The 72,089-nt window shown below is 38.3% G+C and overlaps 2 protein-coding genes across 5 annotated transcripts; both read right to left on the bottom strand.

The window, feature by feature from the left end:
* Positions 1–18,665: 18,665 nt before the first annotated feature.
* Positions 18,666–24,525, bottom strand: LOC137823956 (kinase C substrate, heavy chain-like protein). Of its 4 annotated transcripts, none has more exons than XM_090297521.1 (6): positions 24,215–24,481; positions 23,948–24,061; positions 23,360–23,455; positions 22,685–22,837; positions 22,468–22,609; positions 18,666–18,974 (listed from the first exon to the last, which is right to left on the bottom strand). In XM_090297521.1, the coding sequence occupies exons 1-5, from the start codon at positions 24,318–24,320 to the stop codon at positions 22,506–22,508; spliced, it is 573 nt and encodes a 190-aa protein (XP_090153647.1). In that variant the 5' UTR covers positions 24,321–24,481; the 3' UTR covers positions 18,666–18,974; positions 22,468–22,505. The 4 variants fall into 4 exon arrangements, with proteins under 4 accessions (XP_090153647.1, XP_068485444.1, XP_068485454.1 ...); XM_068629343.2 differs by lacking the exon at positions 18,666–18,974 and adding an exon at positions 20,269–21,181 and having other exon boundaries at positions 24,215–24,525; XM_068629353.2 differs by lacking the exon at positions 18,666–18,974 and adding an exon at positions 20,269–20,764.
* A 27,373-nt stretch (positions 24,526–51,898) lies between these two features.
* LOC150023115 (uncharacterized) lies at positions 51,899–52,438 on the bottom strand. Its single transcript, XM_090297722.1, has one exon. The coding sequence runs from the start codon at positions 52,436–52,438 to the stop codon at positions 51,899–51,901; it is 540 nt and encodes a 179-aa protein (XP_090153848.1).
* Positions 52,439–72,089: the final 19,651 nt, after the last annotated feature.

Here is a 72,089-nt window from a genome sequence, read left to right on the forward strand (position 1 = left end):
ATCTTGTTATTTGGGCCCCTAAAGTGAGCCCAATTTATTTACAGCTTCTTTTATTATTAAGAAGACCAGAAGGAAGAACATTTGATGTTCTGGTCTTTGCCCATTTCTCCTTCTAGTGAGGTCTGCTAGATCCTTGGTGGTCACTTGAAAATTGAGATGACTTCTCGTAGTGTGAATGGTAATTTGAGTCCTTTGTCATCTCCTTGTTGGCTTGGATTGTGTCACACTTCAAGGAGTGGCAAATGGAAGTACTTTACACTTAACTAGTATGATTAAAAAACAGAGGGTTCCATTATTTATGGACATGGGTAACCCCCGTAACTTTATTAGTGAGAAATGAATGAAATTATTGGGTTTAAAGATGATTTCCATCAATGAGTTTTTAGTTATTGTGGCTTTTGATAGACAACTCATAATCACTAAAAATGTCTGGTGTTGAATGACAATTTCATAATTAGACTTTTCAAGCTAATTTTTGTTGTATTACCTAATACTAATTTTGGAGTTATTTTTGGGCATGCAATGGTTTTAAACATTAGGGGAGATTGTATGTAATTGTGTGAAACTAACTATGAGTTTCAATCTTAATGGAGATAAAGTGACTTTATTAAGAGAAAAATAACTACATCATAATGTTTAGATTTCCATTAAAGTTAAACCTGCAGAGGGTCAACCAATATTATTAGCCATACAAGGTGCAACTACTTTTCAGATTGCATCACATTCTTAGCTTCTGAGTTTGAGTGTAGAACAAAAACACCAGCTGGACAATTTATTAAATCAATTTGAATATATTTTTCAAGAACTCACCCAACTTCCACGTCCTAGAAGGTCTGACCATAGAATCATTTTAAATAGTGATGTTCCTATTACTTTGAAACCTTATAGGTATCCTCATAACCAGAAAATTGAAATTGAAAGATAAATAAAACAATTGTTATTGACTGGATTTATTAGGGAAAGTTCTAGTTGTTATGCTTCCCCCTTAGTTTTAGTTAAAAAGAAAGATGGTTATTGGTGTTGTTGCACTAATTTCAGAAAAACTAATGACATGACTATTAGAAACAAATTTCCTATACCATTGATTGAAGATCTTTTGGATAAATTATATGGGGCTACTTATTTTTTTAAAATTAGACCTAAGAAGTGGGTATAATCAGGTTAGAATGCATGCAAATATTTACAAAGCAACTTTTAGGACTTATAGTGGTATGTATGAATGGGTAGTTTTTCCTTTTGGTCTTAATAATGCTCCTACTACGTTTCAAAATCTTATAAATAATTTGTTTGCCCTCATTTAAGGAAATTCATAGTGGTTTTCTTTGATGATATACTAATGTATACTAAGACTTGGGCATATGCATTGACATAACCTTGATCATATTATGAAATCATGTTTTATTTTTTAATAAAAATAAATGTAGTCTTGGAAAGAAACAAGTAAATTATTTGGGGCATCAAATTTATGTGCAAGGAGTCTAACTTGATCCAAAAAAAAATTAAGGTTGTTCAAGAATGGCGACAACCTACCAATTTAAAGGAGTTGTGAGGATTCTCGTAACTCTGGCTACTATAGAAGCTTTATTTAGGGGTAATACCCTGACAACTGCAACACCTTTGACAACGTTACTGCAGAAAAAAAAATACTCCATGTGTGGGGTATTGAAGCTGAACAACCTTCAACAGGTTAAAAAAGGCATTAACTATTGCTCTAGTTTTAATATTACCAAATTTTTCTCAAGCATTTACTACTGAAACTCATGCTTTAGCAATAGGGATTGGAGCAGTGCTCATGCAATCTAACCACCTTATTTCCTACATATGTAAGGAAATGGGACCGAAATATATATTGTTATCTGCTTATGATTTTTTATTTAATTTTGTTATTCTATTTGCTGTAAAAAAGTGGCAGCATTATTTTTTATATCAATATGTGGTAATAAAAACATATCAAAAGGTTTTAAAGCATTTGTTGAAGCAATCGTCTACAACAATGCTACAAAATTGGGGTTTGGAAAAGCTAATGGTTCTGGATTTCTGCATTGTATACAAAAAAGGTAAAGATTGATGTAGTAATGTGCTATCATAAAACCCTACCCAAGGTAAGTTAGCTTCAAAGTTTGTAGTAACTTCTGAATTAATTCAAAGGGTTAAGGGTTCTTTAACAGAGGATCATAAATTACAAAAGTTTATTAATATCATTCACTTGACTCAAAACCCACATAAACATTAAACTTTTGAGAGTGATTTATTAAGGAGAAAAGGTAAGTTGGTAGTTGGAGACAATGCATAATTGCGAACACAAATTCTCCAACACTTTCATGATTCAACAATTGGAGGTCATTCAGGATATGAGATGGCTTATAGAAGGATTAAAGATCACTTCTATTGGAAGGGTATGCAAAAATAGGTAAGAAAATGGATCAAGAACTATCATATATGTAAAAATATAAGCCTTTACTTCAATTTCTTGCGGGCATGTTACAACCATTATCTATTCTTGATAAACCTTGGAAATCTATATTCATGGACTTTATTATTGGTCTCCCTAAATCTTGTTCCATGATTGTTATTTTGTTGTTATGGATAACTTAACTAAGTATGCTCATTATTTGTAGCTTTCACATCCTTTCAGAGAGGCTAAGGTGGCAACCCTTTTTATGGATAATATCGTCAAGCTTCATGGTTGGCCACATGACATTATATCTAATAAGGACTCCATTTTCATGAGTCACTTTTGGACTGAGTACATGCACAAGAATGGTGTCAAGTTGTTGCGATCAATGAATTTTCATCCTTAAACGGTCAAACAGAGGGTGTAAACAAATCCATCAAGGCTTATCTACGTTGTGTTTTTGGGGACACTTCGTCCTAGTGGACTGAGTATTTACTTCTTGCGAAATTTTGGTACAACACCAAATTACATACAACTATACAGTTGACTCATTTAAAGCTCTTTATGACTATCCTCCTTCCTTCCCACTACTATACAAAATACATATTTCTTAATAGAAGCGATAGCCGATACTATAAAGAAACGAGATAAAATTACTCAGCCATTACAAGAAAATATGGTTAAGACACAAAAATGTATAAATTTGTATACAAATTTGAAGAGGATTGACAAGCATTACAAGGTTGGACATTAGGTTTATTTAAAGATTCAACCATACAGGAAGACAACTTTATCCAATATACATTTTCACAAGTTAGTTGCCCGATATTATGACCCCTACAAAGTTTTAGAAAGGATTGACAATATGGCCAATAAGCTGGATTTAATTACTAACTCTAAAATTCATAATTTTTCTATGTGTCCTTACTCAAACCATTACACGAAGAAAAACCAATATTTACAGCTTTACCTTTTTCCACCAATTTGTGCCACAACCATTGGCGATTAAATCTGTAACTGAAGGGTTGGTGTAGTGGACTGAGACAAATTCAGAAGATACAATGGGGAGAAACTTCTATTAAATACAACAAAAATTTCCAGACTTTCAATGAGTGTGAAGGTCGAACCTTGTGGTCAAATCCTTGTTGATGGTCAAATGTGTTGTAATTGATTTGTGTTTATAAGTCTTAAAAGGGGGCTTTGGATGGTTAATGAACAAATTACTTCTATCATACCAACACACTTATCATATTTGCATTAATATTTATAGATATTACTATCCTCCCATTTCACAATCTCATACAATTTGAATCATACAATTTAATACATTTAAAACTGGTTAATTAACTGTTTTACTAATTTAAAAAAAAAAAATATGTCTCACTATGACAATTTCTTTTCGTTGAAATTTTCATAACTATGAAAAAACTGCTTTTACTAAAAACAAATATTTTTTTACGGGATCCTTTGTTGAAACTAGCAATATATAAATATTTTCAATTTAAATAAATTTAATTAATTTAAACATAAAAGAATATCGAATTTGTAATATCATTTCACTCTCCAAATAAATTTTTACGGGATCCTTTTGTTTAAATTAGCAAAATATGTTCAGCTTAAATTAAATTAATTCTAAACATAAAAGAAAATCGAATTTGTATTATTTTACTCTGCATAAAAAAATTCTGTCTAGTTTTTCAGAAAATATTTCATTTTTCAAATAAATGTAAATATACACCTTATACATTGTATAAACAAATTTTAAATAATTAAATTCGTAATGAAATGTATGAGAATGAAAGTGCTTTGATGAATAAAGGAAATGATACTCTCTTTAATATTCAGGGGAAACTTACCATAGGGTTACGTTTTCTTATAAGAATTTAAGTAGCTTTAACCTTTAAGATAAACTAAATGATATTCATAATTTTAATAAAATACTAATCTTTTATTTTTTATTTTTCCCAGAATAAATTGTTGAATGTTTGTATTTATAGTAGATAAAAGTAATGCATTAATTACTGAAAGAGAAAAAATATTTTGATAATTGAAATTTTTATTTTTATTTTTAATATGTGTCAAAAAAAAAATCTTATACTGCATTGTTTTAAAAGGGGAATTTTTTTTTTTAATAAAATAAATTCTCCTGTATGAAGAACTACTAAATAATTTAATTAAGTGTGACTATTGTTGAATGAAAATGAAAATAAAAAACATGTGGGTACAGTAATAGAGATAAGTAGAAATTTTGTGCAGTGGTGGGATTTAGGACCTTAGCTGTGAAGAGGAAAAAAGAGGCTTGTAAAGGATCATTTTATGCTCCCATGTGAATTGTTTGCAAGCACTATGTTTTCTTTGCTTTGTCCACAAACTATTCCCACATGTAGGGTATGTGCTTCTAGGTTCCTTCATTCACCATCTTATCTTAAGTGCAAGTAGTTTTTTTTTTTTTCCTAAAAGAAATGATTGAGACCCCCCTTATATTAGTTAGAAGTCATTGAAAAGAAAAAAAAAACATTAAATATGTAAGATCTATACCATTTTTTTATTTTTAATAATTAAAAATGTGTTTAAAAATATAATTAAAATTAGAATTAATTGAAAATATTAGTTATATTCTGTGACAAAAGTTAATCATCAATAAAAATTGGTGGATGATGAATATTTACTGTCCAATAAAAAAAAATGTGTTTATGAGGTGTTTTCAACTTTTCTAAGAGCAAAAAGAAAAAGGAAGCTTTGAATGATGATTAGGAAGGTGGCATTGAAATATAAGATTGCCACATTCTAAAAGAAGGAAGTGCTTGCCAATGGAGCATGTTGAGGAATGGATTTTATTTTGATTATAGCATCCATGTGTGGGGTCTTGTCTTTTCCTCCCACATATAAAATAATATTGGTTTGTTAGAATAGTGATGATTATTCCAAGTTGGCTCACTGTTAGATCAAACTCTTTCATGTATATTTTTTTTAAACATTTTATTTCATATTTGAATTCTCAATTCTCTTTATATCATTATTATAGTCCCTTGTCCATGCAAAAATAATGCCTATTTAGTTCTTTTTTTTTTAACACAGAATGCATGCATTAATTGATTAATGTGATTTTGGATTTTTGTCTCCATATATTTTAATGTAGATTTCATTTAATATTTCATTTTTATATATTTATTTATTTATTTTGATTAAATTGAATTCCAAACATAACATATTCATTCAAGACAGTCAGTAAGTGATTTAAAATGTAAATAAATGAAAGAAAGAAAGAAACATAAATAAAATTGAGGATTAGATAAAAGAATATTACGAATTTTTTAAAACAAAAGATCCGAAGTTACAAAAAAGCAAACAAGAAAACCAAAAATAATGAATTAAACATTAAAGAGGATAAAAATTAGGGTTAAACCCTAAACCTATAATCAATTTACATTGAAATATTTTTCTATTTCTTTTTTATCTCCATCATTTAATAAATATTTTAAGTTTCTTGTGATAGTTACTTTGAATTAGTAGTATTAATATGTTAATTTTAAAAAATTTACATGTCATTTCTATAAATATGTGATTAGGATGATTATGTGTCTTTATTATTCATTTAGAAGCATTAAAAATTAGCATTTTTATTAAATGTTAGGATAAAAAATATTAAGAAAAATTTGAAGGTACCAATTTTAATGTGGGACATGTTATTATAGATGACTTTTTGTAAAACTCACATCTTCTCGTCCAATTCAAACTTCTTTAAACTAAGCCCTAATCAATAAAGCGTGCATAATTAGATTTTTCACTTATTTATGATATTCTATTTGATTTTTATTTGTAAAAGCTATCTAAAATATTCTTAAAGCATGATTAATATATATGATATTTTAATTATTTATCTAATTGTTTTATAACGATGTATCAAAATGTCATGTAATAAGATTATCGCAGAATATCATCTATACAATATTTAGAGGTATAAATTTTTATTTTTATTTTTAGATTTAAGTTATATAATAAATATCTGAAGATGAAACTTTTCACCAAGTGTCTCAATGATACATAAGATCTCATACCCAAAGTAAAGAAAAATCATAACAAAACTTGAAGGTTATAGCGTGAAATAATGCCTACGCGCTCTTATTCAGCTTAGAGAGTTATTGGCTTACCACAGCTGCCCTCTTAATCTTAGCTTAAACCTATCGAAGTGACTGAGGGCTGCCATTGACAATGAGTTTCCTGCCCCATGAGCTATTCTCCCATTTGTTCTTAACATCACCAGCCTCCATTGACAAGACCAACCCTTACCTCTTCAAAGCCATTTTCGGCTTCCACTGCAGCCAGGGAGAGACGGAGGATCTTACAATTTAATTCAATTTCAGGGTGGTCTCAATTTAATAAGTGATTTTTAGCTTACATTATATCTAGGTTTTAAAACTACAAGAAAATGCACTAGCAGCTACCATACATTTGTGTAAACCTAGCGGGGACGTTTTTTCCATCGGCCAAATCTAAAAATCGATGAAATATTTTTTTTTCGTGGTAGTCCAATGCATTTCGGACACACGAAGAGAATAAGAAAAAAATTAAAATTAATTTTGCGTCGCTCATACCATTGACGTCTAATTTAAGTTGTGTGTCGGTCTGATCAATAATAAGTTTAAAAAACAAAATATGTTGTATCAGCGGGTTCGAGGCATTGGTATATTTAATATTTTATTTTTTAAAATTTATTTAATTTATATTATTTTAATATATATTTGAATTTTGAATTTTTTATTTATTTTTAATTTTATTATAGATTGATTTATATTAAATTATTTTTATTTAATATTGTAATAAATATTTTAATTTTGAATATTTTCATATAAATTAGTTAAATTAAATTTCTTAAATTGATTAAGTGTTTGATTCTAAAATTATTTAAATAAATTATCATAAAAAGTTTAGAAAGAATTGAAAAATGTAGAAAATAATAATTGAGTAAAAAAATACGTATTTAAATTTTGTAAATGTTATATAAAATTTACATAAATTTAGGAATATAAATTTAACATGGAGTAATTAATTAATCTAAAATTTAATGAATGTATTTAAAAATAGAGAGTCAATTTTATCATAAAATTTGAAAGTAAACTTAAGAAAAGAAACATTGAGATAAAACTTTTGATTAGTAACTTAAATAAATTTAAATTTCATATCTCTATAATGGATGAATGAAATGGTGTTTTCCTTTGATATCCATTGTGATCTAAAAGATGTTACTTCTCATAAATGAAGCATAAGATCTTCTTAAAGATTTATTGACAATGTATATAATACAAACATTAAGACTAAGTGTGAGTGAGTAACTTATTCTTAATTCTTAGATTAATACAATTCTCAAAGTGTCCCAAACTTGACCACATGTTCTATAAATGCAAATTGAATATATAACAAAAATATTCTTTAATTATTGGATCTCTTCTCCATTTTCTTATGGAGGAAGATGTGACTAATCTAGAATATAAGTGTATTTTTACAAGCAACCATTTAGGACATACCATGCAATAATGAAATTTTTTAATTTAAATATAGTAATAGTAATAAAAGAAATAAACAAAAAGAAAACATGAATTCTTATACTTATTTGAATATGATCTCCAAAAGAAACTGATGTTTCCAACTGAAGAACATAATAATGTAGTACGTTTTGAGTCACGAGATGACGCATCTGCAATATTCCATATAAGTGCATTATAATATAGTTTCACAATGCACTGAAGAACAAATTCATAGATTTAGCTTCTTTTTACTGTATGTCATTAACCTTGTATTAAGCAACATAAATGTTGTACCACGTAAAACAATCATCATTGCATGAATAATAGGTCTTTGACATTGCATGAATTTTTGATAATTTTACTAGACTTAGTTCTTAATAAATGTAACATATATAACTCCATTTCGATTGGGTCCGGTATAGAATGAACTTAGAATCATGGAATAGACTTGATCATCAGATTTTGGATAATAAGTTCATAACCATATCCCATTGCTATTTTGGGTGGAGCATATGTACTTGTTTTTTATTGCAGTTAGTAAGGTAAGAGTTGAACTAAGAACTAGATTGTAAAGGCTAAAAGAGGGTATCCTGAGAAATTTCAATAATAGGATTCATTGATATTCTTAGTAGTAGATGCGATCACACATACAATTATACTTAATTTGATGGAATTGTTTGATCTGAAAGGGAACCTTTTTTTCAATATCGCACCTTAAGAGTTATTTCTAGGTTTTGTCAAAACATTAATAAATTGATTACTTTTAGATAATAGTATATAGAAAAGGATAAATGGTTTTCCAAACCAAAGTTTAATTGAATTATGTATTTATTGTTGTATAAATTAAATTAACTTTTTGTTGTATAAATTAAATTAATTTTTTGTTATATAAATTACATTAAATTTTTGGTATAAATTAAATTAATTTTTTTGTATAAATTAATATTTTTTGTATAAATTAAATTATTATTTTTTTATATATTTTTCAATTTATTAAGATTTAATTAAAATGGTGAATTAAATATGTATTAAATTAATTTTTTTTATATAAGTAAGGGTTGACATCGGTCAGCCGACGCAAAATGCGCTTCCATCTATGCGGTCGACACATACAGTATGCTATTTAAATAGAAATTTTGTTGCCTCGCCCTCAGCTTCCCTCTTTCCCCAAATTAAGAAAACCTAATTTTTTCTCATTGGCATTTCGCTGCCCCTCCGTCTCTCATTGTCACTACTCCGACATTGTTCATCGTCGGTGTGTTCATGTTCATGCTCCGGTTGTCTTCTCTTCTTATATTTTGTTCTTCTTCTTCTCCATTTCGGCTCCAAGTTTTTTTGGTCTTCTTCATTTCAACTTCATCCTTCACCGTCGTTGTTCCACAAAGTTCAACTTCACCTCCTACTCCACCATGTTTAGCTTCCAATGCCTTCACCATCATTACTCCAACGCCATTCATCTGAGGTAAACTTTTAAAATTTCAGAATTTTTGATTAATTTTATTTTTGTGATTACTTTTGTGTGAATGTATATGATTGTGCTTTAGTTTATATGAATGATATTTTGCAAACATAATTTTGTTTTGATAATAAAAAAATCAAAAATTGTTATGGAACACCTTGAAAGCTTATGTGGGTGAAAGTGGGGAAGAAGTAAATTGTTGTGCGTGTACAAAATTATCTACAAAATGTTAATTTTAATTTTACTAAAACTGAATTACTAAATAGGATTCAAGGTTTCAATTTGATTAAGACTAATTTAATAGGATATGAAGGTTAAAGTTTTCTTAAAAAAAGAAATAGAAATGAGAATAAAAGGAAAAGTAATTAATAAAAGGAAAGGTAATTAATAAAAGAAGTGTTATTTTTTTAAAAAAGAAATTTATTACTGTTTAAAAATAATTTAGGAAATTGTGTTTTTAATTTTTTTCATTTAATATCTTGTAATAAACTACATTGTATAAATTAAATAAGGGCGGTATAGAGTGAAAGTGATAGGAAGCATAATGGACTCGTATTTTTTCATTAATATGTTGCAAATAGTGAACTGGTCGGTGTAGAAAACAAATAGCAACTGCATAATTATAGTCTTGGACAACAGAATGGACCCATGTTTTTCGAGAAAATGTTACAAATAGTAATGTGGGGGATGTATAAACTAAATAGGGGCTGCATAGAATAAAAGTCATGGCAGCATAGACTAAAAGTGATAAGCAGCATAACGGGTCCATGTTTTTCATATTAATGACTCTTTCTTCCTACACCTCCATACCTTCTTGTGCCACCCCCATACTAAATATGAAAATACCATTTTATCCTTTTTTTTTCACCCCCTTGGATTTGAAATAATAAGCCTATGGATTATGTAATCCGGATAAATTCCGGATTACATAATTCGGAAGTCAATTTCATATTTAGAAAAAACTTCCAGATTATGCAATCCGAAAGCTAATAACACATCGGAAAAAAAGACTTCCGGATTACATAATCCGGAAGCTAATCTTATGTATAGAAAAGACTTTCGGATTATGTAATCCGGAATCTAATCACAAAAGACTTCCGGATTACATAATCCGGAAGCTAATTTTGAATCTAAAAAATGACTTCCGGATTATATAATCCGGAATATTGAAAGGGGTATTTTTGGAATAAGAAAAATGTATGGGGGTGGCACAAGAAGGTATGGAGGTGCAGGAAGAAGCAGCCCATATTAATATGTTGGAAATAGTGATGTAGGGGTGTATAAAATAAATAGGGGCTTCATAGAATAAAAGTGAAGGGAAGCAGAATAGGTCCATGTTTTTCATTAATATGTTACAAATAGTGAACTGGTGCGTGTAGAAAACATATAGGGGTTGCATAGAGTAAAAGTCACGCAGTAGGATGGGCCCATGTTTTTCAAGAAAATGTTACAAATAGTGATATGGAGGCTGTATAAATTAAATAGGGGCTGCATAGAATAAAAGTGATCTGCAGCATAATGTGCCCATGTTTTTCATATTAATATGTTGGAAGTAGTGATGTGGGAAGTGTATAAAATAAATAGGGGCTGCATAGAGTAAAAGTGAAGGGCACCAGAATGGGCCCATGTTTTCCATTATTATGTTTCAAGTAGTGAACTAGTGGGTGTAGAAAACAAATTGGCCCAAGTTTCAAATAACTAAAATATTTTTAAAATTGTGATAGATAAAAAATTAATTAAGAGAGTAAATTTATTTAATTTGTATATGTACGCGTTAAATGAAATTACGATCTATCAATTATGATGTATGAATTATGGTGTTTATACGTCCACGTTAAATGAAATCACGATGTATGTATTACGATGTATGTATCACAGATGCCATGACTGAGGAGGACAAACTAAAATGGTGGACTGACTTTAAGGTAATTTAAATTTTTAATTACAATTTCATGCAAATCAACGAAAATGGGAAAAATGAAACGAAATATTTTTTCCTTTTTAACAGAGTAGAGTCACTTGGGCACCTCAGGATGAGTGACAGATTAAAAAGGTCTATGAGTATAAAGTCAAAAAAACGACTTTGTGACATGTTGACCAAAGTCAGGGCACAACCTACTTGGATAGGCGAGCAGGCATGAGTTGAGCTTCTGAACTATTGGGATACACAAAAGTTCAAAGATAAATCAACACTGAATAAAGCGAATAGGACTTCAGCTCGTGGTGGAGCATTGCACTCCACAAGTCAAAAATCACATAAAGATATTGCAGTAACCTTGATAAGTACTCGTCATTGTCTTACATGGAATTGATTTTACATTTGCAACATATACTGCTTCTAATTGTACAACATTATTAGGAACGTCAATATGGTTGTCCCCTTGAACCTGATGAACTATTTATGCCCACACAAACAAGAAGGGTGATTGGGTCGATACTCATGCTCGTGAAACTTATATAAGTTATTGTTCTAAGTTTTTTTAAATTTTTACTTTAATTTCATAACATTTCCATCACCTAATGACCTATGTGGGAAAACTGTTATGAGAGCTTGAGGACCCTTCAAGTAAATATTTCTCATGACTCTAGCACCGATGTAATTCATCGAGTTCCAAGAGTCCACGGGAGGACCCTTGTGATAGATAATGTCCTTTACAATTTCATGCCACCATTTCTTGGCATAATCACTAAACTCTAGGGTGGCTAGCTTAAGCTTATGCTCATCTTGGATCTCATGGATCTCAAATATTTGTTCACACTTAGCCTCCCAATCTAAATATACATTAGGATCACTAGAGCCATTAAAACAAGGAAGCTTGACCAAAGGAAGCCTAGACTTTGCATCTTGATAGAAGCCATTGCCGTAGTGATGTCTTTCCCCTTGATGATGATCTCTTTGTCCATGGAATTGGGGTGGAGTTCTCCTTCTCTTATGCTCATCTTCACGGCCAAAATCATTTGAAGAGGCTCTTGTTGAAGGTCTATGATGCTCATCATGGATTGAAGGAGATGGTCTAGCTTGTTGCACCTCCATCTTTTACAATTTCTCTTCCAAGCGTCTAATGGTTCTTTGTGCTTCATGTAATTCACCAAGGATTGAAGCTTTGGAAGGAGAATTCTGCTTGTAGGACGCATCACTTGAAAAGCCAGCCATTTGTAATTCAAAAACAGAAAACACACAAAAACAGTAAACAAGTCAAGAAACAAAAAATTAGCAAAATCAGTGAGTGTTTCAAGCAAACTGCCGAAGTGAATTTAGGCAGAAAAATTTAGGTCACTCTCAAAGAAATAATGTCCTTGCACCAATCTGATCTTGAGGCCTTGGAATCCTCAAATGAAAGATGTCAAAGCAAGCACACCAATCTTCAAAGCCAACCACCACAAAACCAAAGAAGCAAGAAAGACAAACAAGAAAAAGTATAAGCAAAGAAAGGCTATAACAAAAGGAAAACTAGATGTTTGACAAACTCAAAGATTAATGAACAAAAGACAAGCAAGAAAATTAAAGAACTCAATGAGAAAGTAGGCACACAAAAGAATACTTAAAGAAAAGCACTAGAGTAGATGAAGAAAACAAAAAAATTAGCTATTGGAAAATATTTTTTATGCAAACTGTGCTTGATGTTCACTGATTTAACTGGAATGATATAGAGCGAACTGGATTATGAAAATTAAACCATAGAAACTTCAAGATGTTAACTCAATAATGGCACTGGAATCACTTAAAAACAGTAAGCCAATTAATTGAGATAAATTTTTCAAAAATCGCTGCCAGATTACCGGATTTTTTTCCGGCAGAAAGTACACTTTTTGTATTTTATTTATCATTTTTTGTGTACTTTGAATTTTTGAATAATTCTTTTTTCTACTCTTTTCTAACACTTTGAATATCACAAATCCAGAATTTCAGAATTTTCCAGTGAGAATCAATTGCAATAAGGAAAAACAGTAAGCACTTTTCAGAAAAACAGAGGAATCCTAAGAGGAATGAAAAACAGAATTATGAACTAGCAAAGACATAATGGAAAATGATGTATAGGAACTTGTATAGGTCTAGAATACAAGTATGAACTCAATCCAAAACAGAAAATGCACAAAGGATCAATATCAAATTCAGAAAATTATATGACACTAAAGCAAGAAACAACAAAAGCAATCAAAGTACTCCTAGAAGTGATGACAATTATGGAAAAACAAGACTAAGACAAAACTTGTATGGATTCAAAAAGGAAAATACTCAAACATATGATAGGCACAAAATTAAAACAGCAAGCAATACTCAAATAAGCCTAAAACAGAACCTTAAATTGCAAGAAAATGAAAGAGCTCTTGAAATTAAAGTGCTACACAACTCAAAAATGAAACAAGAACACACTTAAACTCTTGATACCACATGATGTGATTCCAATAGCAAAGAAGAGAATGATTCTTGACATTCTTAGGAATCAACTTGAGTTGGACAATTGTTAGGCACTTTTTCTTAGAATTGGATCAATGTTCTAAGTCAAGAACTCACCAAAACTAGCACCAAATCCAAACTCATATGGAAGTTCCTCATATTGTCAAATTGAACCAACAAAAAGAGGTAAAAAATCAAAAGCACCGAATAGAATTGAACAAGAACTAATATGAACCGAACAAAATGAAATCAAAAGCAAGAAAACTGAAAAGGCAAGCTGGAAAATGAAATGCACCGAACCAAAAACAGAGAAGAAGAAGAACAGCTGCTGGAAACAGAAAATAACCGAACCAAAACTCAAGAACACAAGCTAAACTTGAACAATTGAAAGAGAAGGAAGGAAGGAGAAAAGAATGCTCATGAAGATGGATGTAAGGTTGGATGATCACGTCACTAGAAGGATGGTTGCTCCTAGATGAGTGTGCTGCCGCCACTTGAGGACATCATGGATCCTTCAAGATAAGACTAGAGAAGAAGGCTCAAAAGCTCTCCAATGCTCTCTCAAAAATTGAGTATAGTTTCTTTAGTCTAAATTCAAATCTGAAATGTACAAGGGCAACACCTATATTTATAGCCTAAGGTGCTGAAAAATCAAACTAAGAGAATTCAAAATTCCCTCCTAAAAGAAGCTAAAACCGGTGCCTAAACAAGACATGAGGAAGGTGTGATCCCTTCTCTCACTTGGCACCTCCTTATTTACTTCTACACCTATCTACTAATACACCCCCCTCCTAAAGCTCCTAACTAAAGACTAAAAGATGCTATAACAATAGAGGTTTCTAATGTTTCCCTCTAAGCACCTTCAACCAAAGAAATTACAAAAAGAGAAAATAATTGTCCCTTAGCTCCTAAAGCTTTGAACATGCTTCTTGTAAGCCTTTGAGGTGGGCTTTGACCTCCATGGGCGTCCTCTATTTGCGCCTCTACCTCTTCTTGATCTTGTTAATTGGCCCCCATGTCCACTTGAGCTTGATCTCCATCACATGTCCATCAAGTTGATCCAGCAAAAAAGCTTCAAACTTGGAATGAATCAACCAGAGGAAAGAGTAGAGTTCGAGTGTATGGTACAACAGACTTGGCTGCTAACTTCCGCCAAGGAGTCTCTTCCCTCACTCAACCCTCTATTTCGGGCACTTCACAATCTGATCAGTTGACTAAAAATCAACAACTCCGTGCAAAATTTAATATGTGGGGTGAAAAGTATGCACACTTAGAGGATGAAATGAAGGTAATAAAGGAACAACTTGTCTTAGTGTTGCAACGTGACAATGCTTCCACTAACACAAGTCAATTATGCCACCAATATGATCCACAACACGATGACTAACCTCTCCTTTAAAGTGCATCACAAACTGTAAGTTTTATTATTTTACATTTTTATTATATACTAAATATTTTAGTTATTTACATTTAGTTATTCACATTGTTTGTATTATTTTTACAGGTTTTTACATATCACATCACTACTATTTCTACTTCATGGAATGCATTTTATATTTTCATTTGCACTCTTTTTATGTAATTGTATTATCGAACATTTTAAGTTTTAGTACTTTTAGTTAATTTCTAAAGTACGATTTTATTTTATGGTTTATTTTAATTATAAGTTTTATTTTATGTATTAATATTTAGTTTGAATGATTTGGATCAATGAAATTATCTAAATAACTTTGTTTAACTATTTGGATGATTTTTCTATAGTGAATGTGAATGATGGGGATTTTTTTATTTTGAATTGTGAATTTGATTGGGATTTGTTATTCTATAGCTGTTACAGGTAAAAATGGCTAGAACAAAAAAAAATGTTCTTTTAAACCATTAATGTGTCGGTCAAGCCTACGCAAACAATTTTTAATTTTTTTTGCTACCATTTATGCATTGACCAAGTCACACACAAGTTTTTTTTTCTTAAGTTATGCGTCAGACATTACGTCGGCCATACATGTTGTTGATGAAGCTAAAAAGATGGATTTTTCTAGTTTATGGCTTGAATGTGATTCTACCTTGGTTTGTGTTCCATTTACTGCTAGGACTAACGTTCCTTGATTTCTTCATAATAGGTGGAACATTTGCCTTGATTTTTGTGGGAAAATCTGATTTAAGATTTCTCACATTTTTCGTGAAGGCAATGCATGTGCTGACAAGCTTGCTAACTTAGGGTTTTGTTCTCGTCGGTTGACTCAGCCGCCGTTGACTTCAAAGGGTAGCTCCTCCTATCTCCTGGTGGTTTTCGCTTTCTCCTTGGGTAGCTGAGAGTGGCTCCGTTGAAACAGAGGGGTGCCTACCTGTTGATTGCACTCCGACGATCAAGTCAGTACTGGGCTAAGAAATAGTAAAGTATGTAAAGCAGTCTCAGTCTTAGAAATGGCGTACCTTTTCCAAGGTTCTTACCACCCTTTATATAGGTTGTATCTAGGTCAACTCTGTGTCTCACGAGGATCTTTTCTTTAGTGGAATTAGGGTTACTGGTGAGGGCTCTTGTGATGCATTGGACAAGCTTAGCACAGCCGCGACACAAGACTAACCTGATATGATTCCAATAGCAAGATAGAGATGTTTCATAGTCATTATATGGAATCAACTTGAGTTGGAATATGATTAGGCACTTTTCAAGAATTGGATCAATGTTCTTAACATTCAAGAACTCACCAAAACACAAGTAACCAAGCCAAACTCATGTAGAAACCCATTTCTTGACAAATGAGCCGATTGAAATGCACAAGAAAGCAAAGGAACCGATTAAAACTAACTAGAAATCAATTGGACCGAACAAAACCATGAAAGACAGCATTTGAACCGATTAAAACAGTAAAGAAATGAGATGAACCGAACAAAACAAGATAAGAACCAAAAGAACCGAACAAAAGTGCAAGAAAAGCCTAAGACATGTTTATAGAGTTTATAAGGACATGGAAATGGATGAATAAGATGGAAAAGAGAAGGAAACTTATGTGGTTGGAGTTCTTGGAGATGAACACGCCACTTGAAGGATGTTAGGCTTCAAGATGAGTGTAGATGCCGCCACTTAGGTTCCAAGATGCACTCAAGATAAGACTAGAAGAGGAGAAGACAAATCTCACTCACTCAATCACCAATTTGGGAGAGTTTCGGTAGTTATAAAATCAATTCTGTATTTAGAAGGACCCAAGCCCTCCTTACATAGGAAGAGGACCGGTCATGAAGTACAAGAAGCTATCCAAAAGGTCCCTTGCAAATCTCTCACTTTCTAGCGCCTAAAGTGAGTGATGAAGGGTCAACTACTAGAAAGTTCTAAAACTAATATCTAAAGATGCTTCAACATAAGAGGTATCTTTAGGTTTCCCTCTTAGCACCTTTCCTAAAAACTATATTTAAGTATTATTTACAAATTGAAAGAAACTATAAAGAGAGATATTAATTGAAGCCCATTCTTGAAAGCTTGTAGTCTTCTTTGGCTTTAAGCTTGGTCCTCTCTTTATTTAATTCTTCTTTAAGTTTTGAGAAGACTAGAAGGAAGAACTTCAAATGTGTGGGTGAATGACCTCTTCCTCCATTGGTAGAATCCTCTCTTATTTGATCTCTATCATTACCTCTTCTAGAGTGCAAAATCTTTAACAGTATGGCCGCCAGGGTACCAACTCATGTACCAGCGTTGCGGGGCTATCTGTTTTATGGGTGCCCTAAGTATTCACGTGCCATGCATGCAGTCTATCCTTGGAAACCCTAACCCTAACGTGTCTTAACTCCTCCAAGGATTATTTACTTGTGCTACACCTAAACGTGCTATACAAACCACATGCATGAACTTCTCTCGTGACTTGGGTCCCTCTTACATCTGGGTGATAACTCATTATTATTTTTGGGGCCCACCTATGTGGCCCATTAATGCGACCAGACATCCGATGTCCGATGTCGACGTTTGATGTCGACCCCTCCGAAGCCGATGTCCGAGGTCTGGCCAATACAGGTTTATTCATAGAGAATAATTTCACTGGTATAATGGGCTTCTATCTAGTCTATTCTTAGAGTTCTTTATCAATAGGTATAGATTACCTAAGTATTGCTTTTCTTAGGTTTTTTATATATGGGTTTTGCTCTAATCCTCCATATTTGCTTGTATTTCCTTTTTTTTTTTAATAATACTTTTTTCATGTGGTGGCAGATGATTGTTGATACTTAAGGTATCAGCCTAACTGAAATGTCAAGTTCATAGTGATACCTAACATGATAGCTTTAAAAAAAAATGATTTGTTGAGTGAATTATACCTAAAGCAAGACTTATAAAATTGAGTTGATCTCAACCCAAATTAAAGTTGATAGTCTACGTCTCCCTCATGAAACTTATACTGCATAAAGAATTAAATTCTAATATTGAATTTGAATTTTTAATCAAACTTTATTATCTAAATAACAATTAAATGAAATAATTTAATAAGAATGTGCTAAAAGAATTCGGGCGTATGCAGGAAAGAGAAATATTCTTCGAGAAATAAAATACTAAATGCTTGAAAGAAATACTAAATGTGACTTCAAAAATCTAATGACTAGAAATGTAAAGTCTTGATGAAAGATAAACGGTGAGTAGAAAGCTAAATAAACACTTAATGTAAAAGTGATTAAAACGAAAATGGAAAAAAGAAAATGAAAAATGCATTGAGGAAAATGGAGGAAGAGTAAATCATTGAAGAATAATTCAAAGAAGAAAAACAATGGCAGAAATGTTAGGAATTTAATAAAGGAGTGTTAAGGACACATATTTTGACATACTTTTTAAAACATTCTACATATTAGTTGAAATTTATATAAAAAATTAGAATAGGGAATTATTAAATAAGAAGTGATACCCACATTAATAATTTTTTAATCAATAAAATATACTTTAAGAAAACATATTCTAAATATTTAATTGGTTAATCAATATTTTTAACTAAAAAAATTAAAAGTATAATACAATTTTATTTCATTCAAATAATATAATAAAAAAAATTAATGTTTTAAATTACTTTTTATTCTCGAAAAGGGTTGGAACAAAGAGAACGATTATACCACTCCTCGGTCAGTCGGTCGAGCTACGCCTCACTCCTTCCTTTCAGAAAAACTCCTGCTACTCTCGCTCCTCCACTCCTCCTCTCCTTGAACTCCGGACTTGGATGATACCTGCAAAAGACACTCTGACGCTCAAGTCAAACTTCGGCACTCGACACCCAGTATTTAGTATTAGATGATTGTGTATCTAATCCTTTGATGTCGATGCTTATTTATATAATTATTGTGAGTTTTTTGTCGTTAATGAGTCTAATAAAAATATATTAACAAATGTTGGATCATTAATCAGTTTGTTATTGGTCATGTCAGTCAGTCTGAGTCAGAGTCCCAATTGTGCGGATTCTATCCGTACACTTTTTATTTTAAATTTTAATTGAAAATACATGTTAATGAGTCTATCCAAGTTTAAAATGTCAACCTATCAAACTAGCTTAAACATTGTAGTTTGTCCCTTTGACCTTGATTTTCCACCATTACACCCGTCCATTTATCTTATTTGCAAAAGTTTTGAAGCTAGGATTTTATTAATTTTATTAGGATAGCTTAGAAGTAAAGTTACTTAACAATTTATGTTCTTAATTTTGAGTTTACAATTATAAAAGACCGACATATAATTTTTTCATAGATTTTGAAAAATACCGACCCAAACCTTTAGAGGTTTAGGAAATTGTTGTTCTAAATACTTAATGTAATATTTACTCCATGAATTACTTTTTAATCAAATTTTTATTCATTACTTTTTCATTGTTGATTAAATAATTGACTATGCTACAAGTACTTGGATACCCAACATGGAAGGGTACAAATAGTATAAGTATTATTCACAAGACAATGAATTAGAGAACTTTCTTAAAAAAAATCGTATACAAAAAGGTAAATAATAGCCTATTGAGGGTTCAGATTTAATTGTCATCCAGGAAAATAATCATGACTCCAAAATTTAGGGGTGTTTCTTCGGGACCCCATCAATCTTCCTGCACCCTTCAATTACAAAAAAAAGACTGTTTTAGCTTTTTAAAAATGACTTCCATATTCTGTTTTCTGGGATATTTCCAAGACATACTTTCCAGAATTCAGACATATATTCTGAAAAACACTTTCCAAAACAGTGTTTTGGAAATAAACTTTCCGGAACGTAAGTGTTTTGCAGAATAAAATTTCCAAAGTATGTTCTGAAAAGAACTTTCGAAATGAGAACGAATCAGATGAGATATTTTGATTATTTCACCTAATTGATAAAGTTCAGGATGAAATTTGACCGTCTTGACGGAGTGCAAGAAGAAACACATTCTTAGATGCCTCATACCACTTCCAATAGGTGCCAACCAATTGAGCATTAAGAACTATGACCACTCAATCATTTAACAGATAAGATATACTTGCTGTATAGAAATTCATACCCAACTATCTTCAAATTTGGTTAATTTTCCATTTCAATTAGTTTCTTAAATTGTTTCCATGTTGCTATGTGGGTTTGTGTATCAAACAAATAGTGCATGGCAGTTTTTGTACTACCATAATACTGCTATTCAATAACTACATGATATAATCTTCAAATCTAACAAGGCCAAAATTGTACCCTGGAAATCAATAACCTCAACAACTTTCTCTACTTCTAAATTTGATTATGGTGCTTCCAACAATTTCACCAATAATCCTTGTACTAGAATGGATCCATATTTCACCATTTGCTTCATTAAATTCTCTGACCTAGAAAGAACTGAATTTGCAAACTGCATCTTAACCCATAATGACTTGGTAGTAATAAATTACAAGTCCCATAAGGTGGCACCAATTGATTGCACCTCAAGCAAAATATTATACACAGAATGTCTGAGGCAGGCATTGCTACTTCAATCCTCTAACCAAGCAGACGAAATAAGAACTTGTATTTCAGGAACCTGATACAACCAGAACATTGAGTCCTTTGTCAGATAGCAAGAGTAAGAAATGGGGAAGGGACCTTTGGAGGGTGTAAGCAAGAACGTAGGAACAGGCTTGCTAAGACTTGAGAGGTCTAAAAATGATCAATGATTGCAGCATTTCATCAACAATTTGCATTCTAGATTTATGTGGAATAAAGAAAAGAAAGAAAAGGGATATGAAATTTGGCAGGACTTCAAGGAAATGAAAAAGTGGGGAGTTGTTCTCATGGTTCTCTGCTCTAGTTCTTATAGAATGACCATGGATTAATTGAAAGACTTTGTTCCTAGAACTGCAGAACTGAAGAAATTTCTCTGTCTGATTGTTGATCTAATCAAAGCTGTTGATAAATTAATCTAGTATTGAAGCATCTGGTGCAGTAACCAACATGAAAACTGCAGAGGAAGAGATACTTAATTAAATCGATCAATATGGCATTTAAAGAGAGTACAAATATGACGAATGAAAGAAGTGAAAAGATAAAGCCGTGTATTGATAAGATGTAATGGAAACAACAGCAGTATAAAAATGGAGTAAGTAACGAATTCAGACCGAAACCAGTTTAACAGGATTACAGAGATAAACAGCAACTATAGCATGAGATAGAAGATGAAAGTGAGATTAAAACAGTACTCAATGCCCCCTTTACTCATTCTTTACCTGGCTTATATTCTCATTCTCTCACTAACAAACATATTCCTGAAGAGTTGTTTTAGGCTTTCTAATTCAGTTACTCCAACACCAAGCAAAACTCATACTTTTTATTCACATTTCCATCTCAGCAATGTCACCACTAACTTTCATTCATCACATAAAATATCACATGAAACCACAAACTATACATTGCCAATGGTGAAAAAATACTGAATATAATTATAAAATATCATTAATGTAACAACTGATTTGGTAAATCAGTAATAAAGGTCATGATACCCGCACAATGATGTATGGTACAATAACAAACATAGAACTACATTTAAACATTAGGATGTAATGCAACATATGAGCAGAACCAATTAACTGCAGTGAACATTGAAATAACCAAATTGAATTATATATTCAAAGTAAATAGAAACCAAGCGTGTAGTGATATCATGTAGAAGGAAAAAAAAAGGTTCCCATTTATGTTAGTTATGCTTGCCTTATCATACAAAAATGATCTTTTAAGCCAAATCCACCTTGTACAAAAAAACCAATATTCGCGGCTTGAGTTATAGACCACACATAGAGAATCACTAATTATATGTTCCCACAAATTTATTTTGTCAAATTGTGAAAACAAAAAATGAGTTAAGCAACAACATATAGTTGTCATGGTCAAAGGGAAGCATGATATCATAGAAAGGACTATTTATCCATACTCTTCAACTTAATCCTGCAGCCTAAATGATACATCAAAGAAACTATCAATCAATTTAAAAATATAACTGGAGAAATTTTAATATCTGTTTTACAACATGCAAATATGGTTTCTTATATATCTTTCCTAAATGAAAACACAAATAAAAGGTGATATATTCCATGATGCTTTCGTCTTGTTCTCACTCTTTCTGTTTTTTGTCAAATACTATGGAAAAGTTTATTATGAAATGGGCACTGGCATCAACTAATTCAAAAGTACAAAATCATGATCAGCAAGACCTAAGAAAGGGAAAATGAAGAAAAAAATTCAAAATATTACCTGTATGATGTCAGGTAAACAGCAAGGTCTCTTTGAATTCAATGGTAAAGTCTGCTTCTAGATCTGGCGCGGCATCGAAAACTCCAGAGAAATACAAGAAAAATAACCAGAAGCATTTGTAGAATAAACACCAACTTCAAACCTAAACCAGGAAGGTTACAATTTATTTTTGCCTGAGTTTCTAAACACTCGAAAATAATTTAGGAAAACAAATTACCAGTAAGGTTATGAACTGATTCCTCTGACTTCACTTCTTTTTTATTTGCTTTTGACTTGCAAATGCTAATTGTCGACTCTGCATTTCCACCCATGACACATGTGTTTGGGCAACAAATGATTCCATCATGTTCATCACTCCCATCACAACAATCTGCAGCAATATTGAATGAATATTGGAACTCAAAGTTGAAGGCAGAAGAAGTCTTTTATATCTTGCCCCAGGAAAAGTAACTTTATTGCCAATTTACGTTAAAGCAGATTGCTTATGTGAAATTTAAAACCAGATCAGTTGTGACATAATTTGTACTAATGAATTTAAATCTAAAAATCATTTAATCTCAAACAGGTAATGAGTATAAAGAGATCAAAACAGATAGGAGGCAAAGCACCAAAAACAATCAACCATTTGCACTGGAAAATATGGAGATTTAGACATGTGTTACGCAATTCACTGTCCAGACAACTGAGGAGACACTGGTTATCCATCATTTTCAGAACACAACGCCTTTAAGCCTTAGGTAGTAATTATTAAGCTCTCTACTCCATTCCTTTGCCTTGGCAAAATTCCAAGGACATGTACAAAGTGCTATAACAAACAAACCTTAACAAAACCTCACAAAGGCAAATAGGAAAAAGGAATCCAAGATATAAAAACACAGGATTAAATGCTTACCACAAAAGTGATCATTAACATGAGAAGAAACTATAAACTGCGGCTTGCTACCAAGGTTTCTGCAATAAAACTTTGCGCCAGGGCAAGCTGAAGTCCCTGTAATCAAATGAACAACAACATTCTAACAAGCTATAAATGTTAAGAAATTCCATCTCATGATATTGCAAAAAAGATGTTCATGAAAAACTAAGAAAATTTATGACGTCAGAGAAACAACCAAACTATCAACATATTTAATAAGATCAATAAAAGCCAACGATATTAAAAACTAAGGCTGAAGAGAAACAAATACTTTTCTCGTCAATTTTCAATTTGGAAAAAACTTAAAAACATTTCTTTAGATCATTTTGATGTTGTTCTCCCTTGAGAATTGGATTTTCACCTCCATAATCTATGCTGACTTTTAACGGAGCCCTTCATTACGCAAACTACTGAAGTGAAACTCTAATAATAGTTCGAAAACAACACTGAAAATACTTATGCAACTCCCTATAAGTTTTGTCCTTCCAAATTTCCTTGAATAATAAAATCATCTAGAAGTAGGAAATCACACAACCATAAAAATCATCATCTTGCATAAATACATACCAGGCTCATCAGTGCCATCAGGGCAGTCACAGAAATTGTCATTAAGACGGTCTCTGGAGAAGGATTTTGACCCATCCTTGCACTTGATCACCTCAGAGCTGTAATATTTCTCATCTGCACCCAAACACCAATTCAAGATAATAAAAATACACAAATAACAGCAAAATGGTTTGATGGTACTGCAATGTTTGACTTGGGTTGCACACCCACTTGAGAAAAGATTCAAGCTTTGGTGTTTCGAAGCAAAAGGGTTAGACGGGCACCTACCTAGGGGATGTACGCCAAGGAGAGAAGGTTGTGAAAAAACAACATGCGGCGAGGCGAAGAGAAGAAAACATGATAAATGGAAACTTAAGAAGCAGTGGGAATTCATGTCTGTGTGAGTGAGTGAATGAATGAAAGCGCGTTTGTGTACTCTTTCTGGAAAGAAGCCAGTTTTAGTCTCGATTTTCGAGGCTCAGATTTAGTTGACTTGACTTGACCTCCACTCTTGGGTGGAATTTCTGTGCATGTTTGGTAAACTCACCCTCATTTTTGTTTTTGGAGATACAAAAGCCCTTTTTAAGACCCAATTAATTGATATGAAATATTTTTGCTGATGTTAAGGGTATTATTAAATTTATTAAGAACTGGATACACTTTTTTTTAATAATTTTTTCCTAAATATATTATTTATTTATCATAATTAATATTTAATTATTTTATTACATAACAAGGTGAACCCAATATTCAAAAAATACTCTTATATGCAATAGCTATTTCATCTTGCATTAATACAAAAGAACAAGATGGAAGATCAAATTTCCAACTCAATTTGCTTTTTTCGCCATATATATGGTGATAACATCTGGCATCATAATCTTTACTTGTGTTTCAGAATACAGAAATATGAGTCTCTTAATTAGTGACCTATTATTATAAGTAGGTGTTTGAAATAAAAGTATTTTTAAATAAATATTATTTTTTCGGTCATAGACTTAAAGAGATATTTATCTGCCTGAATATTTGTGCAAAATTTTAAGAGACTCGTGTTTCTTTTTAACAGCATGTATTAATGTAATTGGGAATCTAATGCATGTAATAATATTATATCTATTATATAAACTCTAATATGAGTTTTGCTAAGGAAAGATTATAATGAGTTAGTGCGCTAACAAAATATTGAAAATATAAGAATTTGTTAAATAAGATCAGGTGCAATTAAGCCAATAAAAATATTAAACCAATAATAATAATAATAGATATAGAAACACGAACCTAAATTTTACTATGATTTTAATGCTTTTTTTTAATGTTTTATTTAAGTTTAACATTGAACATTTTCTTAGATACGGAAATAAATGTTTATGATTTTACACCAAAATCACATAATGAGAGAAAATACATCTTTGATTATATTTTGTTTTTTTTTTTAATATAAATGAAAAGATATCGAAGAGTTTTTTTTTTTAAGTATAGTCTCGAACGGTGTAGGAACCAAGAAAATCATTCCACCCTTTTTCAGTCGGTCGGTCTGTTCTTCTTTCTTTCTCTCGAATAAATTCCTTCTTATCCTCTCATTCCTGCACTCCTCGTTTCCATGAACTTCGGATAATACCTACAAAAGGCATTCTGACGCTCAAGTCAAACTTCGACACTCAGTGTATTTAGTACTAGATGATCATATACCTGATTCTTGGAATTTGTGCTTATTTATATAATTATTGTGGGTCCTTTCTTGTTGGGCCTGATTAAGGATTTAATTTGTAATTAAGAATACACTATTTAATGCTTGATCTTTGATTAGTCTCGTCAATCCTCTGCTTGGGTGTTGACCGGGTTTCGGCCGATGTTGATCGGGTGCTGGGGTTCGAATCGGTTGTATGGACTCGACCAGTACACTTGCCCCCTAAGCTCAAGAATGTTGAATCCGAAGAGTCTTTGTGACAATTGAGCTTTTCAAGGTGAGATGTGATGTTGGTGGCACCAAATGCGCGACGTGACGTGTCATGATGAACTAGGGTTTTTGGCACCATTTGATGTAGATTGTTGGATCAAGGGAGATCTAATGGTTGAGATGCAATGGACGTGCGTTCGTCCTCTCTCCTCGAAGGCTATAAATGATGGTCCCCCACTGTTACGTCTCACTGCTCCTTTGTTCCGACTTTCAAACCCCAATCATTCTAGCGAGGTGTTTTCCATTCGTTCTCAGAGGTTAGTCATGTCTTCTCTTAGCTCCTCGTCCTCTTCTTCGTCTTCTTCTTCATCTTCCTCTTCGTATTCCTCCTCTCTTGATTCCTCCAAGACTGAACCTTTGTTGGTCGGGGTAATTCAAACGTTGCCCCCGTGGAGACTTTTGTGAGGGTCAACGATTCGAAGGACGTTGCCGACCGAGCAGACCCTGCCGAAGAGTCATTTTATCGTTCGAGATTTGATTGGGTTGACCCAAGGGTGACTGAGTTCATCTCTATGTATAGGGATTCATCCTCTATTGGATCCTTTGTGGATAACCATAATCTATTGAAGTCAGATGTTGTTGATGACATGTTGACAATTGATTATTGGCGACTAACCGATACCATTTGTATGGGTCGGTCTACCTCAAAGGATCCTTTCACTACAAAAAAACGTGTATGTGGTGACGGTTATTTTCATAAAAAGTGGTGTTTTTAACCGCCACATTATATGTCTGTGGCGGTACCGCGTATCGCAATAATTCTTGCCGCCATAAAGTTTAATGTGGCGGTCAATTGAGAACCGTTGTAGCAGACACCATATTATGCATTGTATAAAGTGGCGGTTTTAAGCGTGTAATTTACGTCAGTTATAAATGTCGTAATTTTAAAACTGGGTAAACCAATTCTAACGTACATAGTGGTAGTTTTAACCGCCACTTAATACAGTATAGTATGGGATTTATAACCATTTATAACTGTCATAATTCAAATATTAAATATTTAATTTAATTTTTAATATTTATAATAATTTATTTAATTCTATTTTATAACTTGATTTCATAATATTATTTAATTTCAGTATACAGTTAAATTTCATAATATAATTTATAATTAAAATTGATAAATATAATAATTAAAAGATAACTTCATTCATTCATTGAGAGAACAAAGTTGATAATATTAAACTAATCCAAACAGCAAGTAAATTAAATTGTCAAAATATTAATGGTTCCATATTTGAACATATTACAAGTGAAGTCATAGTCCTAATTTATTCTGCTGCCTCCACTTGATCTTATAATATTCTGATTTGGTGATGGAGCACCACTTCCAACATCCGATATTTGAAATAAATAAAAAAATACACCAAAGTAAATGCAAAATATTTTTAAATATGAGAACATATTTCTTTAAAATTCTTCAAGTTCCATACAAAAATATGTATATTCTATTATATGAAGGTAATAAAATTAAATTAAGGCAGCTAATAAAAATCAACAATTATAAAGTAGTTATAAGTTTAGGATTTACCTTTAAATTCATGAAAAGTACAACTGTCTAAATAATAAAGCAATAACCAAATTAATAGATAAATAATATACATATTTAGATTCATTTTCAATTAATAGATTATTTTCAATTTTTAGTTTTCAACTTCTACCTAATTCATATGATCTTTGGAATTAAATATTGAAAAAAATTGAATGGATATAGAAAAAGTTCTTAAAATTAAAAAGTTCTTTAGAATTAAATAAATAAAAAATAGTTGTTATTTATTTTCAATATTTATAAAATAAACAAAGACCACAATATTATAATAAAAATATAATGTTTAAGTTAATCACAATTTAAATTAATTTTTAAAAAGGAAAAATTAAATGCTTAAGTATTATTTAAAGCAATTAAATAAAATATTAATACATTTAAATCTTGTTATGTTATTTTATAGCAATTAATGTATATTTGAATAACAATGAATAAATGTCTTCCGTTATTCGATTTTTAGTACCAGTATTATTACAGGAGATATTCATAATTATTGTTATTATAATAAGAAATATTAACTTTATTTTCAAGTATTTTAAAAGTTAAAATTCAATTTAGTCAATTTAGAAAGTAATAAGAAAAATACTAAATATGACTTAATTTTTACTCCACCATAGGTAAATATTTGAAAAAAGTGATAGATAATTGTACAAGTCAGACCTCGGCTGAGGAAGAGGTCGACGTCGACATCGGACCTCGGTGATCCAACAGTAATAGTGGGCCACGTAAGCTGGGTCCCACAAATAGTATGAGTTAACGTGAGTTAACATCCAGATACCAAAAAAAACCTAAGTCACGAGACGATTATGCATGGGGTGTGTATAGTACATTCGGATACGACACAAGAAAGTGTTCCTTGGAGGCGCTAAGGCCCGTTAGGGTTAGGGTTTCAGGAAAAGACTGCATGCATGACACGTGAATACTTAGGGCACCTACAGAACAGATGATGCCGCAACGCTGGTACATGAGTAGGTACCCTGACGGCTATGCTGTTAGAAAGATTGCACTCCAGAAGAGGCAAGTCTTGTGCCACAGCTGCGCTAAGCTTGTGCAACGCGTCACAGGATGCCTCACCAGTAAACCCTAATTCCACTTAAGGAAATAATCTTGAGGGATAGGGAAGTTGACCTAATACAGCCTATATGAAGGGTGGTAAGAACCCTAAAAAAGGTACGCCGTTTTTAAGACTGAAACTACTTTACAAACATTAATGTTTCTTTAGCCCTTACTGACTTGAGCGTCGGAGTGCAAACGACCGTAAGAGCGCCCTTTGTCTCTACATGTAAAACGTTCTTCAACCCAAGGAAGTGCGAGAGAAGAAGGAGACAGGAGGGGCCTCAAGATGTCGTTAGAGTCAACCGACAACTAAGTCAACCAGCGAGAACAATAATAGAGAAAGATGTGGAGTTACACATAATTGAATAATTGGAATATTTCAAAGTGAAGTTAAGTACAAGTTGAATTCTTCACAAAATTACAAATGCAAATATTGCAAGAGATGTCAAAATATAACTAAGTCCCTCAAAAGAATAACACTAAGATATGATCAATGGTGTTAGAATATATGGCCTTAAACGAGAGGGGGGGGGGGGGTGAATTGTTTAAGAGGGTTTTTTGAAAACTTTTTCAGGTTTAACAATTTTTTTTGTGTAAATCCAGAACAAGAATCAAGTTAGCCAAGAATTTAAGCAAGTATACAACAAAACAACAAAAAAACAATCGGTTGTTTATATCAGTAAAGCTTAAAACAAAATTTAAATGAGTTTAGGGTAAGAGAGAAATACACCATCAATTTATACTGGTTCACTCTTAAGCCAAGAGCTACATCTAGTCCCCAGAATACCACTGGGCAATCCACTAAGCAATCAAACCAGATTACAAAACACAAACCACCAAAGTAGTGACCTTGAACCCTTCAAGAAACACACTACCTTTGGCAAACCACACCAAGAGTATTGATCTTGAACACCTCAAGAACACACAAGACTCCTTGGCAACACAACACCAGTAATATAGTAGTTTTAGAAAGGATTACACCTTATCACGGTACAAACTGAATTGAATACAAATGCAATCCTATTCCACTCTCTCTTGAAAATCCAAAGCTTAATGTGAATCTTGAAATCTTAGAATCAATTCTGACAAACTGAATTTCTCAAAACTATTCCTTACTTATTTGAAAACATAAACAAACCATTTATATTTTCCAAAGATTGGTCAAAGAAATTAATGAAGGAGCGTATTTAGTTGAAAAACATTTAAAGCATATTCACCATTCAAAACTGATTTTTGTTAGGATTTTCAAAGAAACAATCGGTTGAAACCACGAAACAACCAATTGTTTGGCTTGACAGTTAAGTCAACCAAACCAAAACAGTTTTCAACTTTTTTCAAAACTCCTAAGAGTAAAACAACCGGTTGATTCGACAAAACAACAGGTTGTTTTTCACTTAGTAGGAAAAAACATTTGATTTCAAAAAGGTTTTTAATCATATCAGTTTTAGATTCAACAAAGGAGTGGATCACACTTTATTCTACCCAGATCCCACCCAAACACAACAGCAACACCAGTCTTTCATCAAACACCTTGGATTTGGATTCTTCAAAGCACATGATCACACTTGATCAACAATCTCCCCCTATTTGATGAAGACAAATCCCTGGTTACTTGTGTTGATCTTGATTGAATCTGAAACAACACCTGCAAAAAACAAAAGAACTATGCAATCCAGAGCATCTCTCATAGTAGGTTATAATGGCACAAAAAACCAATTTTCTACATAACCATAACAGTAGAAAAACCAGCCAAAAAACTAAGTTAAAACATACCAATCAACAACTCCATACCAAACCGGAATGCAGCAGAAATTAAAAAACAGAGTTATAGCAGTTTAAGACAACACATAAACCATATTCTCCCCCTATTTGTCTTCACAAATATACTTTAGGAAGAGATGAAAACAAAATAGTTCAAAATAAAGCAATACACACATAGAAAGAACAACAAAGACTTGTTTTCCAAGCTTTACAATCGGTTGTTTCGTGATATCAACTGATTGTTTTTCTTCAGTCTTCTTTCCCATACTACTACTCAAAGATCTGGTTTTGAACAACTTCAATATGTTCATCAAGGGTCTAAAAACGTGTATCCATGCTTTGAAATCTGTTGTCAAAGTTTTGAAAATTTGTAACACTAAGATCATGAAGATTCCTTTGGTTTTTAGCAAAGCTATCTAGCCTATTGACCATGTAACTCTTAAAGGAAGACATTGAAGGAGTCTTATTTCCTTGATGTCCAGCACTTGTTCCAGCACCTAATTCAGTAGCAGGTTGTTCTTCATCTTCAATATGTCAAACTGAATTTCTCAAAATTGTTCCTTACTTATTTGAAAACATAAACAAACCATTTATATTTTCCAAAGATTGGTCAAAGAAATTAATGAAGGAGCGTATTCAGTTGGAAAACATTTAAAGCAGATTCACCATTCAAAACTGAATTTTGTTAGGATTTTCAAAGAAACAATTGGTTGAAACCACGAAACAACCGATTATTTGGCTTGACAGTTAAGTCAACCAAACCACAACAGTTTTCAACCTTTTTCAAAACTCCTAAGAGTAAAACAACCGGTTGATTCACAACAGGTTGTTTTTCATTTAGTTGGAAAAACACTTGATTTAAAAAAGGTATTTAATCACATCAGTTTTAGATTTAACAAAGGAGTGAATCACACTTTATTCTACCCAGATCCCACCCAAACACAGAAGCAACACCAACCTTTCATCAAACACCTTGGATTTGGATTCTTCAAAGCACATGATCACACTTGATGAACAAATGGTACATGATAAAACTAGAAAGCTTCAAGCACCTTGATATTTCCACTTTTTCTAATGCAACCAAGTATTATCAATTCATGCTAACCTGGTAAGGCAATAAAGGCATATGAATGCTTGCCCATCTCTACCTTCCTTTGATGGATATCAGCTACTTCCTTTACTTCTCCCACTGTTTCACCAGTTAGCTGCTGAAGGAACCATTGCACATGGGATGTAGCAAAAAAAAAAGATCAACAAAGTAAAGAGAAAAGGAGCAGCTAAGCAATTATGAAATTTGAAGGGTTATTTATTTCATGCTTTACCTAGCTATACAAACATCAATAATTTATAATCCAAGGGATTGAAACTAGAAACCAAAAACAAAACCAACAGAATGAAAATCTGTTCACAGTGGCAAACAAGAAACATAAGGAGAAAAAAAACAAAGAGATAGATTGACAGACTCATACATTATGTGTTGGAAAAAGAAAATATAATTGAAAAATAAAAAGATAAAGAAATGATACCAAAAAGGTAATAATAAATCAATAACTTGATGCAGTTCTTTCTATCAAATAAGCTGTGAAAATTTTAAACCAACTTGTAAACTTTGGGTGTTGAACTACTTTTCCTGGTATGAAAATTTTATTTTTATTACATCAAAAGGGAATAGATTAAAACAAAAAAAAAACCTACATATTGCAGTCATAAAAAACAATGATAAAAAAGTGATGTAGTTCTTTCCAGAAGTAGTGTCAATAAACACTAGATATAAAAAAAGAAGTAAGAAATTGTGGTATGATGATCATGCAATGTCATGGTCCCTTAGGAGAATTGGGAAACTAATTGAGTTAAAAGCAGCAGCCTCTAACTTCAGTATGTCATGCTCAATATTCATCACTGGATTGAAATAAAATTAGAATCAACAAAGGTGTCCTTTGCCAACCTTTTGAATAGATTTTTTAAATATTTCTCATCTCACACTTGAATTTTTTAAAATTAATAATTGACCAATGCATTTACCTCCACTGCAACGAATGAATTCAGCCTTCACGTTATGAAATAATTATGCGTCGTACCTTCGTAAATTCACTTCTATCACGATTTATTGAGATCAAATGAATCAATTCTTCACCAGATCAATTTTCCCAAAATTTACTTCGTTGCAATCCAACATACTTTGCGAGCGTAAAAGTGAGTCCAACAAAATTTGTGATAACATAACCTAATTCAAATCAATAGATATATCTAATTGCAATGTCCCTATAATTTAATTAGAAATACTTAATAAAGAAAAAAAAATGAGAAATAGTGATTACAAAAGGATAAAATTACAAAACAGTATACAAACAAATCATGGGAGTAGAATCCGTGAATCTGTAGGCCTTTGAATTTGAGGTAAACTTAAGAGCTCGGTTCACTCTACAAAGCAAAAGAACATCAAACATGTAATTTTATAAGAAGTGCGCGTTGCGCAATCAATGAACAAGAATCAGAAGTACGATTTCGAACAATTTCAACCTATAACGATTTCGAACAATAGATTCCCAAGACAGAGGTTTAAGGCGTGCAAGCACAAAGCTGAAACAACCTTGCGCGGAGGCGACAATGGCAGACAAAGGAGTGAGCGTGTTAGGGTTTCGTGAAGGTCCGAGGAACAACCTTGCGCGGAAGTGATGACTTTTTACGGCAAGTGCACCACTTTGTCAGAAGTAATAATTGTCCCTAAGGACGGATATCGATCCCTCAAGGAACAGTGAATTATCAAGTACAATAATCGCTAAATATAAAATAAAACAATTAAAAGTGTATTGAAAGTGGTTGGGTTGGCGATGATCAATAAGAAAACAAACAAAGAATTAGTTGTTTCAATTGGAAAAATAGGGATTAGGTTTCATCTCTCTCACTCTCATGTATTTTGATTAGCATGTCAATATTAAGTTCTTTGATTGAAATTGATGCCTGTATAAAAATCATCTATATCGATTCCTCGCATATAAAATTCTTAAGAATGTCCCTTAACTATCGATCCCTCGCATAATTATAAGAACAACTTAGAACGAAGCTCATACGTTTAATAGCAATTAACATTTCAAGTCTATTCCTAGCACTCAAATATGTTAAGTATTGTTGTTTAGGTTCGAACCCTAAAAATACCTCCCGGTTAGATTTAAGATTCTCAATTTGTCACGGAAAATTAAAAGTAAAACAACAATACCAATAATCAATCAAGAACTGAATATTAATATATAAAATATTACCTCAATACATAAGAGTTTGAGTAGATTACTCCCAATCCCAAAGGGTAGAACTAGCCACGCATACTTCTATCACCTTCCATTCTCCCAATTGGGTTACAATTCACTCTATGGTGTTTTTCTCTTAATCTGGCACACTAGGGTTGAGCCTCTAGCCCTATATTTATCCTAGTTTTCTAGGGTTAGGTTTCTTCCTGTGTCGCGCTAATGGACTAAATGATAAAACATAAAAAAAAGGCCCAATCTTTATTTGCATCTTTTTCCATTCTGGGACCTTTTAGCTTTCTCTTTTTAGCTCAAATTATTCTCCTTTATTCCAAATCTTCAATCCTCCCTAGAAATCTGCAATTAACACCAAATTTGGGAATAAAATACTCGTATTCAAATAAAACTCATAAAAATGTAAAAAGGTATAAATTCATAAATTAGGGATTATTTTATATGTAAATTAGCAATAAATCCTCATAAGTGCCTATATTTTAATATGAAATATTACTGAAATTAGGCACTTATCACCCTCCCCAACTTAGAATCTTGCTTTTCCTCAAGCAAAGTAAATGAATATATTTGAATTTAAATATCAAACAACTTAATTCACTAAACAACAGATCAAATTAGAAACTTATGATGCTTCCAAATTCAAATATAGAAAAATATAGACACAATCAACTTCCAGGATCAAATCAAAACAAACAAATGACAATTCATCAAGGAATATCTTCTCATATGCCTCACAGGTAAGTGTTTCTCTCTATTCTCACTGAATCATAACAAATTACGGTTGTTTTTCATTTCATCTTCAAATCACAAACATATTAGAACATGAATCTTAAGGTCTTTTCCAGGGTTGTAATGAGGCTGGGCTTCCAAAAAAATATTGGTTTTTTAGATAACAAAATGCACTTCTTAAAGAAGAAGAACATACCTACAATCCAATTTATAGAGAACATATATGTTATCTAATCACCGCTTTCTTTCAAGAACACACTTTTCCTCATTTTTCTTTCTACCTTTTTATGATTTCCAACAATTTTTTTTTTCAATAAATAGGAATAGATTTTTCCTATTTCCAACTTTTTGAATTTTCAACAATTAGAACCAACAATTCCCTTTTCTATATGTATTGCATTTATGTTCTCCTTCCTTAAACATGCTAAAGGGTAGGAAAATATATCATTAAAGGTTAAGGTGCAATATTAAAAAAAAAAAATTATTGGCCCAAAAAGGGGGTATATAAAAAAAATGGAATTCTAATAAGATAAAGGTTGGCTCTTTGGCCTTGGGTTCCTAATTATCACAAACAAATGCCTCAATCATCTTCATGCTCTTTTATGATGCAACAAAAATAAAAATTTAAGCAACCACAACTGTCAATTCATCAGTAAAACTCTCAAAACTGTTTAAGGTTCACACACTCACTTGGTTTAATTGGTCTCATTCCTTTTTGTTTTGTCATTCTCTGTCTTAATAATCATTTTGTTAAATTTTCATGTATCACAATTTTAACTACATTTGAATAGGGATTCAATCATATTTTCTTTTCTAACCTGTGTCTAATTCATCTCACTATTTAATATTTAAACACAAATTCTTTTTTCCACAATTCAAAATTAATATTCTAGTTCTTTTTTATTTGAAAAAATAAACTAGAAAATAAACAAATTAAAACTAAAATTTATTCAAGAAAGATAATTCAAGACTTAAAACTAACAAACTAGCAAAATAGGAAACTTATTCAAAATAAGCAATGAAAACAAACTAAACAAATACACATAAAACAAAATAATCGAAAAATAAAATAAGACAAAATTCAAATAACTGAAAAGAAATAACTGAAAAGAAAAGAGAATTAGAAAGATAAAACCATATTTTTTGCTCAATCTTCTCTTCTTAAGAAGTCATCCAGCATTTTGTTAAAATCTTTATCTACAGTGTTGCTTCATTTGCTGGATCTGCCCCCCCTGAATAATAGAACCTGTATACATAACCTACAAAATGATTAGGAGGCATACAAGATATTTTTTTTTTGGAAAAATAAAATAAACAAAGGTAACAACATAAAACTAAAATGTGGACTGGTTTACCTCCCAGTAAGCGCTCTTTTAACATCATATAGCTTGACGCCTATGTCTTTATGGGTCATCTAAAAGGATTACCGTAGTGAGGTTTTCCTGTTCATTACCCAAGTAAGACTTTACCCTCTGACCATTTATGATGTGATTCAATAGCAAAGAAGAGAATGATTCTTGACATTCTTAGGAATCAAATTGAGTTGGACAATTGTTAGGCACTTTTTCTTAGAATTGGATCAATGTTCTAAGTCAAGAACTCACCAAAACTAGCACCAAATCCAAACTCATATGGAAGTTCCTCATATTGTCAAATTGAACCAACAAAAAGAGGTAAAAATCAAAAGCACCGAATAGAATTGAACAAGAACTAGAATGAACCGAACAAAATGAATTAAAAGGCAAGTGAACTGAAAAGGAGTGCTGGAAACAGAAAAGCACCGAACCAAAAACAGAGAAAAAGAAGAATAGCTGCTGGAAACATAAAATAACTGAACCAAAACTCAAGAACACAAGCTAAACTTGAACAATTGAAAGAGAAGGAAGGAAGGAGAAAAGAATGCTCATGAAGATGGATGTAAGGTTGGATGATCACGCCACTAGAAGGATGGTTGCTCCTAGATCAGTGTGCTGCCGCCACTTGAGGACACCATGGATCCTTCAAGATAAGACTAGAGAAGAAGGCTCAAAAGCTCTCCAATGCTCACTCAAAAATTGAGTATAGTTTCTTTAGTCTAAATTCCAATCTCAAAAATACAAAGGGAGCACCTTTATTTATAGCCTAAGGTGCTGAAATGCAAGCTACACAAATTCAAAAACTCCCTCCTAAAAGCTACTAGAATCGGCGCCTAAAACAATGCATGAGGAAGGTGTGACCTCTTCCTTCACTTTGGCACCTCCTATTCTACTCCTACACTATCTACTAACCCCCCCCCTAAGACTCCTAACTAAAGACTAAAAGATGCTATAACAATAGAGGTTTCTAATGTTTCCCTCTAAGCATCTTCAACCAAAGAAATTACAAAAAGAGAAAATAATTGTCCCCTAGCTCCTAAAGCTTTGAACATGCTTCTTGTAAGCCTTTGAGGTGGGCTTTGACCTCCATGGGCGTCCTCTATTTGCGCCTCTACCTCTTCTTGATCTTGTTGATTGGCCTCCATGTCCACTTGAGCTTGATCTCCAGCATACTCCCCGAGTTGGAGAGAATTCGACCACGAATTTTGGAGACCTACAGATAAAGAAGTTAGATCGCTGACATTAAAAGTATGACTACCTAAGAATGTATCAGGCATATCTAATTCATAAGCATTGTCATTAATCCTCTTGAGGATTTGGAAAGGTCCATCCCCTCGAGGCATTAGTTTGGACTTCCTTTGAGTAGGAAAACGATCCTTCCTCAAGTGAAGCCAAACCCAATCACCCTTATCAAACAACAATGCTTTTCTCCTTTTATTGGCAAGTTCAGCATACTTGCCAACCTTCTTCTCAATTCTCTTCTTGATGTCTTTATGCAAAGTTTTCACAAAAGAAGCCTTTTCATCCCCATCTTTGCACAAGACATCTCCAAGAAGGGGAATAGGAAGAAGATCAAGAGGTGTTAGGGGATTAAACCCATAGACAACCTTAAAAGGAGAATGTGAGGTGGTAGAATTTACTACACGATTATATGCAAACTCAACATGGGGTAGTAAATTCTCCCACACTCTAGGATTCCCCGAAATAAAACATCTCAATAGTTGTCCCAAAGTTCTATTCACCACCTCGGTTTGACCATCAGTTTGTGGGTGGCAAGTGGTAGAAAATAAAAGCTGAGTCCCAAGCTTGCCCCACAAGGTCTTCCAAAAGTGACTCAAGAACTTGGGATCTCTATCGGACACTATAGATCTAGGGATCCAATGCAAGCGAACCACTTCTTGGAAGAAGAGGTTTGCAATGTGGCATGCATCATCCACTTTGTGGCAAGGAATAAAGTGAGCCATCTTTGAAAAACGATCCACTACCACAAAATTGGAGTCCTTTCCCTTTGATGTCTTGGGTAAGCCTAAGATGAAATCCATAGATATATCTACCCAAGGCATTGAAGGGATAGGAAGAGGAGTATATAGACCATGGGGATGCATCTTAGACTTAGCTTTGCGGCAAGCTATACACTTATCACACAAACTATGAACATGTTTGTGCATATGAGGCCAAAAGAAATGTTCATGCAACACATCCAAAGTTTTAGCAACCCCAAAATGTCCCATTAAACCCCCCTCATGAGCTTCTCTAACAAGAGATAATCTAATAGAGCATTGAGGAACACAAATACGTTTTCCTTTAAAAAGAAAGCCATCTTGTATAAAAAAGTCTTTGTGTCCTCCCTTAAGACACTCTTGATAGATGAGAGAAAAATCAAGGTCATCATGATAAAGTTCCTTAATGTGATCAAAACCAAGATATTGAGAGCTTAAAAGATTTAGCAAAGTGTATCTTCTAGAAAGAGCATCCGCCACAATGTTTACTTTTCCTTGCTTGTGTTTGATCACATAAGGAAATTGCTCAATGAATTCCACCCACTTAGCATGCCTCTTGTTAAGCTTATTTTGGCTTTTCAAATATTTAAGAGATTCATGATCACTATGTATCACAAACTCTTTGGGAAAAAGATAGTGTTGCCAAGTGAACAAAGCCCTAACAAGTGCATATAATTCTTTATCATAAGTGGAATAATTGAGATGACTTCCTTTCAATTTCTCACTAAAATAGGCTATGGGGTGGCCCTCTTGAAGGAGAACAACCCCAATACCTATGCTAGAAGCATCACACTCAATCTCAAATGTCTTAGTGAAATTAGGAAAGGCCAAGATGGGAGCATTAGTCAATTTTTCCTTCAAAGTTTCAAAAGCTTTTTGTTGTGCTTCTCCCCATTGAAAGACCACATCCTTTTTCACTATGTCATTGAGTGGTGCGGCAATGGTACCAAAGTTTGGGACAAATCTTCTATAGAAAGAAGCAAGTCCATGAAAACTTCGGACCTCATTCAAAGATTTCAGTGTAGGCCAATTTTGAATGGCCATCACCTTTGTTTTGTCTACATGGACCCCTTTGCAACTCACAACAAACCCTAGGAATTCTATATGATCAAGAGCAAACATACATTTAGCAATATTAGCATACAAATGTTCCTTCCTATTTCTAAAACTTGCCTAACATGCAACCTATGTTCATCCAAAGATAAGCTATAAATGAGAATGTCATCAAAGTAAACAACAACAAACTTACCAATGAATGGTCTAAGAACATGATGCATGAGGCGCATGAAGGTACTTGGTGCATTAGTTAGACCAAAAGGCATAACTAACCACTCATATAAACCAAAGTTGGTCTTAAAAGCCGTCTTCCATTCATCACCCGGTTTGATACGGATTTGATTGTAGCCGCTTTTAAGTTCAATCTTTGAAAAGATTTTTGAACCATGTAATTCATCCAACAAATCATCTAGTCTAGGGATGGGATGCCTATACTTAATTGTGATGTTATTGATGGCCCTACAATCCGAACACATTCGCCATGTGCCATCCTTTTTTGGCACTAAGATGATAGGCATAGCACAAGGACTCATGCTATCTCGAACCCACCCTTTCTCAATCAAAGCATGAACTTGTTGGCGAATTTCCTTGGTTTCACTTGGATTGGTCCTATATGCTGGACGGTTTGGTAAAGAAGAGCCCGGTATCAAATCAATTTGGTGCTCAATCCCTCTCAAAGGTGGAAGTCCATTTGGAGGATCTTGAAACACATCTTGAAACTCTTCTACCAAATTTTCCAAGCAATGAGGACTATCAACAAGTGCTTCTACCTTAAGAGTTCTAGGGATGGCTAAAAAAAGAGGATGATGAGCCACTATTTCCCTTTCAATCTCACGCCTAGACACAAGGAGTGTAGGCTTAGAACTCTTATCTTTTTTTATCTTTTTCACTCTCCCTCTTTTTCTTCATGATAACTTGGTCCTCATGGACTTCTCTTGGAGAGAGAGATTTTAAAGTAACCTTGTGACCATGGAATTCAAAAGAGAGTTTGTTGGTAAAGCCATCATGTAAAACTTTTCTATCAAATTGCCAAGGCCTTCCCAAAAGAACACGAGTGGCTTCCATGGGCACATTATCACATAATACCTCATCTTTGTATTTTCCAATTGAGAAATGGATGAGGACTTGTTTATTAACAACTATTTCTCCTACCTCACTAAGCCATTGTAATTTGTAGGGCTTTGTATGAGAGATAGTAGGCAATCCAAGCTTATCTACTACTCTTGTACTAGCCACATTTGCACAACTACCCCCATCCACTATCAAAGAGCAAATGTTGTTTTGAATAAGACATCTTGTATGGAAAATATTTTCCCTTTGACTTTCATCAAAAGGTTGTGAAACTTGTCCAAGAAGTCTTCTCACAACTAACAAATCCCCTTCAAGTGGACATTCGCTCTCTTTCTCACTAGATGCATGAGAATGCAATGAATGCTTAGGAGAATCCGAATCATGCTCACTAACTACAATGCCCTCATGCATGTACATACTTCGTTTAGAAGGATAATTTGCAGCTATATGACCATAACCCATACATTTAAAGCATTTAGTATTAGACGTTCTAGTGGGAGATTTAGGCCTAGAAGTAGATGGCTTAGTTTCCTTGGGTTTGAAAGAAGAATCTTTGGAAGGAGGTTTAGAAAAAGAATTTTTGTTTCTCCAAGACTTGGAGTAGTATCCATCATTGGAAGCATTTTTGAAAGAGTTTTTCTTAGCAAGTTGGGCTTCCACCTTCATTGCAAGATGAACTAAAGAGCCCAATAATGAATACTCTTGTAACTCAACAATGTCTTGAATATCCTTCCTAAGACCACTCACAAACCTAGCAATCATAGCTTCCTCACTTTCTTCTAATTCAATTTTAAACACAAGCGTCTCTAGCTCCTTATAATATTCATCCACATTTAGCGTGCCTTGTTGAAACGTTGGAGTCTCAACATGAGGTCTTTCATAAAATGTGGGGGCAAAAACCTAACGCGCATATGATCCTTTAAAGAGTTCCAAGAGTCCACGGGAGGACCCTTGTGATAGATAATGTTCTTTACAATTCCATGCCACCATTTCATGGCATAATCACTAAACTCTAGGGTGGCTAGTTTAAGCTTATGCTCATCTTGGATCTCATGGATCTCAAATATTTGTTCACACTTAGCCTCCCAATCTAAATATACATTAGGATCACTAGAGCCATTAAAACAAGGAAGCTTGACCGAAGGAAGCCTAGACTTTGCATCTTGATAGAAGCCATTGCCGTAGTGATGTCTTTCCCCTTGATGATGATGTCTTTGTCCATGGAATTGGGCCGTAGTGATAAATAATGTCCTTGCACCAATCTGATCTTGAGGCCTTGGAATCCTCAAATGAAAGATGTCAAAGCAAGCACACCAATCTTCAAAGCCAACCACCACAAAACCAAAGAAGCAAGAAAGACAAACAAGAAAAAGTATAAGCAAAGAAAGGCTAGAACAAAAGGAAAACTAGATGTTTGACAAACTCAAAGATTAATGAACAAAAGTCAAGCAAGAAAATTAAAGAACTCAATGAGAAAGTAGGCACACAAAAGAATACTTAAAGAAAAGCACTAGAGTAGATGAAGAAAACAAAAAATTAGCTACTGGAAAATATTTTTTATGCAAACTGTGCTTGATGTTCACTGATTTAACTTGAATGATATAGAGCGAACTGGATTATTAAATTAAACCACAGAAACTTCAAGATGTTAACTCAATAATGGCACTGGAATCACTTAAAAAAAGTAAGCCAATTAATTGAGATAAATTTGTCAAAATCGCTGCCAGATTACCGTATTTTTTTCGGCAGAAATGTACACGTTTTGTATTTTATTTATCATTTTTTGTGTACTTTGAATTTTTGAATAATTATTTTTTCTACTCTTTTCTATCACTTTGAATATCTAAAATCCATAATTTCAGAATTTTCCAGTGAGTAAATCAATTGCAATAAGGAAAAACAGTAAGCACGTTTTCAGAAACAGAGGAATCCTAATAGGAATGAAAAACAGAATTATGAACTAGCAAAGACATAATGGAAAATGATGTATAGGAACTTGTATAGGTCTAGAATACAAGTATGAACTCAATCTAAAACAGAAAATGCACAAAGGATCAATATCAAATTCAGAAAATTATATGACACTAAAGCAAGAAACAACAAAAGCAATAAAAGTACTACAAGAAGTGATGACAATTATGGAAAAACAAGACTAAGACAAAACTTGTATGGATTCAAAAAGGAAATACTCAAACATATGATAGGCACAAAAATTAAAACAGCAAGCAGTACTCAAATAAGCCTAAAACAGAACCTTAAATTGCAAGAAAATGAAAGAGCTCTTGAAATTAAAGTGCTACACAACTCAACAATTAAACAAAAACACACCTAAACTCTTGATACCACATGATGTGATTCCAATAGCAAAGAAGAGAATGATTCTTGACATTCTTAGGAATCAACTTGAGTTGGACAATTGTTAGGCACTTTTTCTTAGAATTGGATCAATGTTCTAAGTCAAGAACTCACCAAAACTAGCACCAAATCCAAACTCATATGGAAGTTCCTCATATTGTCAAATTGAACCAACAAATAGAGGTAAAAATCAAAAGCACCGAATAGAATTGAACAAGAACTAGAATGAATCGAACAAAATGAATTAAAAGGCAAGTGAACTGAAAAGGAGTGCTGGAAACAGAAAAGCACCGAACCAAAAACAGAGAAAAAGAAGAACAACTGCTGGAAACATAAAATAACTGAACCAAAACTCAAGAACACAAGCTAAACTTGAACAATTGAAAGAGAAGGAAGGAAGGAGAAAAGAATGCTCATGAAGATGGATGTAAGGTTGGATGATCACGTCACTAGAAGGATGGTTGCTCCTAGATGAGTGTGCTGCCGCCACTTGAGGACACCATGGATCCTTCAAGATAAGACTAGAGAAGAAGGCTCAAAAGCTCTCCAATGCTCACTCAAAAATTGAGTATAGTTTCTTTAGTCTAAATTCCAATCTAAAAAATACAAAGGGAGCACCTCTATTTATAGCCTAAGGTGCTGAAATGCAAGCTACACAAATTCAAAAACTCCCTCCTAAAAGCTACTAGAATCGGCGCCTAAAACAATGCATGAGGAAGGTGTGACCTCTTCCTTCACTTTGGCACCTCCTATTCTACTCCTACACCTATCAACTAACACCCCCCCCTAAGACTCCTAACTAAAGACTAAAAGATGCTATAACAATAGAGGTTTCTAATGTTTCCCTCTAAGCACCTTCAACCAAAGAAATTACAAAAAGAGAAAATAATTGTCCCCTAGCTCCTAAAGCTTTGAACATGCTTCTTGTAAGCCTTTGAGGTGGGCTTTGACCTCCATGGGCGTCCTCTATTTGCGCCTCTACCTCTTCTTGATCTTGCTGATTGGCCTCCATGTCCACTTGAGCTTGATCTCCATCAATTTACAACCCAACTTCTATGTGATTTTGGTTCTTCTAACTCTATTTCTCCATAAGGCTTTACCTCTTTCACAACATAAGGACCTGACCATTTAGATTTTAACTTTCCAAGAAAAAGTTTTAATCTAGAGTTGAATAAAAGCACAGATTTCCCAGGGTAAAAATTTCTTTCCACAATCTTCTTGTCATGATATTTCTTTGTGCGTTCCTTATAAAGCTTTGAGGAACTATATGCGTTTAACCTCATCTCTTTAAGTTCAAGGATTTGCAGTTTTCTCTTTTCCCCAACTGCTTTAGGATCTAAATTTAGTGTCTTTAATGCCCAATATGCTTTATTGATGGATATCCACTAGGAGAGGATTTTATTAATGAAGGAAGAGGATTTTCACCTACACATCTGAAGTTCTTCCTTCTAGTCTTCTCACAAATTAAAAGAAATCAAAGAGAAGATCAAGCCTAAAGATAAAGAAGTCTACAAACTCTCAAATAATAGGCTTCATATTAAATATATCTCTTTATAGTTTCTTTTAAATTGTAAATAATATAGAATAATGTTTAGAAAGGTGCTTAGAGGGAAACATGAGACACCTCTTTTGTAAAAGCATCTTTAGGCTTTAGTTTAGCAAATTCTAGAAGCTTGGGGAGTGAGCTTAGTAAGGGGGGTGTGATCTTAGGAGTTTTTTGGGTAGCTTAGGGAATAAGCTATGTAAATGACCAGCCCTTACTCCTATAAAAGGAGGGCTTAGGTCCTTCACAATTCAGATTGGAATTTTATAGTAGAGAGACTATACTCAATTTTGGAGAGAATTTGTGAGTTTTGAGTCTTCCTCTTCTTTGCCTTATCTTGTGAGCTATGGTGAGCTTCAAGTGGTGGCACTCCATCACTTATCTTGGTTAAAGGTTCCAAGTGGCGTGAATGGCTTCTTCCAATCCTCAAAATCTAGCAAGCATCTTCTTCTATAAGTGTTCTTCTTCCCTTTTCTTCAATTTTCCATTCGGTAATTTTGATTCCTAGAGTTTTACTTCTTTTTCTACTGTTTAATTTTGTGTTTCCAGCATTGGTTCTTAATTCTATTTTGGTTCAGTAGCTATCTTTTAAATTCTGTCCAGTTTTAATTCTTGTTCTTCTTTCCTTTTGTTTTGATTCAATTTGACAATACATGGACTTCCATATGAGTCTTGGTTGGTGCTTAGTTTTGGTGAGTTCTTGAATTTAGAACATTGATCCAATTCTAAAGTAAAGTGCCTTTCGAATCCAGCTCAAGTTGTTCCTAAGAATGTCAAGAATTCATGTGTTCTTGTAGTTACATTCAAATCATTTATGCTCTAATTCCACTGGAAGATGACAGACTTTCCCATAAATCAGCTGAAATGAGGAAAGGCCAGTAGGAGTTTTAAATGTCGTTCTATACGCCCACAGAGCTTCATCAAGTTTGATTAACTAATCTTTCCTTGATGCCGCCACTGTTTTCTCTAATATTTTCTTGATTTCTCTGTTAGAAACTGTTCCGTCCGGTTGACCTGGATCGTCTTTACGAGTGGCTTGTACTCACGAGCTAGGGCACCTTCGTTCTCTCTTGTATATGAGTACCTGAAAAAGAAGAACAAAGGGGCGCCCTCGCGGCCGTTTGCACTCCGACGCTCAAGTCAGCTAGCGAGAAACACCAAAGTGACTGAAAATTGTATGATTATCTCAATAACTGGAACTGTGTGGCTAAACTGTGTTGCCCTAATTGCCTTGTGCTCATAGCTGGGTGCGCCGTCAAGAACAACTAGGGTCTAATGTTCTGAGTAACTTTATGAGAACTAGATTAAAGTTTGTAAACTGTGAAAAAACATACCTTACTAGGGTTCTTCGTGCCCTTTATATAGGTGAAAACTAGGGTTTACCTTTGTGTTGCTGCTGTTATCTAGGGTTCCTTGGAGAAGGTCCTTGCGCCGCTATCCTTAAGATCTTAGCGTATCTGGCCCATGGACTTCCCTTATCTAGAGTGCAATGACTAACCTTGCGGCCACTTGGGCTCTAACTTAGGTACCGTATTTCTCGCGCCATCATACTATTTGAGTGCCCTAATTAATCACGTGTCATGCATGCAGCCTTCCTTGGAGGTCTTTAATGAGTACGTGGGCATTGTCACGTGCCCCCTATGACTTGACCATTTACTCTGTGCGGAGGGTCCCACAGCGCCGCCACCCAACTTAGGGTTATTCCATCGTGTGGGCCCTCTTCTCTGCGAAATGCTTCTGTCATGCGGGTTGGCTCTTCGGGCGATGTCTTACTGGGGCGACGTCTTGCTTAGGCGATTTCCTTCTCTTGGGCGATGGCTCATCTTGGCGGTGACACATCTCGGCGATAACCGATTATGTATACTGCAGAACGCCGCTTCTACATACGGCGACTATGTTGACTTCTGGACCAACTACTTTTCTTTGGTCCATGTCATCACACCTGATGATCTGGTCGGTACACAAGCCCCCCAGTCTTGAGCTGATAACTTGTTTACAACAAAAAGGCTAAGGCCTCGCCCTGCTGCCTCACGGCGTTCTGATGATGTGTCGCCTCCTGACCGTTTGACGTGACATTCTCTGCGTCGCCGGCGCAGCGTACCCTTAAGGACTCTGACGATGTGATATTCTCTGAGCGAGAAAAGTGACACTTCAGTTCGCACCTTAACTTCGTGACACGTGGCCCAGTCGTAGGACGTTTGATTTAATTGTACCGCTCGGATCTTTGGAAACCCCGTACCTTAACTCACTGTCTTTACCTCTTTTGTATCTTTCTTGCACTATTCATCTTTTTCTCAAGAACTTCCCCTGTGTTCTTTCTTTGCCTTCTTCTTCCCCTACTCTACTGCTGAGCCCTTCCTCTTTGGTCTTTAGCTCCTTCACCGATAGCACGTTCTAAAATGCCTGCCAACCCTGCTTCTTCCAGAGCGGCTCATAAAGATCTTTACCCTTGGGCTTCGAGTGAACTCCTTGACGAGTATTCCTGCTTACTTTCTACTAGGGCCCTGAGGGAACACGTGGGGGAAGCGTGTTCCTATAACCGTCGTGCCTTCGCAAAGAGGCACGATGATGACATCGTCGTGCTCCCTTGTTCCATGGGGGAGCCGGTGTGCGGTGATGAACGATCCGATAACGGGGTCCCCTTTTTCTATTTTTACCAAGTAGTCTTTAAGTGCGTCGGCGTATGCCTTCTCTTTTCCAGGTTCGAGAGGGAGCTGTTAACGGAGATGAACACCGCCCCAGCCCAACTGTATCCTAACAGTTGGGCCTTCGTGAAGGCCTTTGACATCCTGTTTGGCTTTCTTGGATGTGCACCCTCCATAGATATTTTCCTTGACTTCTTTGAGGTGAAGAGGCAGAGAAACAACCTATGGGTAACTCTTAGCAACATTCCTGGCAGGATTCTTTTGACCCCTTTCCAACAAACCTTCAGAGAATGGAAAGGTAGATTCTTCAAGGTGTGTTGTTCCAGCCTTGTGCCTTCTGCTCTAGATGGCTTTCCTTTGTATTGGACAAAAGACGTCTGAGCCTTGAAAGCTAAGCCTCTCAAGAAGCTGTCCCCAAGGGATCAGGAGGCTTGCAAGATCCTGGCGGGCGCTGGAGGTCTCGACGCGGCTGCCTTGATAAGTTTAGAGTATAATGTCGAGCTCTTGGGGAAGTGCATATGTGTGTGAGGCTTTCCTTATGACTCTCCTTCTTTTTTTTTTTTTTTTTTTTTTTTACGTAGGTTCGAAGATAAACGATCATTAGAGAGCGTTGCTGACTCAGGCTTTGAGGTTCAGAGACAGGGCTTCTTTGTCGTATTGCTCAAACTCCGGGGGCCGCTGATGAGTGATATGTTGCTTCCTGTGCAGACATTAGGATGTGTGTAGGACTATATTTTCATCTTGCACCTGTTATAAACTCCGTCTCTAACCCTAACGCTGACTTTACGTTTTTCATTATGTTGAATGTTGTTCGACTTATACTTGCATGCTTACGTTCTTTGCCATGTTGCGCGCGTTACTCCCGATGTCCCTTCGTTATACTTGGTGCGAAATCCTTAGATAGCATTTACTTGTTTCCTTATTTCTTAAATATCACTCATGGCCCTGCCCGACCTTCGTTCTTGTGAGGGACGCCTGCTCGTCTGAGCTTTCTCACTTGAACCTTTGGCGTTTTCGCCCCGAGCTTATCCCGAGCTTATTGGGATAGTTGGCGATGTGTTGCTTGTAGTGCCGTCAGAGCGCCTGGTCTTTTATCTGGCGACGATCGCACACATGGCAGACCGCCCCCTACACGACTGTCGATCATACGCAGTTCTCGATTATGTCATCGCCCTTGATGACTCGACTGATACGCGAGCTGCGATTCTTCTGGCGAAGGGGATAAGTTAAACCCCGACGATCTACGTGGCTTCGCGCGCTAATGCCCACACTGGTAACTGATTTGACACCTCACCAACCCCCCCCATCAACTGACACGTGGACTCATCGATGGTCATTATCTTGTGTCGTTCGCGCTTCTCGTAACATTCGAAACTCTAAAAATTCTCGCGCCACTACACTGTTTCATTATCTTTCTTTTTCACTTTCAAACTTTCTATACGCTCTGGCGAACGCTTCGACTCCCCAATCATCGTTTCTCCGCGCGCTCCTTCGATCATCAAAAGGTGACCTTTTTATTACTCTCGCTAGTGCTTACCGCATTTTAATCGGCTTGCATAATCTATTAACTGCTTGGAGCATACGTTGTGGGCTGCTTGTTTCCTGCCTTGCATTTTCCTGCGTTTTAGGTCTTCCTTTTCCTCTCTGCGACCTCCTTTGTTCATGCTGTTTCCCTTTTTCGTCTTTCAATCGAGTCATTCTGTTTTATCAACCCTCTATTTTCTTGTCATCTTCCCTGCAGTTTCTCGATGGCTCGTGCGGGGACCACACCAAACAACCCTGCCCTCTCTCGAAACCCTCCTCCTCTAAAGTCACGTAAACAACCTACTTCAGGAAACCCCTCCACATCTCGCAACCCACCTAGAGATCCCGCTGTCCTTTCAAACCGGGCTCAGAGGCCTGCGCCCTCTCAACCTAACCAACTGCAATCAACCTCCCCACAAGCCAATGCCACTGCATGCCCCATTCCTGACTATAAACTGTTGTACCCATGGGCTCCTCCAGCCTTGTTGGATGAGACTTCCTCGATCAATACTGAGGCCGACATTCACCGTTTGAGAGATAAGACCCATCTTACCTTTCATAAAGAGCATGACGACAAGGTTGCCATTCGTCCTTGTCCTCCTGGGGAACCTGTCTGTACTGACAATGATGGTAATGACGGCCACCCTTTCTGCTTCATCTATGCAACTGTATTCAAGAAGATTAGGCTCAGGTTCCCTTTCACTCGTTTCGAGAGGGAGCTCCTAACCGAGCTTGATATTGCCCCTGTTTATTCTTGGCTGCTTGGTCCCTGTATTACCGATTACTTGAAACTGGATTGATTTGTAAACATGGATCTCTTTGTGCAGATACCATGCTGGGAAAAGATCAGATGGCCAGGCTACGCTCCTTAGCCAAGCGTCATAATCTCGCAGCAGGTTCTCAGACTGTCCCGAATTCTATCGCAGAAGCTGCCGTTGCTCGGGGCGAGCTCCCTCCCATGGGCTCACCTTCCCTCGTCGCCCCTCCTGCCCCTGTGAGAAAGAAACTGCCACCAAAGAGGGCCAAGAGGAAGATTCCCACAGTGGTGTCGGACGATGGGGAGAATGAGAGTACTGAAGATGGGCTTGTCTGTAAAAGGAACAGGGCGACCACCACCGAGCCGCCAGCAATTGAAAACGCCGGCCCAGATTACTCGGAGAATCCCCAGTGCCTCCACACCCTTTGATAGCGTTGGGGATACTCTGCCGTCAAATACTTCAGCTGCCGGAGGCATCCCGAACCAGGCTGTGGATGTCCAATCGTCCCCCCAACCTGTAGTGGAGCCAAACTTATCGCCGCCGCGTCCCGACGCCTCCTTGGTCGTTCACTCCTATGAGGGTGGTGGCGAGAACCAACCCTCAACCCCTCTCCCAATTCCTGCTCTTCCAGCCCCTGTTGAAGAGGTTTTGAAAACCCATGCCGCTTACCTCAGTGCTATGACCACTGAGTGTGTAAAGAAGCGCCTTTACAAGATGATGGGCGAGGCTCTAAAGGACTCCTTAAATCAGTATGAATCCGAAGCCGGTGCTGCGAAGGACCAAGTCCAACAACTTAAGCGTGACCTTACGATGCGGGGATTGGAATTTTCGCGGTTAGAGAATGCTCTGAAGGACAAGCTGCGGAACGAACGCAAAAATGGCGCTGAGCTACACAAAAAGCTCAACGATAAACTCTTAGAGGTCGCTGAACTCGAAAGCAGGCTCGTGCCTCAGCAGGAACAGATAGCGGACCTGGAGGAGGCTCTTGAGGCGAAAAAGGCCTACGTGAATGAGCTCGAATCCAAGTTGATTGAGAGGTTGAACTTACTGGGCAAGATCGAAGCCGAGAAAGACCAAAAGGCCAAGGAACTGAGTGAGAAAGATAAGGAGCTGAACGAGTCTGCAGTAAAGCTTGCCCAGGCACTTGAGAAGAATGAAAAACTGAAGAAACAAATTGAAGAACTCGACCTCAGTGTTGCAAACGTCCTGACTTCCGGGTTTGGCGCGGCCTTGGAGCAATTCGCTTGCGCTTATCCCGACTTGGACCTCTCTCAGTTCTCGATTTGCCATGAAGTGGTAGACGGCAAAATTGTACCCTCAGATTAATATTCCCATTTGCCGTTAACAATATCCTGAAAGATTTATATATTCGCCCTTGGTTTATGTGTAACGAATCTTTTTGTAATGACTTTCTCTTTATTCAAAACTGCTTTAATATACGCACATGACCTCGCCTTTATCTGTCGCGTAATCATCCGATCTGATATAACCGACTGACTTTTGCTTTGAAGAAATCGACTTAGCGCCACTGGGCAATAGGCGTGGGTCAGTCTTAGTATCTGAAATCTAGCTCGCCTGATCTGCCAAGTGACATGCGTACTTCCATGTCATCGCCTCAAACTCTGCTAACTTAGTTCTCGCCGTGTACTTCTTCTTTCGAGCTTTAATCACAAAGCTGTGGGCTTCTTTGGATGCTATTTTCCTTTTTATCTGCCAAGGCGTCCTCTGGGGAGCGGCCTCATACCTTGAGCTATCAATTCTGCTCATTCTGGGAGGAGAGCTGCCTTTGACGGATCCCCCTCTGCCTTCCCTGAGCCTTTAATCTAAAACAACTTGATCTGAGTAGTGAGGTGTTTTTTACGAACGTACCTCAACCACCCTTGACTTCTTCCACCCTGATAACTTATCTGTTGTGCGATCACCTGATAACTTGGTTGGTTTTTACTCAACCCAATTAACTTAACACAAACTGATACTTAATTTCCGGGAAATCAACTTATCTTGAACAAACGGTTAGTCTATAGCAATAACATTTGACACGAAATTACTTACTGAGCAGTAGGCGGGAGTCATTTTTAGTATCTGAAATTTCGCTTGCCTGATCTGCCAAGTGACATGTGTATTTCTAGGTCATCGCCTAAAACTTTGTTGGCTCGGCTCTGGACTGAGGACTTTCAAACTTGCCTCAATTTACTTAAGCAAAGAGGTCTTGTATTCTGTTATGGCCTGCACCCGCTCTAGGCGAGGAGGATTTAACTGATAATTATTAACTGACCTCGACTTCGCTCGAGGAGGATTTAACTGGTTGTACCCCGAGAAGGCATCCAGGAAGCTTAACAGTTTGCACCCTGCTGCATTGTCTACCAAGGCGTCTATGCTGGGCAAAGGGTAGGAATCCTTTGGGCACGCCTTGTTTAGATCTGTGAAATCGACGCACATTCGCCATCTCCCGTTGCTCTTCTTTACCAACACAACATTAGCAAGCCATTCTAGATACTGCACTTCCTTGATGTGACCTGCGGAAAGGAGTTTCTGTGTTTCCTCCCTAATCGCATGTCTTCTTTCTTCATTGAACTTCCTCCTTCTTTGACGGACCGGCTTGGCTTGGGGGTCCATAGCCAACCGATGGGACAAGAGGTCGGGATCAATCCCCCGCATATCTGAGGCAGACCAGGCAAACGCATCCAGATGTCTACTTATTACCTCGGCGATTTGATCCCGCGTTTCGTCGTCTAGGGTTTTTCCCAGCTTGAATGTCCTTCCGCCAATCTCCTTTGTGAGCCACTCCTTGACCGGCTGGGGCCTCCTCTCACTGGTGATAACCGCCTTTGCGATTCCTGACTCCCTGGTGGCCTCCAGGCGGTCGCCTTCTTCCTCTATCTCTGCGATGCTCGCCGCATCGGGCATCGCCGCATCTCCCCAGCGATTACTTGGAGCGTTGTGCCTACTCGCCGGTCCTCCTGGTCGGGACCTGCACCAGGGGGTGGCGTTGTGCTTACATGGTACACTGATCGCCTATTTTTGAGGCTGTTTTCATAGCATTTCTTTGCCTCCTTTTAATCGGAGCGGATGGTGATGACCACCCCTTCCATTGAAGGTAGTTTAACCTTCATATGCCTAGTGGAGGGCACATATCCTATCCTGTTTAGCATTGGCCTTCCTAGCAGGACGTTGTATGCCGAGGGGGCATTCACAACCAGGTATCTGATCTTCTCTGTTCGCGACACCGCCCCGTCTGTGAATGTTGTTCTTAACTCGATGTACCCCCTGACCTCCACTTGGTCACTAGCAAAGCCGTATAGGCAGCCCCCATACGGCCTCAGATGGTCTGGGGACAACTGTAACTTTTCGAACGTTGGCTAGAACATCACATCTGCCGAGCTCCCTTGATCGACCAGTGCTCGATGAACCATCCTTCCCGCCGTGATAAGTGATATCACGATGGGATCGTTGTCGTGGGGCACGACATCCCTGAGGTCTTTTTTAGTGAACGTGATGTCCACATCGGGCGAATGATCCTCAAAAGCCTCCATCGACTTTACGGACCTAGCATACTTCTTTCGTTGCGACGCCGTACATCCGCCGCCCGAGAACCCACCCGCTATGGTGTGGACCTCGCCATGGATGGGTACCTCGTGCTGCTGTCCCTCGCCGCTCGCCGGTTGTGGAATCGACGACTGTCCTGTCTGCTTCTCCACCAAGTAGTCCTTCAGGAAACCATTCTTCACGAGCTCGTCTAATTGGTGACCCAACGCTAGACAATTGTTAATACGATGTCCAAATGCTTCGTGGAACTCGCACCACAATTCCTTGTGGGGTCCCAGCATTCTGTCAGACTTCTCAGGTGGCCTCAGCCTGTCGGCTATGTTAGGCACCGCTATCAGATCTTTGAGTTCCATCACGAAGTTGTGTCTCGGCGGCTTGTCCCCTTCTCTTCTCTCCTCTGCTCGACCCCTAGGCTGGGTCCTCCTTGGCTCGTAGGTGCGCTTGGTGAACCCTAACGGGTTGTGTTCGTATCTGTGCCTTGGGCCGCGCGGGCGGCTTGGTGCACTTCTCGTACGCCTCATCTTCTGAGGCAATGTGCTCTACTGCTCGTCGCCTTATTTCAGCGAAAGTTTTTGGGCGACTGCAGTTGAGCGTTTTACTAAAAGATCTGGGTCGTACCCCCTTCCTGAATGCATACACGATCATGGGTTCTTCCGAGGTGCCTACTTTCACCACTTGTGCCCCAAAACGGCTTATGTATTCTTTCAGGGTTTCGCCTTGGAACTGCTTGACGTCGAAGAGATCATATGAGACTGGGGCAGGAGTTCTGTTGGCTAGATACTGCTCCCTGAATAGTTGTGAGAGTTGGGCGAAGGACATGATGTGGCCCTCTGGGAGGCTGATGAACCAGTCCATAGCTATCCCCGTCAAGGTGCTCATGAAAAGCTTGCACTTCACAGCGTCCGAACCGCCTACCAGCAACATCTGTGTGTGGAACGCCGTGAGGTGTGCCTTGGGATCCTCTACCCCGGTGAAGGTCGCTTTGGGCCCCGTGAACGTGTTGGGGATCGCTGTCTCCAGAATTGCCTGTGAAAACGGTGTTGTGAATTCCCTAGGTGGGGATGCAGCCTCAGGCTCGTCTCTGCCACGCCATCCACGACGTAGTTCTTCATTGGCGTGGTGGAGCACGTCGTTTCTTGCTTGAGAGGCTGCCAGATCCGCCTGCATGCGCTCCTGCTCCAGCTTTGAGGCTGCCATTGCGTCCTGCATGCGCTCCTGCTCCACCTTTGAGGTTGCCACTGCGTCCTGCAGCCCTTGCACCATACCCATGAGTTGTTGTAGGGTCATCTCTTCGCTCCTGGCGCGTACTGGTCGGGTGGTCATGGCTCTCTAGAGATCCTCTCGATTTATCTGGGTTTCGAAAAACTGGAATTGAAAACTTGTGTGGTCGAACCGATGTTTATATCGGAACCATGGTGGGCGCCAGATGTTCCGTCCGGTTGACCTGGATCGTCTTTACGAGTGGCTTGTACTCACGAGCTAGGGCACCTTCGTTCTCTCTTGTATATGAGTACCTGAAAAAGAAGAATAAAGGGGCGCCCTCGCGGCCGTTTGCACTCCGACGCTCAAGTCAGCTAGCGAGAAACACCAAAGTGACTGAAAATTGTATGATTATCTCAATAACTGGAACTGTGTGGCTAAACTGTGTTGCCCTAATTTCCTTGTGCTCATAGCTGGGTGCGCCGTCAAGAACAACTAGGGTCTAATGTTCTGAGTAACTTTATGAGAACTAGATTAAAGTTTGTAAACTGTGAAAAAACGTACCTTACTAGGGTTCTTCGTGCCCTTTATATAGGTGAAAACGAGGGTTTACCTTTGTGTTGCTGCTGTTATCTAGGGTTCCTTGGAGAAGGTCCTTGCGCCGCTATCCTTAAGATCTTAGCATATCTGGCCCATGGACTTCCCTTATCTAGAGTGCAATGACTAACCTTGCGGCCACTTGGGCTCTAACTTAGGTACCATATTTCTCGCACCACCATACTATTTGAGTGCCCTAATTAATCACGTGTCATGCATGCAGCCTTCCTTGGAGGTCTTCAATGAGTACGTGGGCATTGTCACATGCCCCCTCTGACTTGATCATTTACTCTGTGCGGAGGGTCCCACAGCGCCGCCACCCAACTTAGGGTTATTCCATCGTGTGGGCCCTCTTCTCTGCGAAATGCTTCTGTCATGCGGGTTGGCTCTTCGGGCGATGTCTTACTGGGGCGACGTCTCGCTTGGGCGACGTCTTGCTTAGGCGATGTCCTTCTCTTGGGCGATGGCTCTTCTTGGCGGTGACACATCTCGGCGATAACCGATTATGTATACTGCAGAACGTCGCTTCTACATACGGCGACTATGTTGACTTCTGGACCAACTACTTTTCTTTGGTCCATGTCATCACACCTGATGACCTGGTCGGTACACAGAGCTTCATCAAGTTTGATTAACCAATCTTTCCTTGATGCCACCACTGTTTTCTCTAATATTTTCTTGATTTCTCTGTTAGAAACTTCTGCTTGCCCATTTGTCTGTGGGTGGTAGGCTGATGCTACTTTATGACTAACCCCATAATGCTCTAACACTTTCTTCAATTGGGTATTACAAAAATGAGACCCACAGTCACTTATCAATACTCTTGGAGTGCCAAATCTGCAAAAAATATTCCTTTTAAGAAATTTGATGACTATCTTGGAATATGCATGTTGTGCTGGAATTGCTTCCACCCATCTAGAAACATACTCAACTGCCACTAGTATATATTCATTTGAAAAAGAAGATGGCAAAGGCCCTATAAAATCAATGCCCCAACAATCAAAGACCTCAATTTCTTAAATATTTTGTAATGGCATCTCATGTCTTCTAGAAATGTTTCCTGTCCTTTGGCACCTGTCACATCTTTGTACTAATGCATGTGTATCTTTAAACAACGAGGGCCAAAAAAACCTGATTGAAGAATTTTTGCAGCTGTCTTTTCCCCATTAAAACGTCCTCCATATGCTGAATTATGGCATTGATATATAATTTTCTTGGCTTCATCTGAAGAAACACATCTTCTCAGCAAATTATCTGCACCAATTTTAAACAAATGAGGATCATCCCACACATAATGATTGACATCCTTAAAAAAATTTCTTCTTTGATGCCAGTCCAAATTCTCCGAACTTGTTCCAGTAGCTTTAAAATTGGCCATGTCTGCAAACCATGGCCTCTCTTTGATTACCAATAGCTTCTCATCAGGAAATTCAGCAAGAACTTCAAGCTCCAATGTGGTTACCTCATCATTTTCTAGTCTTGATAAATGATCTGCTACATTGTTCTCACATCCTTTCTTATCTTTGATATCTAAATGAAATTCCTGCAACAAAAGTATCCATAGTATAAGCCTTGGCTTAAAATCTGCTTTATTCAATAAATATTTAATTGCAGCATGATTAGTGAAAACAATAACTTTAGAACCTATAAAATAAGATCAAAATTTCTCAGGTGCATACACTATAGCTAGTAATTCTTTTTCTGTTGTGTTGTAGTTACTTTGCGTCTCATTCAAAACTTTACTCGCATAGTGTATTACTTGAAAAATTCTTTCTTTTCTTTGTCCTAAAACTGCTCCTACTACATAATCACTAGCATCACACATTATCTCAAAATTAAGTTTCCAATCAGGAGCAGTTATGATAGGTGCATAAATGAGTTTTTCTTTCAAGATATTAAAAGCAGATAAACAATTATCATCAAATTTAAAAGGAGTATCCTTATTGAGAAGATTGCATAGGGGCTTTGAAATCTTGGAGAAATCTTTAATAAACCTTCTGTAAAATCCAGCATGCCCTAGAAAACTTCTGATTCCTTTGATGTTGACTGGTGGAGGTAACTTTTCAATGACTTCAACTTTTGCTTTATCTACCTCCAGCCCTTTATGAGAAATTTATGTCCTAAGACAATTCTTTCAGTGACCATGAAATAACATTTCTCCCAATTTAGCACAAGATTTGTCTCCACACATCGCTTTAGTACGAGATCAAGATTAATTAAACAATTATCAAAAGAAGATCCAAACACAGAAAAATCATCCATAAAAACTTCAATGCATTTCTCAATCATATCTGCGAAAATAGCAAACATACACCTTTGGAAAGTTGTTGGAGCATTACATAACCCAAATGGCATTTTTCGATAAGCAAAAATGCCAAATGGGCAAGTAAATGTTGTCTTCTCTTGATCTTCTGGATTAACCACAATTTGATTATATCCTGAATAACCATCCAAAAAACAATAATATGCTTTACCTGCCAATCTTTCCAAAATTTGATCCATAAAAGGTAATGGATAATGATCTTTCCGCGTAGCTTGGTTCAATTTCCTATAGTCAATGCACATCCTCCATCCTATAACAGTTCTTGTAGGAATCAATTCATTTTTTTCGTTATAAATAACTGTCATACCTCCTTTCTTAGGTACCACTTGTACTGGACTAACCCACACACTATCTGAAATGGGATAAATCATTCCTGCTTCTAAGAGCTTTTGTACCTCCTTTCTATCAACCTCCTTCATGGAAGGATTTAAGCGCCTTGGTGGTTGAGCCACAGGTTTGAAATCTTGCTCCATATGAATTTTATGCATGCAATATGATGGGCTTATACCTTTCAACCAGCAAATGTCCATCCTATAGCTTCTTTATTTGCCTTCAACACTTTTATCACCTTTTGTTCTTCCTCTTTGGATAAATGGTTACTTATGATAACTGGCTTCTCCCCATTTTCTTCAAGAAAAACATATTTCAAATGAGCTAGCAACTGTTTCAGCTCTATTTTCTGAGGAGTGTTGGCTTGGTTTAGTTCTAATTCACCAAAAATCCCTTGTTGAACTTATTTTGCCTTTCCCAACTCTAGCAAACATTCCTTGACTTCCTTATCCTCCCAATCCTCGCAATTTTCATTATCATTTAGGACTGCTTTCATCAATGAATCATCTATAAATATTTCTCTCTGATTTTCCAAATACAGTTCATCCAATGCATCCATCCTAAAACAATCATTTTGATCAATCGGATGTTTCATTGCTTCAAATACATCAAAGCTAACTTCTTCATCCTGCACTCAAACCTTCAACTTCCCTTCATCCACATCAATCATAATTTTTGCAGTCTTCAGAAATGGGCGTCCAAGAATGAGAGGTACTTTAACATCTTCCTCTATGTCCATGATCACAAAATCAACTGGGAAGTAAAATTTGTCTACCTTCACCAAAAGATCTTCTACTATCCCATGTGGATATTTTATTGATCTGTCAGCTAATTGCAATGTCATCCTTGTAGGAAAAATTTCAACATCCCCAATTTTCTTCAACATAGATAGTGGCATCAGATTTATGCTTGCCCCAAGATCTAGTAGTGCTTTGGCCACGGTAAAATTTCTTATTGTGACTGGCAAAGTAAAACTCCCAGGATCTTTAGATTTTTGTGGCAATGATTTTTTAATAATGGCACTACATCCTGCTTCTAGCTCCACAATTCCTTGTTCTTTTAATCTTCTCTTCTTGGTCAACAACTCCTTCATAAATCTGGCATATGTAGGCATATGTTCCGAAGCTTCAGTGAACGGAATAATTATCTCTAGTTGTTTCAGAATTTCACAGAATCTGACAAACTGTCCTTCTATATTCTTTCTGGAGGGAGCATGTGGATAAGGTAAATCTACAATTGGAACACTTCTTTTTCAGTCTCTTTTACCTTTTTCCTTTTCTTCTCCCTCTTCACTCTTGTTTTTTTCTTCCTCTTCTTTTTTTTTCTTCCCTATGAATTTTTCTTTCCTCACTCTCTATGTCTCTTTCCTTACTTTGTAGATTATCACCAATCCCCTTTCCTACAACTACTCCACTTCTTGTAGTGATTGACTTACATTTCTCCCTGAGTTCCCTCAACTCTTGTGTAAGTTGCTTAATTTGTGTCTCAAAATTATCAACGTTCTTCTGCACAACCAACATGGTGTGTGTAAATTTTTCTATAGAATCTTCCATTTTGCTCATTCTTTCTTGGGACACAGGATCTAATAGTTGGAGTTGTTGAAAAGTTCCTTGTTTTCCTTGATCTTCCATGTAAAATGCTTTTTCTTCAGAAGAAATATTTTGGTAAGCACATTGCTCACTGGAATGCTCACCTCCACACAGTTCGCACCTTAATTCTTGATTCTGCCTTTGAATAACATGTAATTGTTGAGGCAATTTCGCCATTTGTGTGGTTAACTACTCAATCTGCTGTGTCAAAATTTGATTTTGAGCCAATAATGTATCTTCAATCCATCTTTTCTTCCGAGTACTTCGTCCATCATACTGGTCTTGAGAATCTGCTAATGCCAATGTATTAATAATCCTCGTTGCTTGTTCGGCATCAAGAGTCATCATTGTGCCACCAGCTGCCGCATCTAAGAGCATTTTCATATCAAATTTGAGACCATTAATGAATATGCTCAGTTGAGCAATGTCTTCAAACCCATGATTTGGGCATTTTCTCAATATCATCTTAAATCTTTCCCATGTCTCACAAAATGACTCTTCTGCTCCATATCTGAACATAGAGATTTCAGACTTAGCTTTAATGTAGCGAGAGATTGAAAAAAATCTTTGCAAAAAATTTTCTTCTACATCCTCCCAGCTCGTGAGGCTCTGATTTGGAAGTGATCTAAGTCAATCTTTAGCCTTTCCTGCCAATGAAAAAGGAAACAAGCGCATACAAACATTATGAACATCATCTGATTCAAAGCTCATTACTCCCACCAATTCATAAAATGTATTCAAATGTGAATATGGATCCTCATGTTCCATTGCTATGAATTGATGGGCACTGATAAGAATGAGAAAATCGGGATCTATTTCCAAGGCCTTGGCGGTAGTAGGTATTGCAATACTAGAAAAATGCCTTGGTCCTTGGTACATGACATCATCTCTGAGTGTCTTCCTTGTTTGTTCTTCTGCCATGTTGCTTTCCTAAAATGTTAGTGGAAAAAAAAATAAAAAAAAATAGAGTATATTTTTTTTTAATAAATTGCTAACTAAAATAAAATCAATAACTGCCCAAGCTACAAATTAAAACTTAAAAGTAAAATAAAACAAAAACAAAACACTAAAATGACACTAAGAAAATAAAACAAAAATATTCAGAAAAAAAATATAAATAAAATAAAAACTAAAAACAGAATAAAAGAAAACAATAAAAACAAGAAATAACTTACTTAAAAATAATAAGCTAAAACAAAATAAAACAAAAAATTAAAATTATAATCGTAAAAAAACTAACCAACTTACTTAAAAGATACTACCTAACGTAAAAATAAAAACTAAAACTAGTAATGATAGATAAATAAAACAACTAAATAAAAACTACCTAAATAAAACCACGTAACTAAACCTAAAAAGAACTAAAATAAAATAAAATAAAAACAAAAATCAAACTAAATCTGAAAATAAATAGAAATAACTAAAATCAAAATAAGAATTAAAATAATAACAACAAATTAAAATAAAATAAAAACAAATCTGTTTAAAAAAAATAAAAAAATTAAAACAAATCAAAACAATTAAAATATTCACAATATTTAGAAAATTATACTCAACAAATCAAACATGTTCTCTGGCAACGGCGCCAAAAACTTGATGGCTTTTTACGGCAAGTGCACCGCTTTGTCAGAAGTAATAATTGTCCCTAAGGATGGATATCGATCCCACAAGGAACAGTGAATTATCAAGTACAATAATCGCTAAATATAAAATAAAACAATTAAAAGTGTATTGAAAGTGGTTGGGTTGGCGATGATCAATAAGAAAACAACAAAGAATTAGTTGTTTCAATTGGAAAAATAGGGATTAGGTTTCATCTCTCTCACTCTCATGTATTTTGATTAACATGACAATATTAAGTTCTTTGATTGAAATTGATACCCGTTTAAAAATCATCTATATCGATTCCTCGCATATAAAATCCTTAAGAATGTCCCCTAACTATCGATCCCTCGCATAATTATAAGAACAACTTAGAACGAAGCTCAGACGTTTAATAGCAATTAAAGATTCAAGTCTATTCCTAGCACTCAAATATGTTAAGTATTGTTGTTTAGGTCTGAACCCTAAAAATACCTCCCGGTCAAATTTAAAATTCTCAATTTGTCACGGAAAATTAAAAGTAAAACAACAATACCAATAATCAATCAATAACTGAATATTGTACCGATCAGATAGTCGGAAGTGATGACGTGGCAGCAAGCGATAATATAGGCGTGTTGAGCGGAACACCTGACTGACAGAAGGGAAGTACATCGGGAAGTCTGTGTAGTCGCCAATCGTTGAGTTGGCGTTCTCCGATCTTTAGCATGTATAACCGGCGGTCACCAGGCTTGTGTCATAGTCGCCGTATGTGAAGTTTAGGCGATCAAGTGGTTAGAGACCGCCTAAAGGGGGACATCGCCGAAAGATTAGGAAGGCTTGCTTAAGGCTCTCAAGGGGTACAAGTATGAAGGATGAGGTTATCAGATGATCATTCCCTGGCAAGAGGTCGAGGCAAGGGAACAGTTTACCAGAACATGCACGATGTGCAGGTGAAGCAGATCGTGGTAGCGGCAGGCGAGACCACAGAGAAGGTGTGCATGGTGACACCCCGTACTCGCCGCTTAAGGGGTCGCGCTCCAAGGAAGCTGTAGTTACTCCTCGCATGGGTAACTTGGTCGAATAGCTTGAAGAGTATAAGTGACGCTCAAGAGGAGAGGGATCCAGATGGTGACACGTGTACAGTTGGATGTGAGCCACGTGTCCAGAGGTGTAACCGTCAGGAGAGAGAAACGCTCAGGTATATAAGGAACTCTTAACAGATTTTGAGGTACGTTTTCCAGAACACTTGAGTACGCTGAGAGAATTCTTGCACGGTTCGTTGAGTTTGATATTCTCTCTGAGTTTTTGGTGATTCCGTCACTGACTTGAGCGTCGGAGTGCGATCGGCCGCAGCGGCGCCACTCTGTCTTTTTCAGGTTCTTGTGGAGAATTGAGGTGTGAAGGACAGAAGCTAACGCGGTGCGAAGCTGATCCAGAAGGAGAAACCTTTGACGTGGCAAGGCTCTTGCACTCAGGTCAACCGGCAGGATCATCAGGCGCCCACCGTGGGGCCATGTAAAACGTGTTTCCCATCCACAGTGTGAGTTCTTGAAGTTTGTACGATTCTTGTGTGGTTGTGTGCTGGTGCAACCATTTTCGGCGTTTTTCACCGTTTGTTCGAGTTTTCAATCGGTAGTTTGAAGTTTTCAACCGTTTGTTCGAGTTTTGTTCGGCGAATTGAAGTATTTCTCCGTTCGTTTGAGTTTTTGTTCGGTGAGTTGAAGTTTTTCACCGTTTGTGCGAGTTTCAATCGGTAAATCGAAGTCTTTACCGTTCGTTCGTGTTTTTGACCGGTGAATCGGGAGTTTTGGTGGAGAAGCGGTAGTTTCGGGCTAAGATTGCAAGTTTCTGTGGAGGTTTTGGCATCCGAATCAATCGGCGTGCTGTTGTGGTTGTGCTCTTGGAAGTTCTTTGGAGTTTAAGAGGTTTTGACCGATTGATTGCTGGATCGATCGTTTCGCTGGTGAAGGTTTTGTTCGCTGAAGCTTGATCTGTTGATTTTTCATGAGAAAGATGAGAAGTACGCGTTCCAGTCCCGTTGTGCCAGTTGTTGCAGAAGGCGCCATGACCATGGCGCAAATGATGGAGATCATGCGCTTTGCAAGAAAATGTGGAGGCATCGCGCATAGAGCAAGTGAAGATGCATGAAGACCTGGTCGTCTCTCAGGCCAGAAATGAAGAGCTCAGCAAGGTCACTGAGGAATTGCGCCAAGCTCTTCACGAGCAGAGAGGACGCGCAACGGTGGAGGAAGTTGTACTGTCATCGCCACCGCACGTTTTTCCGATGCCATTCGCTCAGGCGATCATGGACACGCCGATCCCTACGAGCGTAGTACCTGTGAAAGCTTCTTTCACCGGCGTGGAGGATCCTGAAGCACATCTCACCACGTTCCACACACAGATGATGCTGTCGGGAGGCTCAGATGCTGTCTATTGCAAGATGTTTGTGAGCACGCTCCAGGGAACAACGTTGGAATGGTTCGTTAGCCTGCCTACAGGTCACATAACCAATTTCCAGCAGTTTTCGAAGCTTTTCGTCGATCAGTACATTGTGAACAAGGCGCCACCGAGGGTGTCTTACGACTTGTTCGACGTAAGGCAGTATCAGGGAGAGTCCCTCAGGGACTATCTGAATCGTTTTGGAGCACAGATGGTTCGCTCGCCTGCCAAAGACGAGGAGATGTTGGTGTATGCCTTCAAGAAGGGTGTACTGCCTGGACCTTTCTGTGAGGCGCTGATTAGGGCCCACCCCGCCACGTTTGCTGAAGTTAGGCGACTTGCTGTGGCCCACATCGCCGACGAGAGCGAGGTCGCCGAAAAGAGAGGGAGTGTGGTTCCTGCTAGGCCGCGGGCCCAAGGTAGAATCCAGCCGCAGAGGGTGCTGGAGACGGCGGCAGCTAAGAAGGATCAAAGGACTCGCCATCCTTATGATCCAAAGAAAAACAAGGGAAGGGGCCCAGGGCGCCCCAGGGAGTTCAATCGCCCACCAAGGTACAAGTTTGTCATGGGGTTGGCGGATCTGATCACCATTCCCAACATAGCAGCCAGGCTTAAGGCGCCTAAGAAAGTTGGCGACAAGGTGTTAGGGCCGAAACCAAACGTATGGTGTGAATTCCACCAGAGCTTTGGTCACACCCTTGACTCGTGTTTGGCCCTGGGTTACCAGCTCGACGACTTGGTCAGGAGTGGCTTCTTGAATGATTACCTGCTGGACAAGAGGGCGGGGGGTGCGTCGAGCTCTCAACCGGCGAATAGTGAGGGTCAACAGCATGAGATGCCCACTCATGGCGAGATCCACACCATCGCCGGAGGTTTCTCAGGTGGTGGGTGCACTGCATCACAGCGGAAGAAATATGCAAGGTCTGTGATGGCAGTAGATGTGTTTGAAGATCACTCGCCAGATGTGGACATTACGTTCACAAAGGAGGATCTCAGGGACGTTGTACCTCATGAAAACGATCCCATAGTTGTCTCGCTAGTCACGGCGGGAAGGAAGGTCCACTGGGTACTCGTGGACCAAGGAAGCTCGGCAGATGTAATGTTCTGGCTGACTTTCACCAAGTTGCAACAAACCCTTGACCAGCTAAGACCCTATGGAGGATGCTTATATGGGTTCACTGGCGATCAGGTGGAGGTTAGGGGGTACATTGAGCTGAGAACAACGTTCACGGATGAGGTGGCCTCGAGGACGGAGAAGATCAAGTACCTCGTCGTGAATGCCCCCTCGGCGTATAAGATTCTGTTGGGAAGGCCGACCCTCAACAGAATAGGAGTTGTGCCCTCAACCAGGCACATGAAGGTCAAGTTGCCATCGATGCAGGGGGTGGTGATCACCATAAGATCCGACCAAAAGGAGGCAAAGAAGTGCTACGAAAACAGCCTCAAGAATAAGAGGTCGGTGAGCTACATCACCACGACGTCGCCTCCCGGTGTGAAGCCCAGGCCAACAGAATGGCGAGTTGTTGATGCGGCGATGGAAGTGACCGCCGGAGGCGATGTCACCATGATAGACGCTGAGGTTGAGGGAAAGAGCACCGGACGGGAAGAAGAAGCGAGAAACCGCCCAGAGGAGGCTAGGGAGTCGGGAATTGCCAGGGCGGTGATCGCCAGGGAAACCAGGCCCAAACCCGTCGAGGAGTGGCTCGAGAGGGAGATCGGGGGCAAGGTCTTCAAGTTGGGAAGATCTTTGGAAGGTGAGCTCCAAGACCAGATCGCCAAGGTGATAGAACGACATCTGGATGCTTTTGCATGGTCTACTTCAGACATGCCGAGAATCGACCCTGATTTCTTGTGTCACCATTTCGCAATGGACACACAGGTAAGACCAGTGCGACAGAGAAGAAGGAAGTTTAATGAGAAGAGGAGACAGGCGATTAGGGATGAAACGCAAAAGCTCCTCGCCGCAGGCCATATCAGGGAGGTCCAGTACCCTGAATGGTTAGCTAACGTCGTGCTGGTAAAGAAGAGCAACGGGAAGTGGCGCATGTGCGTCGACTTCGCAGACCTGAACAAGGCTTGTCCAAAGGATTCATACCCTTTGCCAAGCATAGATGCCCTGGTCGACAGCGCAGCAGGGTGCAAGTTGCTGAGTTTTCTAGACGCCTTCTCAGGGTACAACCAGATCAAGATGCATCCCATGGATGAGGAAAAGACCGCCTTCATGACTGAGAGGTCGTGCTACTGCTACAAGGTGATGCCCTTCGGGCTGAAAAACGCGGGGGCCACGTACCAAAGGTTGATGGATAAGGTACTTGCACCGATGCTGGGGAGAAATGTGCAAGCGTACGTAGATGATATGGTCGTGACCTCGTTAGAGAAAAGCAAGCACGTCTCAGATCTGGAGGAGCTGTTTACCACGATCGCCAAGTTCAGATTAAAGCTAAACCCCAAGAAGTGCATTTTCGGAGTGGAGGCGGGGAAGTTCTTGGGCTTCCTCTTAACTGAAAGAGGAATAAAGGCAAATCCTGATAACTGTGCTGCCATTTTGGCGATGAGGAGCCCGACTACCGTGAAGGAAGTGCAACAGCTTACAGGTCGGATGGCCGCCCTGTCTCGTTTCGTATCAGCTAGTGGAGAGAAAGGCCATCCGTATTTCCAATGCTTGAGGCGAAACAATAAGTTTGTCTGGTCGAAGGAATGCGAAGAAGCTTTCGTGAAGCTTAAAGAATATCTGGCGAGCCAGTCGGTTTTGTGCAAAACTTTGGTGGGAACCCCTCTCAGGTTGTATTTTGCTGTAACTGAGAGGACGGTGAGTGCGGTGCTCGCCCAAGATCAAGACCAGGCTCAGAAACCTATTTACTCCGTCAGCAAGGTGTTGCAAGGCCCAGAAGTCAGGTATCAGGCCTTGGAGAAAGCTGCACTGGCGGTCGTATTTTCGGCGAGGAGGTTGCGCCACTATTTTCACAGTTTTACAGTGCCAGTGATGACCGACTTGCCTATCCAGAAAGTTTTGAAGAAGCCCGATGTAGCTGGGAGAATGGTGAAGTGGGCGGTGGAGCTGTCGGAGTTCGACTCAAGTACGAGCCCCGAGGACCGATCAAGGGGTAGATTTTCACTGATTTCGTGGTAGAGCTCTCGTCGGAAGCAGCACGAGTTGAGGGGAACGATTTTCGTTGGGTACTTTCGGTGGACGGATCGTCTAACCAGCAGGGTAGCGGTGCTGGAGTCATTCTAGAAGGGCCCAACGGCGTGCTGATAGAACAGTCCTTGAGATTTTCTTTTAAAGCCAGCAACAATCAAGCAGAGTATGAAGCGTTGATCGCAGGCATCTTGTTGGCTAAGGAGATGGGGGCTAGGGTGTTGATGGCTAAGATTGACTCATTGTTGGTCACTGGACAAGTAACAGGCGAGTTCCAGGCCAAGGATCCACAAATGGCGGCTTACTTGGAGTATGTGCAGGAGTTGAAGGGTTCCTTTGCCTCGTTTGAGGTGGTGCATGTACCGAGAGAGAAAAATGCCCGAGCTGACTTGCTAGCCAAGCTCGCCAGTTCGGGCAAGGGGGGTAGGCAGAGGACAGTTATTCAAGAAACTCTGAAGACGCCCAGGGCGTTTGTGGCAGACCACCAGGTCCTCCAGATAAGCAAGTCGACGGAGAAAGCGGCGAGGAGTCACAGGTCCTTGACCCAGGAGACCTTGAGATCGCCGAGAATAAGAGCATGTCGAGGGGAGAAGGTGAACATGGCGCAGGTCTGCGCTACGCATAAGCCAGACACATGGATAGCGCAATACCAGCGCTGCCTGGCAGATGGCGTTCTCCCGCTGGATCCGATGGAGGCTAGGAAGATAAAGAAGATCTCCAACAAGTTCACCATGATCGACGGCGAGCTGTACAGGTTTGGGTTTACACACCCACTCCTAGAATGTGTGCACGGAGAAAAATGCACTAGAATTATGACCAAGCTCCATGAAGGTATATGTGGGAGTCACGTCGGGGGTCGAGCTCTGGCTACAAGAACTCTCCGTGCAGGTTATTATTGGCCAACGATGAGGGAGGACTGCAAAAAGTATGCACAATGTTGCAAGCAATGTCAGCAGCACGCCGATTGGCACAAGGCACCTCCAGAAGAGCTAAAGTCAATTTACAGCCCGTGGTCGTTTCATACTTGGGGAATTGACATTCTGGGACCTTTCCCATTGGCGGTCAGGCAGATGAAGTACTTGGTGGTGGCGATTGAATACTTCACCAAGTGGATCGAAGCGGAGCCAATAGCCCAGATCACCGCACATAAGATCGAAGGGTTTGTGTGGAAGAATCTCGTGTGCCAGTTTGGTGTGCCTAAGCGCCAGGTGTCGGACAATGGAACTCAGTTTGCAAGTCACCTGTTAAAGAAGCTATGCGAAGAGGTGGGAATACAGCAGGTGTTTGCATCCGTCGAGCACCCACAGACAAATGGCCAAGTAGAGTCTGCCAATCAGGTGTTGCTGAGAGGTTTAAAGAGGAGACTGGAGAAAGCTAAGGGATCGTGGGCTGAAGAGGTACCCCGCATAGTTTGGGCGTACCATACCACTGAACAGTCAGGAACCCACGAGACCCCATTTAGCTTGGTCTACGGATGTGATGCGATGATTCCAGTTGAAATCCAGGAAAGCTCGCCGAGATTCCAGAACTTTGTGGCGGAAGACTCGAACGAAGAGAGAAGATTGAATCTGGATGAGGTCAGGGAGGAGGCAAGAGTAAAGGCCGAGGTAGTAAAAAGGAGGATTGAGCGAAGGTATAACTCTAAGGTGATGCCGAGGCAATTTAGAGAAGGCGACCTGGTGATGAGGAAGGCCCATCAGTACGAGATGGAGAATAAGTTATCGCCTAAGTGGACGGGACCGTTCAGAATAACCGAGGTGCTCGGGAACGGCGCCTACCGCTTAGAGACGTTAGAAGGAGGGGCGATTCCTCGCACCTGGAATGCCACACACCTAAAGTTATATTACAGTTAAAGCTTTGTAAGTAAAAACGAACATGAAGAGATTTACAAGCTTTCTGTTGAAACAGTTTGAAGGGGGCACTCTTTTTTCCCTAAGGAGGGTTTTTAATGAGGCCACCCAATAAAGAAGAGTTTTCAAAGTTTAAAGTTTCTGAGATTGCATGCTTGTTGTTTCGAAAGTTTTAGAAAAAAGACCTTGTACCGGCCGGGTCATCGAATATGATGACGTGGACAAGGGAAGGGTAGGTGGTCAAGAAGTGAACGTAGTCGCCGTATGTAGAAGCGGCGTTCTGCAGTATAAATAATCGGTTATCGCCGAGATGTGTAACCGCCATCTCGCAGAAGTAAGACGTTGCCGAGTAAGACGTCGCCGAGTGTAGACGTCGCCCCAAGGTAAGACATCGCCCTAAAGTTGGGTGGCGGCACTGTGGGACCCTCCGCACAGAATAAATGATCGAGTCAAAGGGGCACGTGGCAATGCCCACGTGCTCATTAAAGATATCCAGGGAAGGCTGCATGCATGACGTGTGATTAGTTAGGGCACCCACGGAGTATGATGGCGCGAGAGATACAACACTCAAGTTAGAGCCCAAGTGGTCATAAGGTTATACATTGCACTCCAGATAAGGGAAGTCCATGGGCCGGATGCGCTAAGATCCTAAAGATAGCGGCGCAAGAACCTTCTCCAAGAAACCCTAGATAATAGCAAGCAACGCAGAGGTAAACCCTAGTTTTTCACCTATATAAAGGGCACGAAGAGCCCTAGTAAGGTACGCTTTCATAGTCATACAGAGCACTAAACCCTAGTTGTTCTTGACAGCACACCCAACTGTGAGCACAAGGCAATTAGGGCAACACAGTGTAGCCACACAGTTTCAGTCATTGAGATCATTGCACAATTTCTAGTTACTTTGGTGTTTCTCGCTAGCTGACTTGATCGTCGGAGTGCAAACGGCCGCGAGGGCGCCCCTTTGTTCTTCTTTTTCAGGAACTCACAAACGAAGCAGAACAAAGGTGCCCTAGCTCGTTAGAACAAGCCACGCATAAAGACGACCCAGGTCAACCGGCCGGAACATCTGGCGCCCACCGTGGGGCCGATATAAACATCGGTTCCACCACACAGGCTTTCAGTTCCAGATTCCAACACTCAGATAAGTCGAGAGGATCCCCAGAGAGCCATGACCACCCGACCAGCACGCGCTAGGAGTGAAGAGATGACCCTACAGCAACTCATGGGCTTGGTGCACGGGCTGCAAGATGCAGTGGCAGCCTCAAAAGTAGAACAGGAGCGCATGCAGGCGGACCTGACAGCCTCTCAAGCAAGAAGCGAGGAACTCCACCGCACCAATGAGGAGTTACGCCATAAATAGCGTGGCAGAGACGAGCCGGAGGCTACATCCCCACCCAGGGAATTCACAACGCCATTTTCGCAGGCAATCTTGGAGACAGCAATTCCCAATACGTTCACAGGACCCAAAGCGACCTTCACGGGAATGGAGGATCCTGAAGCACACCTCACAACATTCCACACACAGATGTTGCTGGTAGGCGGTTCAGACGCTGTTAGGTGCAAGCTTTTTATGAGCACCTTAATAGGGATGGCCATGGATTGGTTCATCAGCCTCCCAGAGGGCCACATCACGTCTTTCGCCCAACTTTCACAGCTATTTAGAGAACAATATCTGACCAACAGAACTCCCGCCCCAGTCTCGTACGATCTTTTCGATGTCAAGCAGTTCCAAGGCGAAACCCTAAAAGAATACATAAGTCGCTTCGGGGCACAGGTAGTGAAAGTAGGTACCAAGGAGGAACCCATGATTGTGTACGCGTTCAGGAAGGGGGTGCGTCCCAGGTCTTTCAGTAAAACGCTTAATCGCAGTCGCCCAAAAACCTTCGCCGAGATAAGGCGACAGGCGGTAGAGCATATTGCCTCGGAAGGTGAAACGTACGAGAAATGCGCGACCACTGCGCCAGCGCGTCCCAAGGCACAGATACGCACGCAACCCGTTCGGGTTCACCAAGCCGTCACGGAGAGAAAACACTTTGACAGGAAGCGCGCTTACGAGCCACGGAGGACCCAACCTAAGGGTCGAGTAGAGGAAGGAAGGGAAGCAAGCAAGCCCCCGAGGCACAACTTTGTGATGGAACTCAAAGATCTGATTGCGGTACCCAGCATAGCCGACAGGTTGAGGCCACCGATTAAAGCTGACAGGGTGCTGGGACCTCGCAAGGAGTCATGGTGTGAATTCCACGAACCATTCGGGCACCATATTAACAACTGTTTGGCGCTTGGCTATTAGTTGGATGAGCTCGTGAAGAATGGTTTCCTGAAGGATTACTTGATGGAGAAGCAGGCGGGACGATCATCAGGCTCGCAACCGGAGGGCAGTGAGGGACAGCAGCACGAGGCACCCGTTCTCGGTGAAATCCACACCATAGCTGGTGGATTCTCGGGTGGCGGGTGTACTGCGTCACAACGTAAAAGGTATGCGAGGACCGTGATGTCAGTGGAAGTTTTTTAGGACCATTCGCCCAATGTGGACATCACGTTCACTAAGGAAGACCTCAGGGATGTTGTGCCGCACGACAACGATCCCATTGTGGTCTCGCTCGTCACGGCAAGGAGGACGGTACATCGGGTCTTAGTCGATCAAGGAAGCTCGGCAGATGTGATGTTCTGGCCGACCTTCGAAAGGCTACAGCTATCTACAGACCAGCTGAGGCCATATGGGGGCTGCTTATACGGTTTTGCGGGTGATCAAGTCGAAGTCAGGGGATACATTGAGTTAAGAACAACGTTCACAGATGGGGCTGCTTCGCGTACGGAGAAAATCAAATACCTAGTCGTGAACGCCCCTTCAACATATAATATCCTATTAGGAAGGCCAACACTCAATAGGATAGGAGCTGTACCCTCCACGAGGCACATGAAGGTCAAATTACCTTCAATGGAAGGGGTGATCGTCACCATCCGATCTGACCAAGAGGAGGCGAAGAAATGCTACGAAAACAACCTCAAGAACAGGCGATCAGTGTGCCATGTGACCACAACACCACCTCCTGGTGCGGGGACTGAGCGTAAAGACCGACGAGCTGTGGATGCAGCGTCAGAGAGGGCCGCCGAGGGCGACGTAGTTATGGATGTGGCGTTAGAAGCAGCCACCAAGGGCAACGTGACCATGGAGGATGTCGAGGCGAGGTCTGAGAGCGACGCTCGAATAGAGGAGGAGGAAAACTGCCCGGAAGCCCCCAGGGAGTCAAGCATTGTGAGAGCATTGCTCGCTAGAGAGAAGAGGCCTCGACCAGTTGGAGATTGGCTCGAAAGGGAGATCGGCGGCAAAACTTTTAAGTTGGGAAAGATGTTAGATGGCGAGACGCAGGAACAGATCGCCAAGGTGATAGGCAGACATCTGAACGCATTCACGTGGTCTGCCTCGGATATGCCGGGAATCGACCCCGATTTCTTGTGTCATCGTTTAGCAATGGACCCTCAAGTCAAGCCAGTCCGACAAAGAAGAAGGAAATTCAATGAAGAAAGGAGACAGGCGATCAGAGATGAAACGTAGAAACTCCTCGAGGCAGGCCATATCAAGGAGATACAGTATCCGGAATGGCTCGCCAATGTTGTATTGGTAAAGAAGAGCAATGGGAAATGGCGAATGTGTGTCGATTTCACAGATCTGAACAAAGCCTGTCCAAAGGATTCCTATCCTTTGCCAAGTATAGACGCCCTGGTGGACAGTGCAGCTGGGTGTAAGTTGTTAAGTTTCTTAGACGCATTCTCGGGGTACAACCAAATTAAGATGCACCCCATGGATGAAGAAAAAACTGCCTTAATGACGGAGAAGTCGTGCTATTGCTACAAGGTGATGCCTTTTGGGCTAAAGAATGCGGGGGCCACGTACCAGAGGCTGATGGATAAAGTGCTTGCACCTATGCTTGGGAGGAACGTGCAAGCTTATGTTGATGATATGGTCGTAACATCCCTGGAAAAAAACCAGCATATTGCTGATTTGGAGGAGCTGTTCGTTACGATAGCCAAATATAAACTGAAGCTGAACCCTGAGAAGTGCATTTTGGCGTGGAAGCAGGAAAGTTCTTAGGTTTTCTCTTGACCGAAAGAGGGATCGAAGCAAACCCTGATAAGTGTGCGGCCATCATGGCGATGAGGAGCCCTGCTACTGTTAAGGAGGTGCAACAGCTTACAGGTCGGATGGCCGCCCTGTCGCGATTTGTGTCTGCTAGTGGAGAGAGGGGCCACCCGTATTTCCAGTGCTTGAAAAGGAATAATAGGTTTGTCTGGACGAAGGAGTGTGAAGAGGCTTTCGTGAAGCTCAAGGAGTACTTGGCGAGCCCGCCGGTTTTGTGCAAACCTCAAATGGGAGCGCCCCTCAGGTTATACTTCGCCGTAACCGAGAAGGCGCTGAGTGCGGTGCTCTTCCAGGATCAAGATCAAGTTCGGAAACCCGTTTATTTTGCTAGCAAGGTATTGCAGGGCCCAGAAGTGAGATATTAGGCTTTGGAAAAAGCAGCACTGGCAGTGGTGTTTTCGGCAAGGAGGTTGCGCCATTACTTCCAGAGTTTTACAGTGTTGGTGATGACCGACTTACCTATCCAGAAGGCTCTGAAGAAACCAGATGTGGATGGGAGAATGGTAAAATGGGCGGTAGAGTTGTCGGAGTTCGACATCAAGTATGAGCCCCGGGGACCGATCAAGGGGCAAATCTTCGCTGACTTCGTGGTCGAGCTATCTTCTGAAACAGTGCAGAACGCCGGAGATGGTTTTCGTTGGGTGCTCTCGGTGGATGGGTTCTCTAACCAGTTGGGTAGTGGGGCCGGGATTATTCTGGAAGGACCCAACGACGTGTTGATAGAGCAGTCCCTAAGGTTTGCCTTTAAAGCCAGCAATAATCAAGCGGAATTTGAGGCTTTGATCGCTGGTATCTTGTTGGCAAAGGAGATG

This window comes from Phaseolus vulgaris, chromosome 11 (assembly GCF_051622355.1).
Source record: "Phaseolus vulgaris cultivar YP4 chromosome 11, ASM5162235v1, whole genome shotgun sequence".
Lineage (NCBI taxonomy): Eukaryota > Viridiplantae > Streptophyta > Magnoliopsida > Fabales > Fabaceae > Phaseolus > Phaseolus vulgaris.

What these genes read in the sequence shown, in the direction of transcription:
- LOC137823956 (XM_090297521.1), bottom strand. Translation starts at nt 24,320, where the DNA reads ATGAATTCCCACTGCTTCTTAAGTTTCCATTTATCATGTTTTCTTCTC. An exon ending in TGATGGCACTGATGAGCCTG is followed by an intron (nt 23,456 to 23,947) that starts GTATGTATTTAT and finishes ATTTGATTACAG; the next exon opens with GGACTTCAGCTTGCCCTGGC. An exon ending in ATCAGTTCATAACCTTACTG is followed by an intron (nt 22,610 to 22,684) that starts GTAATTTGTTTT and finishes TTCCTGGTTTAG; the next exon opens with GTTTGAAGTTGGTGTTTATT.
- LOC150023115 (XM_090297722.1), bottom strand. Translation starts at nt 52,438, where the DNA reads ATGGAACTCAAAGATCTGATAGCGGTGCCTAACATAGCCGACAGGCTG.